Raw genomic sequence first — 72,089 nt, forward strand, 5'->3', positions numbered from 1 at the left:
ACAATCAGACCAGACCAGAGTTTAGTTTGGAGGTACAGTGCGAATTAGGCCTTTTGGCCCACCAAGTCCCTGCGCGATCAGCGATCTCCGTATACGAGCACTATCCTATAAATTAGGGACAATTTACAATTTAACCTACACCTAAGCGAACCTAACCTAACCGTAGCCAAGTTAACTTACTTCTTTGGAGTGTGGGAGGAAACCAGAGCACCCGGAGAAAACCCATGCAGTCACGAGGAGAACATACAAACTCCGCACAAACAGCACCCGTAGTCAGGATCAAACCCAGGCTCTGGTGCTGTAAGGCAACAACTCTACCACTGCCGCGCCAACTCAATGTTAGACAAAAATGTTTATATTTAAAGTTCACCACTTCAATCTATTTTTAATATTTAACAAGACAGAAAATAATCCTATAACTGCAGTAGAGTAAATAGCTGTTATTTATATTGAATGGGTTACGCTTTGCTCATTTATTATTGTCATTAAATTGTTTCTGGCATTTTATTCATGCTGATCTTTCACTTGGAATAAACCGACTCATTAATCCTCCATGTACCATTAGAAATCACGCATCAGATCTTTTCTAATGCGAATTAGGAAAATTGCTCGAAGGGAACAAATGCAGAGTGACAATGAATAGTGGATTACATACTCCATCTAGGTAATTGTATTAGCTTCAATTATCTTCAGTTATCATGCAGCTAATGGAAACGGAACTCCCAAAGTTCCTTTGCATGGACGTTTCCAAATTTTTAACCCCGAGATGAAGGAACAACAATGCACAGTGTCAACCCTGTGTTGCAGTTGGTAGAACTGCTGTTTTGCAGCGCCAGAGACCCGGATTTGATCCTGCCCTCGGGTGCTGTCTGTGTGGAGTTTACACATTCTCCCTGTGACCGTGTCCGTTTCGTCCCATATGGGTGCTTCCGTTTCTTCCCACATCCCAAGGTTATTTGGACAATTGGATTAATTTGAAGGTTAATCTGTAAATTGTCCCTAGTGCGTAGAGAGTGGAACTGGTGCGAATGGGTGATCAATGATCGGCATGTACTCAGTAGGCCAAAGGACCTATTTCCATGTTGTAGCTCTTTAACTTCAAAGTTTAAAACTAAACAATGCTTATTCAGGTTTGACTTGAAAGAGATCATGGGGATGGTGATGGAACTCATCATGAATTTGAGAGACGGTTTTCAAGAAGACTGTTGAGTTGTTGATGTGTATGTTGTGGACACAAGTACAGATACATGTAGTCCTCCAAAGACAAAAGACCACGTTCAAGGAGAATGTTTTCCTAGCTGAAAATTCACAAATCATGATGGTGTTTTCCATTAATTCCAAAGTCTCCAGAGCCAAAGATTCACAATAAAAATTGCAAACGCTTAGACGCATTCGCCTAGACTGCTGGACCGCTGGTGTAGAACAAAGGGAAGAGATAAGACTTTGCCTTCCATCACAGTGAGGAGGTGTTGGAGACTCACTGTGATGGATGGTTTATGTAAACTGTGTTAAGTGTGGGTCTTGGGTTTTTTTGTAATGTAAAAAACTGTAGTAAATGTAATTTTGTTCAAACCTAGGTTTGAATGCCAATAAATAGCATTGCAAACAATAAAATGCAACAATATGGGTGTTAGAATAATGAATTATAATTTTATTAACATTATTATCTTAAATTAAGATAATAAAAATATACACAATACAGCTTTCTGGGAACTTACGAAAGGAAATACACGGTACAAAAACCAGAACACTGGAAAATCTTAGCAGGTCAGGCAGCATCTGTGGTGGCAATAGATGGAAGTCCATGTTTTGGGTTCAGCTCCTGAATTAGGACTGAGAGACAGAGGAAAGCAGTTCAAGGGAGGGGTGGGATGGAGGCGACAGGTGGAACTGAATGGGGTGGGGATGATGGACAGATGGCATCAGCGGGAGAGGGGAGGAGATGGAATAATTGAGCAAAAGAGAATTTGGTGGACGGGTAAGTGTGGGAAGAGTGTATGGGTTCCCAATTATCCTATTAGGAACATCTCCTTTGTCCGATCCATCTGTCTTCCACCTTTGCTGTAACTTAAAAATACCAATTTCTCTTTCCCAGCTTTGATTCCACTTTCCACAGATGCTGCCCAATCTGCTGAAACTTTCTACCATTTTCTGTTTTATTTCAGATGTCCAGCATCTGCAGTTGTTTAACTTTCTAGTTTAAAAGGTGTTACAGACACATCCTGCTGAAAGAGAAGGATCAAAGAAGTATCTTAATATACACAAAATAAAAAATCCTGAATTTTTGGAACTCTCTTCTTCAAATGCCAATGAAAGCAGAATCTTCTTTGGGATAATGTAACCCAATGATGTATAGAAGGAATTTTGGCTGATTCTTGTTAAGCAAGAAGGTGAAAGGTTACAGTAAATGGGTGTGAATACAGAGAAGCGATTGCAATCAGCTATGATCTTACAGAATGATGAAGAATACTCCTGATTCTTGACATGTAAGCAATAATGGTAGTTTTGCATATTAGGGTTATGGTGGAGACATAGTTGTCATTGATGATTGGATGATGGAAGTGGTGGTGTTCATGTTTGATGGAATTTGCGTGTTGTTCCGGGGGGGGGGGGGGGGGGGGGATGATGAAGAAGGTATCAATAAAAATTTGAGGAAATCTCTTTTTCATCTCCTTATAATAAACTATGGCATTTTCTATCATGTGGCCTCAATTAATGCTATGCTTTTCCAAATTCTATCTTTTCCAAATTTCTTGACTGGTTAAGAGTGTCATTGGTGTTGGGCTCCAAATGACATATTGAAAGTAGGGACCCTTCAACGTAATAGCACACTGGTCCATGGCTTGTAACAATCACAAGGTGTTGGGAGATGAGCAAGACTTTATTGTCAGATTATTCCTTGTAAAATATCAGATTATTCCTTGTAAAATATCATCTGATGAGGAGTGAGAGAAGTGACATAATATTATCTCTGAAGAAGTGTCTTACCTCGGGTACTGTCAGATCTCCACACAACTACAATATTCATCTTAAGAATACTTGGATTCTCCTTGTGGCATATCGAGGAGTTTAGGATTATAGTGAAGCTTTGTATTATCTCCACGATGAAGAGTAAGGCACCTTTGGCTATCTTAAAACCTGGAGCAGTTTTCTCATCCCTGGGGATGAACATATCCCAGGGTCTCCTCTTCCAAAAGAGCCCTATCCTCCGAGGGTAGTCATCTCCTTAATCATTTGTCTGTGACGTTTTAGAAAATGTTGCTGCCTCCCACAATATGATGGATATCATGTATGTTTGCATATTTGTTGAAATCCTCACAGCAGCCATGGCTGGACTTGAAGGTTTTGGCAATTTCAGAAGATCCATCACCCCTTGTTTTTTTTTAAACCTTGCCATAACAATCTCATTTTAATTTGGATCATCAACAAACTCAGGGGCATGTGCTATCAATTCTGGTCTTCTGGAGATTAACCCTTTTCCATTATACCTTTGGTAATACACAATGCATTTCCAAGGTTAAAATTTTGGGCACTATCTATTACTTTGCTTGTTAATAATTGTTTTGCAGGATTTCACAAGCAACTGATGTCCAGAATCATATTTTTTCACTAATTACAATGAATTACATCCAACTTAGTATTGATAGTTGCAGCTTGTGTTTTTTAGTTTAGGTGCAATCACAAAATTCTGTGACATTGATGAAATAATAAAGGCATGGGAAGCAGTGTTTCGCAACATGCTTCATGAACAGAAATTGACACATTTTTTAATAGTGAACAAAGCCTTGCGAAACAAGGATGTAGAGTGTAAAGAGTCAACAGCATTATAGTAAGTATTTGTTAATCAGATGTTCATTAATTGTGGAATATCGAAATGTTCATTAATTGTGCAATTGCGAAAACAGAATGCTAGAAGAACTCAGCTGGTCAAGCAGTGTCTCAAACCAAAATGCCAACTTGCATATTTTGCCCCTGCTGTGTTTTTCCAGTGTTCTATGTTTGTTCTAGATTCCTACACCGGTAATCTCTGATGGCTGAGTCTCTTTACATTGCAGGCAAATGCATGATCATATAATCAATAGTATTTCATTTATACCACCATGTTAAGTATGTAGTCATACTGTGTAAATGCATACATTTCATAATTTAGCTGAAATTTGACTGAAGCATGATTAAAATCAAAACATTTACCTTTTTGCCTTCTTGATTGTCATGTTAACAAGCATAATTAGGATGATGTGAGATCCTGAATGGTCTCGTGAAAATTAATTTGGTTGCAGAGTATGTTTACAATGTTGAAACATCCTTAACTAACGAATTAAAAGTGAATAAAACCGGGAAAAGTACAGAAGAGATTAAAAGAATTATGTTTTGTTCTACATTGCTGGCTATGTTTGAACCTTGATACTTTCCAGTTGTTAAAGACCCATCGCTGACGGGGAAATTAAAATTAACGACCAAAGCAGAGAAATTTGATACTTCATCAAAAACTTCCACCTTGACTGACTGTGAATGACCTTTCGGCACAGTCACCTGGAAGAGAAAAAAATACAAGAATTGATTTAATTATTACCACCAAAAAATATATCCCTATGTAATCAATTAAATCTGGACATAACGTGATAGGGCAAAACACGCCTGATACGCCACCACAGATCAACGGTGGATGCGATCTTGCTGGCTCTCCACTCCGCTCTGGAACACTTGGACAACAAAAACTCAAATATCAGGCTGTTATTCATTGATTACAGCTTGGCATTTAATATAATCATCCCCTCCAAGCTGGTTATAAACTCGCAGAACTGGGTCTCTGCGCATCCCTCTGCAATTGGATCCTCGACTTCCTCATTCACAGACCACAGACTGTTTCTATTGGTGGAAATGTGACAGCCTCCATAACAATCAGCACGGGAGCACCTCAAGGCTGCGTGCTCAGCCCCTTGCTGTACTCACCCTATACTCATGACTGCGTAGCCGGTCATAGAGCGAACTCCATCATCAAGTTCGCTGACGACACCACTGTTGTGGGACGTATCACTGATGGGGACGAGTCAGAGTATAGAAGTGAGATCGACCGACTGACCAAATGGTGCCAGCACAATAACCTGGCCCTCAACACCAGCAAAACCAAGAAACAGATTGTGGACTTTGGAAGGGGTAGGATGGGGACCCACAGTCCCATTTATATCAACGGTGGTTGAAAGGGTCAAGAGCATCAAATTCCTGGGTGTGCACATCTCTGAATAACTCTCCTTGGCCGAGAACACTGATGCAATTATAAAGAAAACACATCAGCGCTATTTCCTGAGAAGATTACAGAGAGTCGGTATGCCAAGGGGGACTCTCTAACTTCTACAGGTGCACAGTAGAGAGCATGCGGACCAGTTGCATCGTGGCTTGGTTCGACAACTTGAGCGCCCTGGCAAGGAAAAGACTACAAAAAGTAGTAAACACTGCCCAGTACATCATTGGCTCTGACCTCCCTACCATTGAGGGGATCTATCGCAGTCGCTGCCTCAAAAAGGAAGGCAGCATCATCAAGGACCCACACCATCCTGGCCACACACTCATTTCCCCGCTTCCTTCTGGTAGAAGGTACAGGAGCTTAAAGACTGCAATGTCCAGGTTCAGGAATAGCTACTTCCCCAAAGCCATCAGGGTAATAAACTCATCAAACAAAATTGAACATTAATAGACCATTATCTGTTTATTTACACTTTATCTGTTTATTTATTCACGTGTGTATATATTTATACTATGTTAAGTGGGACCCATTGGGTCCCAGCATCACACGGGAGGGCTGGTCCCCCAATGCAATATTCCACCTCTCTACCAATTCCAATATTGGTGGGGGGGGGTGGCTCTCTGGAGTGCTAGTGTGGGTGTTGTGGGCTGAAGGGACTTGTTTCCAGAGGGCTAGTATGGACATTGTGGGCCAAATGGATTCTTGGGGTGGCAGCTCAGTCACTCAAGCCTGATGTGCTAGCAGCTTACTCATGGCTTGTGGGCTGGCAGTTAATTCCTTGAAATTCCATTTCAAGCTGGGTGCGAGGCCACCAAATTCAAATGCAGTTTCCTACAATTTCAAGCAGGGTGCAAGGCCACCGAATTCAAGTGCAGTTTCATACCACTTCAAGCAGGGTGCAGGGCCACCAAATTCAAGTGCAGTTTCCGACCACTTCAAGCAGGGTGCAAGGCCACCAAATTCAAGTGCAGTTTCATACCACTTCAAGCAGGGTGCAGGGCCACCAAATTCAAGTGCAGCTTCATACCATTTCATGCAGGGTGAAACCACTATAAAACCACCATAAAACCACACAAAACACCAAACTCACAGTTCAGTAGACATTCAGTGTGTTCAGTTGATTCACAGTTCAGACAGAATTCAGACATGACCTCTCCCTCCCCCATCTTGCAGAGACTGAGCCACACCCACACTTCTCGGTTTTATAATACCTCCCCCCTCCACCAGAAGGGGCGTGGTCTTCATGGAGTGATTGACAGGAGATAGATTCTCAACATTTTTAAAACATTAATAACACTTTTATTTTTCATTGATGGGAAGAATCCTCTGCACCTGATGAGCGGAGGGGACTGAGTAAGATGGCCAAAAATCACAGCCGTAAGTGGTAGCGTTTTATCCAAAATCAATATACAGTGCAAACCACCACCAACCATTTGCTGTGCTTTATTTCAAAGCAACCACCACCACCAACCATTTGCTGTGCTTTATTTCAATCCAACCACCACCAACCATTTGCTGTGCTTTATTTCAGAACAACCACCACCAACCATTTTTTTCAAACCAACCACATTTTCATTTTCAAACCACATTATGCGCACTCAAGGTCAGTAAAACCACACTCATAGTTTAGTAGACACGAGTTCAGTGTTATTCACAGCTCAGATTGAGAGACATGACCCTCTCACTCCCCCATCTTGCAGAGACTGACTGAGGCACTCAATACTTCCGGGTTTTATAGCACCTCCGGAAAGGGCGTGACCTTCCGGAGAGTGACTCTCAACATTATTTAAACACTAATAACTATTTTATTTTTAATCGATTGGAAAAATCCTCGTCCTGCGCAGCAGAGGGGGACACCGAGTAAGATGGCCACAAATCACAGCTGTAAGTGGCAGCGTTTTTTTCTAAAATCATTTTACAGAACAACAGGAAGTGGTCAAGATCAGACTTTTAGTAATATAGATAATGGTATATGGAATACAGAACACTGATCTGTTCTGTATTCATGCCTACTATATTCTGTTGTGCTGAAGCAAAGCAAGAATGTCATGACAATAAACTCTCTTGAATCTTGAAATGAGAATAAGAAAATATGAAATTCTTTTGATACAAAAATGCTGTTTCTGTGCTATGTGACACTATAAGTAAGAGATGTTGCCCAAAATTTGAACACCTTTTTTTTTTTAAACTCACTACAAACCTTTCAACTGGTTAGACTGAGTGAACCATGTCTTCTCAGTAGGAAGATATTTGAATTGCCCTTTTCTGGAAAGCTAGAAGAGAGAAGGGGCAGGACAGAGCCTGGTAAGTGATAGGTTGATGCAGGTGAGGGGGGCTTTGGATAGGCTGATAGTTAGACAAGGGCCGGAGATGAAAAGCATATCCAATGCAGCTGGGAGCATGAATAATAAAATTGAACTTACTTCCAGGACATATGTTCCAGGCAACAGAAGCCTATAATACTCTCCCTTTTGATTTGTTCGAAAAGGATTGATGTTATCCTTGTCTTGAACCTTTACAGTTGCATTTTCAATGGGTTTACCATCACTATAAAGGACTTGTCCTTTCACACCTACATAAATGGAAATTATTTTAAAATAAATTAAAAAATTATTTTAGTGTATAGAATGGCTGACATCAATTTAGTCACAACCAATTTCAACATTTGTGGACAGAACAATTACTATCTGTTCCTTGGTAAAGCACAACTGCTTTTACAAGGCTTTGTATAAGATTAGCATCAATCCCAAATCAACCCGTAGATATGTTGGAACTTGTATATTTTATGTAGCCGCCAAGATCTGAACATTGGTTGAGGCAGGCAAACTCTACCATAAATATAGAGTTTCTGTTATTAGTTTGGAATCCTCCAAACATATTGTTTAATTACAGCAGTGTCATGTATGCCCCAATTACAACCTAAATTAATTCCTACATTTGAGTATGAATGTATATGTACACACAAGACTGGGTAATGCTCCTATTCTGTTCGAACTTCCCTCCCACAACATACACTCCTGAGATTAGTTTCTGTGTCTTCTTATCGTAAATCTATTCTAATTTTACAAATGAAAAAATGTATTAAACTTGGAAAATCATCTCAATGCCCAAAAGTGTAAACTATAGCCAGCAGTCCAGAAGCAATGCAATGGGAACACCGGCCTGCTACAGCATTGACACTGTAGTGGGCTCAGTATATTGCTGTGGAGCCAGGGCTAATTAGGGTGACCTGCAGTCAGATCTCCCCTGCTTCTGCAGCACTGGTACACACATGCCCAAAACTGTAGTTCAACCTTAACTCAGATTCCCTCTTGCAGTAAATTTCTGAAGTACTGAGAGTTCGCTGAAAATTCTAATTTGTATTTCAGATTTCCAGGACCCGTTCCATTTGGTATTGGCAATAGTTTTTTATCATTATGTTTACTGAGTTAAAGTGAAAAATTTGTGTTTGCGTGCAATCCAGTCAAATAAGATTTCCAATACTTGCTGTGTTTGGTATTAGTAATAGTTTCTTACTGCCATGTGTACCGAGATACAGGGAAAACTTGTGTTTGCATGTTATCCCAGAAAATCGTACTACACAAGTGTACAATCAAATTATAGACAACGACATCAGGCAGTGCAAGGAGAAAAACACCACAGTGCAGAACATAGAGTTTCTCCATATTGCTTGTTTCTCTATTTCCCTTCTATACTCCGTTTTATCATGGTATGTTACATTGGTGTCATTTGCATTGCAAACTTGTGAATGGAATTAGAGCAGAATTTGGCCGCACAGGAGTGATGGCATAGGGAGGGAGTTATAATTAAGGGGCTGAGAACACATTGCTGTGGGGCACAAGTGTTGAGAATTGTTGGGAGGATGTTTTGTCCCCCATCCTCGCTCGCACAGGCAGGATGTCAAGGGTCCAGATGCAGATGGGAGTGTTGATTCCGATGTCCAGGAGCTTGGAGATGAGTTTGGTTGGAATTATGGTGTTGAAGGTGGAGTTACAGTTAATAAATAAGATTCTGTAATAGTGCCTATTATGTCAGCATTCATTGCTAAGTTAATTGTTAGTGCTTTCTGGCTAGTGAACTCAGGAGATCTGTGCAGTCAAACAAATGAACAGCAGGTTCCAAAAGGCAGTGGTTCAGCATCCAGTTGGAGGGTTAACATGTGGAGCAGGTACTCTATGTCAGTCATGGTGGAACCTAGAGCCACTCATCCCAGTGACCTGCTGTGATCAGACTCTTAAACAAATCTCATAAGATATGGATGTTTCATCTCCCTATCTACCTCATTGCGGCTCTTGCACTTTACTTTAATCTGCACTTTCTCTGTGGCTGTAACACCATTTTCTTCACTGTTTCCTTTGACTTTTTGCATTACCTGTTGTACTCGAGTATGGTTTCATTATTCTCATGTACAGTATGATTTGCAAGCAAAACTAAGTTTTTTACTGTATCTCAGTGAGCATGACAATAGTAAACCAATACCATCATTGATACCCACCTGAAACCCACCCTCAGATGTAGCCACTCCACACTAAGGATTCAGATAATTCATTGCTGGATTTTCCCCAGTTCCCTGCACAGTAGTGTTGTCCATAAGATATTTAACTTCTTAGTCTGCTATAACGACTCACCAGGGTCTCCTCTATATCCTGCAGCTGCTCTCACCAGGGTCTCCTCTATATTCCACAGTTCCGTTCTCACTTCCCATCCCCCTACTTGTAACAAAGATAGAGTCCCCCTTGTCCTCACCTTCCACCCTATCAGCCATCACATACAACATATAATCCTCCGACATTTTCGCCCCCTCGAATGGGATCCCACCACTGGCCACATCTTCTCATCTACCCATCTCCTCCCCTTACTGCTTTCCGCAGAGACCATTCCCTCCATAACTCTCCAGGGCAGCTCCCAGGCTCTGGAACACCCTCCCCCAACTGATCCGCAATTCCGTGTCCCTCACCATCTTCCAGTCCCGCCTCAAGACCCATCTCTTCACCTCTGCCTATCCTTAGCGTCACGTCCCCCTCCCTTTTCATCTGTGCATTAATGGCCATATTATTGTGTTTTGTATTGAATTCTGTCTTTACTTTGTGTACTAGTCATGCCTCTACTATTTATTTCATTCCCCTTACATGTTTTTCCTTTACCTGCTAAATTTTTGTAAGGTGTCCTTGAGACTCTTGAAAGGCGCCCATAAATAAAATTTATTATTATTATTATTATTATTATAATAACTCCTTGGTCAATTCGTCCCTTCCCACCTAAATCACCCCCTTCCCGGGTACTTTCCCTTGCAACCGCAGGAAATGCTACACTTGTCGCTTTAAATCCCCGAAATGTTGTCTATTCCTTCTCTCCATAGATGCTGCCTCACCCGCTCAGTTTCTCCAGCACTAATGTTCCTCGGAAGGCCTCCTGAGTGCAATATTACACATAATACATTTTTTCCCCAATTCTACTCAGTCTAGTTAATAATACCAATTGAGTTAAAATTCCAAGCCCCTTAATACTTACAACTAAGAAAGAGCAGTAGCTCAAATGTTGTCACAGATTGCATAGCATGTTAAATACAGTGAGGATGTTGTGCTTTAAATTTAAAGTCAATGCAATCAATACATTTCATGCAACAATTAATTTATATTTACCAGTCTCAAATAACTTAATTATTAGTTATTACCACACAATATGCAAAAGTAGTACAGGTGTTACACCCACCTAAATGAACGAGTTGGAATAAATTAATAAGGGAGATGTGACTTTCATTCCAGAAGGTCTCCAATTCAGATGCTGCAGGATTTTTACAACATGATAGCTCTACAGTTAGTTCAAAGCACTGTCCCACAATGTAGTTGTAGTCTTGCATTCCACCTAAAAACAAGGTTAAAACAAGAAACAAAATATACTTATGGCATTTATTGTTGCCTCCTCCAGTGAATAACAAGGCTGCCTGGATTAGAGAGTGTTAGCTAAAAGGAGAGGTTGGAAAAAATTGGATTGTTTTCTCCAGAGCATCGATAGCAAAGGGCAGACCTAATAGAAGTATATAAAATTATGAGAAGCATAAATAAGGTAATCAGCCAGAACCCTTTTCCCAGGTGGAATTGTCACTAGAGACACAGCTTTAGGGTGAGAGGAAAAACAGTTTAGATATGTTGGGAGACAAGTTTTTTTTTACAAAGAGAGTTGGATGCCTGGTACATGCTGCAAGGGATGGTGGTGGAGGCAGATGTGATAGTGGCATTAAAGAGGCTTTTGGACAGGCACAGGCATATGCAGGGAATGGAGGGATATGGATCACGTACAGGCAAAGGAGATTAGTTTAACATGTTTGGAGCAGACATTGTAGGCTGGTGCCCATTGTTGTGCTGTATTGGCCACATTCTATGTTCCAAGTGGTGTAGCCAGTTGAGCTGCTGCCTCACAGCACAAGAGACCTGGGTTCAATCTTGGTTGTTGTCCGTGCGTTCTTCGTGTGCTACCTCTCACTGCATGGGTTTCTTCCATGTACCCCAGCTACCTCCCAAATCTCAAAGGCATCTTAGGTTGATAGGTTGATAGACCAATGTATTGTAGAGTGTGTAGATGAATGGCAGGATCTTGGGGAAGGTGAATGGAGAAAGTATGGGATTTGTGTCGGATTAGTGTTAATGTGTGGTTGATGATTGATATAGACAATAGATGGCTGGGCCTGTTTCTGTGCTGTATCTCTTTGTCACTCCATAACATTGGCTCCAATACCAGAACAATCATTTCATAATTTAGAAAAAACATCCACTACTGGAAATTGATTAGAGCAAAGGGATGGCAGATGGTATTCAGTAATGTTGATCATTAAATTCTTCCACAAGAGAAGCTTCATACATAACTTTTGATAATATCCTATGCTGTTTAGAATTTACTTATCTCGCTTCGATTGTCAATCATTGAAGTGAAAAATAAATATGTTGAAGAAAATAAAATCTCCCACCAATACACCATTACAAGCTTTATTTACACCAAAGCTGTGGATATTTGATCGTGTCCATGCAAGAGCAAAATGAATGAATATACGCAACTTTAGGTAACGATAATTGAAGAGATTGTACAGAGAAGGAAATTGCTGAAAATTTTCAGCTGGTCAGGCAGCAACTATGGAGAGGGAAACAGGGCTAACATTTCAAGACGAAGATCCTTCCTTGCTTCCTTCAGACCCTTCCTTTGTTGTGAAAGTTAGAAAAGAGCGCTGTTGATGTTGTCGCAAGATAGAGGTGAGAGGCATTCATGGCAGATACTGCTCTTCTCTGGACCAAATCAAAGGCTTGCTTCTGATGATCTTTTTAACCAGCGTTGGATCCTCAAGCCAGACAATTGGTAACCTCCCAGTGTAATGATGTACAGCTGGAAGTAGCTGTACTACCCAGATCCACATCAAAGGAAAATCCTTAAAATGTCATCGAATGCCACAGCAATTGCCTTGTCTTGGGTGCAGCTGTTTGCAATCCAAATATAGTGGAGCTGGTGACACAAGAGACAGCTGAGGACGACATCTGGAGCAAAAAACAAACTGCTTGTAGAACTCAGTGAGTCAAGCAGCAGCTGTGGAGACTATGCCTTCCTTGCTTTATGTCGATGAATTTCATCGCTATATTCTGAAACAGATCCTTACTTCCACATTTAAATGAAGCCTTCATTCATTTGAAGCACACAGCAGGGTTGCCTCAAAAAGAGTTAGCAGTCTTATGCCCCTGTCCCACTTAGGAAACCTGAACGGAAACCTCTGGAGACTTTGCGCCCCACCCAAGGTTTCCGTGCGGTTCCCGGAGGTTGCAGGTAGTTGCCGGAGGTTGCAGGTAGTGGAAGCAGGTAGGGAGACTGACAAAAACCTCTGGGAACCGCACGGAGACCTTGGGTGGGGCACAAAATCTCCAGAGGTTTCCGTTCAGATTTCCTAAGTGGGACAGCGGCATAAGTATAAATCCAAACTGATTATATAGCATTCCCTTTATCATTACATCTGTGATAGCCTAGAAAGAGAAAAATCCTGCCATGTTAATTTTTACTTGATAATACTAAATAACTAGACCAAGTGCAGACCCGTTGGGCCTGTTCCCCCAATGTGTGGTTGTGGGGGGGGGGGGGGGGGGGGGGGGGGGGGAGGGGGGGGCGGGGAGGGGGGGAGCGGGAGAAGAGGAGAGGGGGGGGGGTGAAGAGGGAGGGGGGGGGAGGAGAGAGGAGAGGGGGAGAGGAGAGAGGGGAGAGGGGGAGGAGGAGGAGGGGGGGAGAGAGGAGTGGGGGAGGAGAGAGGGGGAGGGGGGAGGGGGGGGGAGGGGGGGGGAGGGGGGAGGGGGGGGGAGGGGGGGGGAGGGGGGGAAAGAAAGATAGGGAGAGATAGAGAGAGAGAATGCCTTTTTACTCAACCCAAACCCCCCAGACAACCATTTGCAGGCAGTGCTTTTTTCCTCAAACTAACCATAACCATATTTTCATTTTCAAACCAAATTAAGGGTACTTACTCACAGCTGTGTAGACATTTGTTCAGTCATTCAGAGCTCAGACCTCCATGTTGTAGAGACTGATTGGGGCACACCACTTCCTGGTTTTATAGTCCCTCCCCCCTGCCGCTAGCGGTGGCAGTAGAGAGAATGGGGAATTTTGTAATATCATTAATATCTCTGTCATTTTTCATCTACGGGAAAAATCCTCGGCACACATATGGCGGAGGGGGGCTCCGAGTAAGGTGGCCAAAAATGACGGCCGTAGGTGGCGGCGTTCTCTCGGAAATCGCAGCACGGAATGCCAAAACCGGTCAAGAACAGACTTTTAGTAATATAGATATTGGTCTAAAGATCTGAGACTCTTGAAAGGCGCCCATAAGTAAAATGTATTATTATTATTATTATTATTATTAAAGCCCTTGTTTAAAATCAATATGTAGAGACAAGTATGAAGCATTAAAATTTAGTAAAACCTACATTCCAGTACCACTCTTTCCTTGTTTTTCATATGTATGGACAAGTGAAATCCTCCATTTATACATAAACTGCTGGAGGAACTCAGCGGGTCAGACAACCTCCATGGAGAGAAATGGATAGACAATGTTTCGGGGCGGGACCCTTCTGATGAAACAAAAAGACACAAAACGCTGGAGTAACGCAGGAGGGCAGTCAGCATCCCTAGAGAACATGGATAGATGGTATTTTGGGTCGGGACCCTTCTTCAGACTAATTGTGATGGTAGTGGGTGAGGAGGGGGGGGGGGGGGTTGAAGAAAGACTTCAAACTGAAGAAGGGTCTCAACCCGAAACGTCACTTATCCACAATCTCTCGGATGCTGCTTGACTCACTGAGCTACTCCAACACTTTGTGGCTTTTTTGTTGTTGTAAACCCACATCTGCAGTTCCTTGTTTCTCCCTTGTTCAAATTGATGGACATGAGGAGAAATAGCTGGTTAAAAAGGTGAGATGAAGTGGTGAGGCAAGAGTTGGATAGGTGAGGAGTTGTTGACTGGCAGATGGGTCATGTGGGACAGAGAAGGGAGGAGATGGTGACAAAGGCAAGAGGTGATTAATGGGGTAGCTGAATAAGTGAGAAGTACTGAAGTGCCCTGACTTACTGAGTTCCTCCAGCAATTTGTTTTTCACTCAAGATTCCAGTTTCTGCAGTCTCTTATGTCGTCAATTAAAAATATTTAGCTGCATATAGTTTACCTTCAAAAGGATACCAGTCAGCTCCATTGGTAATTCCATCAATGAAAGCTGGTGTGCCCTCACATTCATCTCCATAGAACATTCCTGCATGGTTGTAAGAGAAGTCCTTTGCAAGTTTAATGAAGACATCATCATCAGGACATCTGCTGTAGCCGTGTATGGTAGTGTCTTTTGCAGAGGGACAGAAACCAGAGTTAGTAGGGCCACCTCAAAGGACATCAAAAATAGGCATTTTTATTATAAGCAGTCTCAGCTCTTTGATTTACCCCTTTACAAGATGTGGTCTTTTGCTTGCAAGTCTAGGGTTTATTGCCCGACTGCTCTTTAACCGACGGGTTTCTCATCCAATTCAAACTAAATGCTGTAGTCCTTAATGTAGAGTACAGTCTTCAAAGTGGAATCATAAGTAGGCACATTCTTTCCCTGGAGTAAGGCTATCCCAGGAAGGGTTTTGCAATAGACCAGTAATGTTATGATCAACACTATTTGTCATGTTTTATTTATTCCACATTATCTAATTAGATTAGATTATTTTAATGACCGCACAGTCAAGCTGGTGGAATTCAGGTTCAGTACAGGGTGTTATACAGTAGGCTGATTCCCGTCAAACATAACATAAAAACATAAAAACACAACAACAAACAGTATACAGTACATGCACGAGGTGGCTATGTGATGTTGTCATAGGGTGTTCAGAATTCGAATTGCATGTGGATAGAAACTGTTTTTAAATCGTGATGTTTTGGCGGGCAGTGAGCTGTAGCGCCCTCCTGACGGCAGCAGGTGGAAGATGTGGTGAGCTGGGTGGGAGGGTTCAGAAATGATTTTCTTCACCCTTGACACGGACCGTTTGAGATTGAGTGATTCTATTGATGGGAGGGGGGTGCTGATGATTTTGGATGCTTTGTTTACAATGCGCTGTAGTTTATTACGGGAGTGAGTGTCTAAACTGCTGTACCAAACTGTTATTGATGAAGTGAGCATGCTTTGGATGATGGCTGTGTGAAAACGGATTAGGAGATGTTTCCTCACTCTGAACTTCTTGAGCTGGCGGAGAAAGAAAAGTCTTTGGTTGGCTTTTTTATAGATGTGATCTGAGTTGATTTTCCATTTGAGGTTATTGCTTATATGAGTGCCAAGAAATTTGAATGAGTCAGTGGTGGATATGGGTTCGCCCTGAGATGAGTAGGGGGGTCTTGGGTTGTGCCTTACGTCTGAGATCAATGATAAGTTTGTGTGTTTTTGATGTGTTGAGTAGGAGGTTATTATCTGTGCACCAAGTGACTGCTTTGTGTGTTTGAGTGCGGTATTCTTTTTCGTTATTGTTCGAGATGAGACCTATGATGGTTGTGTCATCTGCGTATTTATATATTTTAACTGAACTATACTGGGATGTGAGTTGATTTGTGTAGAGTGAGAATAACCAGGGTGACAAGACGCAGCCCTGAGTGGCTCCTGTACTGAGGTGCAGAGGGTGAGATATGGTGTTATGTATATATCCAAAGGAAGCTGTAGATCCATTGACAGATGCAGGGGTCAATGTTCATGTCCGTTAATTTATGGAAGAGTTTAACCGGATTGATGGAGTTGAATGCCGAACTGAAGTCCATGAACAGGATGCGGGCATACGTGTTGGCGGTTTCCAGGTGTTGCAGAGTGTGATGGATGGCCAGGTTGACTGTGTCTTCTACTGACCTGGTGGCTCTATATGCGAATTGATGTGGGTCCATGTTGGAGGAAGTGCTGATTTTGAGGTGAGCGAGAATAATGCGCTCAAATGACTTCATGGCCACAGATGTAAGGGCAATCGGTCTGTAGTCATTGAGGCAGGATGATGTGTTAGACTTGGGCACAGGAATGATGGTGGATTGTTTGAAGCACTGGGGCACTGAACATTGGCAGAGGGAGGAATTGTAGATGTTGGTGAACACAGGGGCCAGTTCTGCTGCACAATGATTATATCTTCAGATTGGCCTCTAGATTGTTCAACTGGACAGGTATAACTAATTTAATCCAGTATGCATGCTTAGGGCATTGGAACTGCTGGAAAAGCCTATTTTTCAGACTATTAGAAGTCATCCCTATGACTATAAGAGTGAGTGAGTGAGTGAGTGAGTGTGTGTGTGTGTGTGTGTGTGTTCACATCTACTCGAAGAAACGACACACTAATGGTAAGATTTCTACATATTCCGGTAGAGATATCCCGTGAAATCAAGGCCTTATCTGACAAATTTATGTATTATTTCTCAAGTTATTTATGAAAATTTTAATCTCTAAAAACTTGGGAAAAAACAACACTTTCCCTATTCCCTTTGTTGCTATCCAAGTACACTGATTTCTACTAGCTAGGAAGTACAAATGCATTTATTAAAAGTTCAAAAATGAGGGTTCAATAAGGCGAAATGAGCTGCTCCTGCGCAGTTGTCGGCTATGGGTGAGTGCTGGAATATTGCGTTGGGGAACGGGTTGTGTTGAAGAAAGGGGAACAGGTTGCGTTGGGGGACCAGGCCTCCCGTGGAGGCTATGGGTGAGTGGTGGAATATTGCGTTGTGGAATCGGTTGCATTGGAGCACCAGGCCTCCCGTGTGACAGGGACCCAACAGGTCCCACTTGGTCTATTCCCTATAAATATACCGACACTTTTTAATTCACCTTTTCTTTAGATTTTATACTGTAGTATCATCATTATTTCAGTGACTGTCAGTTTCAAGGGAATGCATAAATCATGCCCCAGTGCCTTTCAGTGGAGTAAGGAACGGGGGTCCGAGTGAAATTAAACAAGTGCATGAATTGAGGTCATGAATTTAAAAGGAGCATAGGGTCCAGGAAGCCAGTGAGTTTAAAGAAAGTGAAGACATGGGGGACACTGTGAGCTTAGAGGGAGAATGGGAACTAAGGCCCTGGTGAGTTTAAAGGAACTGGGCATAAATGAGCTCAAAGGGAGTGTGGGAACTTGGTCAGTTTAAAGGGAGCCACGGTGAGTTTAATGGGGGTGTAAGAACTGGGGCTATGCTGAGTTCATAGGGAACATGGATTATGAGGCCCTGTGATCTTAAAGGGAGTATAGGAACTGAAGAACTGTCAAGTTTAAAAGTGCACAGGGACAGGGTCCATGATGAGTTTAAAAAGAGCACAGAAAACTGGGCCTTGGTAAGTTTAAAGAGAACTTGAGAACTACAGTCCTGATTAATTTAAAGGGAGTCCTAATATTCTTTGTTTAGAAGGAACTCAGGAACCAGAGCCCCAGTGTCTTAAGGGTAGGTTAGAACCAGGCCTCTAGTGTGTTGAAGGGAGTGTGGGAATGTGATGAATCAGATGATGGAACAATTAGGAATTTTAAACAATCGGATTAATGCCATTTTACACTAAATGAATCTTCAAAAAATATTTTCCACCATCTATATTTAGACCGCTACAATGTTAATGGCTGTAAAGAAAATTATATCTTGAAGCTACAGGCAAATGTGTCAGCAACATTACCTCCTTTAAAGTTGTCGTATGGGTAGCTGGCTACAAGAGCTCCCCCATGCAAACTCAAGGACAGAACAAAAGTTTCATTCAAAATCCAGTTTATTACTGCCTCCGTTTCTGGTTGCAATGGTAACTTGTCCTGTTGAAGATAATCGGGGAAGTTTCTGTTCAGATCAATGCCGGCTTTGTTGTATCTGAGGTGGAAGACAACAAACGTTAGAACTGACCTGTTAGGAAAACCAGCAAGATTGATTTCTTCAGGACAACTGCATCCATTGTGGCATTACATGACATTCCTAAATTCTTCTTTATCATTTCCATAAGTTCAATAATGTGTTTTGTTTTCACTTTTGAAAACACCCAGGTCAGGGTTCCAATAGCAATAAGCACTTTGTATAAACTTCAAATCCAACAATGAATTATTGCAGTAGTGCATTGATGTGAACTCTTAAATGTATGACAGTAATTGCAAAAAATTCTGAGAAGATTGTAGATTAAATTTGTCAAATTAAAATTCATACATTCATTACATTCAATTCAATTGTAGAAATACAACACAACCTTGGTGCAGTTATGCATTGAATTCTATTGAAAAGAACATAGAACAGTACATCACAGGAATGGGTTATTCAGTCCACAATATTTGTGCAAACATGATGCCTAGCTGTAATAAAATGGAACTGCAGATGCTGGTTTATACCAAAGATAGACACAAACTGCTGGAAGAACTTTAATGCCTATCTGAACTGAACACATCAGCCTGCACATGACCCATTGCCCTTGATTCCCTATACTTTCATGTAAATATCCAAGTCTTTGAAATGTCATTATCGTCTCTAAATTAAAGGCCCCATCTTATTTTTCCATTACTTTGCTCAAGGACAAATATAATTAATCTCCAGATTCACAAACAACTTCTTCTTATCAACCTTCAGGTTCTTGAACCACCCTGCACAACCCGAATCACAATGCTACCTCAGGACCAAACCACTATGTACTTTGCAGTTATTGCATATTCTTTGTTACTGTTATTGTGTCCAACATGCCTGTAAAATTGCAGCGTGTAATTGTTCCAGTTCATATCCAATGCAGATGACAAATAAGCGCTCATACCTTCTTGAAGTGTTTCTTTGTGCAAGTGTGTTTTTGCTAGGTGTTAGATAATTGGAAGCCAATCTAGACAATCAAAGATGATGAGCTATGGGAATTTTGAATGAATAGACAATTCTATTCAGACTTAGTCCGAAGAAGGATCTTGTCTCGAAACATCACCTATTCCTTTTCTCCAGAGATGTTGCCTGACCCGCTGAATCACTCCAGCTTTTTGTGTCTATCTTTGGTTTAAACCAGCAAGTGCAGTCCACTTCCTACATATGAATTGTGAATGGATGTGGACAATTATTTGAGATAGCTGCAACACTGTGAAATGTAGAATGAGGGAGGCCAGTCAAGAGTGCTCCTGGAGGGCCGTGCACGGCAGAAGCTCTCAGACGGCTGTGGGCCGCTGCCGTACCCCAGCAGGCAGCAGGCCTGGCTTGCCCGCCACAGAACCAGGAGCCCACCTGGAGTAGGTCCAAGGCTCGTTTCCAGTTCGCCTCTGAAGACCAGGAAGCGGAGAGTGGAGAGAGTCTGCGCCGGCAACATTCACTGGACAAAGGGCCAGTAGGGAAAACTGGACGTCTTATCTTCCACGCCCTCAAGGTCGGCTGCAGGACATGACCCCAGGCACAAAGGGTGAAGGTTGAATGTCGGGTGAGGGGCGGGACAAAGGTTTGGATGGAGATGACGGCTGTCATGACCAGCTACAGCTGGGACTTTGAAAATGGTGCCAAAACCCTGCGACTCTTGTACAGGTATAAGGACAGTGGGCTGTTTCTATGCATTCTGTACCTGTTGATCATGTTAGAAATTCTGCCCTTCTTAAAGGGACCAGCAAACCCCAGTTTTATCATGCTTTATCAAAATACAAGTTAACAGTACCACAGACTATTACTCCAGAACAAAAAAAAAGTACAGTGATATATATTCTTGGAATCAGTTTGTAACTCAGTTCTAACAACTCATTTACAAAGAATGAGCAGATGTATGTCATGGAAAGAACAAATATTTAAAAGGCCTTACCTGTGAATGAAATGCAAACATGTAACTAGAGGTATCACAGTGTTCAATTACCCCTTTTTACAATTATTTTCTTCACATCTCACTTGATAGATTAACATCTAAGTTGCCCTCTACACTCTTCATGCCATTTCTAACCATTCACCACCTTGCAATATTTGGAATCAAGAATATGTCTTAATGATGTGGAATTTTTAAATACAATGGCACCAGAAAGCACTCTCCTTGTAAAGAAGGGAATATCCTAGATTTATACGAGTAAGGATATCTTGGAAGAGGCAACTGTCTTATCACACAAGTCACAATGCGCGTGCATCTGCACGTGTACACGCACATTACTTTAAGGCTGAAACCTATGAGTTTTACACTATTTCACCGACCAGATGTGGCAAAGATTGTCATAAAGGAAGAATAAGCACAAATGCTGACATGCAAATCAATCACATTCCGATCAAGTAAAAAAACAACCAACAAAACTGTCTCTTACCTGCCAGCAGAAAACAAACATTGGCTTTCTAGATCAGTCATTGCATAACCATCTGGGTTCATGGATGGCATGATGTGAATCCGGGTACTGTTTATTATCTTAGTTATGGTGGGATCCGTTCCATAATTTTCAACCAGATGCTCAATTAAGTGGAGCAACATTTCTCTGCCCACAAGCTGCATCAGATCACAGTTTCATTTTAATCCAATTATGCATAAAACACTTGACTTCAACAATCTATCACAGACTGATCTAGTTTACTTTCTGGTAGGGTTACATTTATGTTTGTATTTAAATTATTTTCTGCTCAACTGATAGAACATTAAAAGGTAGAACATTTTTTTAATAACCTTTAAGAAGAGCGGCACAGTGGTAAAGCTGCTGCTTTATAGTGCCAAGTCCAATCCTGACCTTGGGTGCTGTCTGTGTGGAGTTTGTACGTTCTCCCAAAGACCTCGCGGGTGCTGTAGGTTAATTGGCTTTTGTTAATTGGCTTTTGCTCCTAGTGTGTAGGGAGTGGATGCAAAAGTGGGATAACGTAGAACTGGAGTGAGCGGGTGATCGATGGTCGGCGTGGACTCAGTGGGCCGGAGGACCTATTTCGTTGCTGTATTTCTGACATGTCTACATAAAAATTTAAAAATCTAAACTTACAGCAAACCAATATACAATAATGGATTCTTCCATTTAGTAAGAGATTGGAAGAATGACGACAATTAGGAGATGATCATGGTGATGGAGTGGATGGTCATTAACAGATGCACTTTCTTAATGACATTTAGAGTTTAGAGGTTAGAGATACAGCATGTAAACAGGCCCTTCAGCCCACCGAGTCTGTGCTGACCAGCAATCCCCATACACTAATTCCATCCCACACACTGGGGATAATTTACAGAAGCCAATTAACCTATAAACCTGCACGTTTTTGGAATGCGGGAGGAAACCAGAGTGCCTGAAGAAAACCCACAGACTCCCAGGGAGAATGTACATATACTGTACAGACAGCACCCATGGTCAGGATTGAACCCGGGTCTCTGGTGTTGTAAGGCAGCAAATCTACCACTTCCCTATCATAATCATAATAATAATAATCATACTTTATTCGCCAAGTATGTTTTGCAACATACGAGGAATTTGATTTGCCATACAGTCATTCCATTAAAATACAACAAAACTGACAAAATACATTTTAACATGAACATCCACCACAGTTACTCCTCCACATTCCTCATTGTGATGGAAGGTGAAAAAAGTTAAATCTCTTGGGGCTCAGAGTCAGTCCCGAGCAAGGCTCCATGATGTTAGGCCACAGAGTGACCGGAAACACAATCCGGAAAACAAACGCATCTCCGACAAGGTAAGAGATTGAAAACAAGTTTCCCTTGACCTCCACCCCAACCCCAACCCCCCACATAAAACAAATCAGAGGACATTAATACAAACTTTTAAAACTCACTAAAAATAACAAAAAAGACCAAGAGACAGACAGACTGTTGGCGAGGCTGCCATCGTGCGGCACCCCCTGGTGGTATATGTGGTATATTCCCCATTGTGCTGTACTAACGAATTCTGTTTACACTGCCAGTGATTTTGAAACCTGCTCTGAGAGTCAAATGTTTTTTCTCATGTCCTCTTAGTATCTCTGGCCAAAATGTTTAATATGTGTTTCCTTGTACCATCTGGTAATGGGAACAGTGCCTCTCTATTTACCCCTATGTAAACCGGTCAAGATATTCTGCAGAAACAAAGAACTGCAGATGCTGGTTGACTAAAAAGACAAAGTGCTGGAGTAACCCAGTGAGTCAGGCAACATCCCTGGAAAAAATGGAAAGGTGACAATTTGGGATGGAACCCGTCTACAGACTTCTGCACCTCTAACAATTCTCCTCTCACCCAAATTTGATTGTTCCTTTTACATTCCAGATATATTTGTTCATAGGGAATTGGATATAGACAGTAATATTGTAGAGCAGCGTAACTAGGAATCTTATACAAAAATATTTTACACATTCATGCAATTAACAGAACTAAAAGCCATCATTTTGAACTATTGCCAGAAAAGGATTGTTTTTATTGTTGGTGTCCATTGAACGTGTAGCAACTAGGAAACTAAGCAATTAATTTCCAATACAACAGAGTGCTGGAGGAACTTAGTGGGTCAGACAGCATCAGGAAAAATACTGGTGTGGGCCTATTGGCACAAGGCATTTAAAACGAGTCAGCAATGCTACAGATGTGGAGAAAAGGCAATCTTGGTAATGGGATAAGTCACAGTGGTGCCTGGTGTAACATATGCCACAGAGTGTTTATTACTTTAATGGAAAATCTGACTGAGCTTCAATAGAAACGTCACCTGAATTTAATTAAGCCTCATTGGAGAAATATTAGCAATCCAATTCAATGTTAGACAATGTTTGAATATACATATACATACACACATGCACATAAAAACAAACAAGACTAAACCTATGCCACCAAGTCTATGTAGTTCGCAGCTTATTTGGAGGTTGTAGTGTTTAATATGATGGCTGTAAGGAGGAAACTGTATCCGAACCTAGATGTTACAGTTTTCAGGCTCCTATTTCTTTTTCCTGTTGAGAGGAGTGAAATGAGTGTGTGGCCAGGGTGGTGTGGGTCACCGATGAGGCTGGTTGCCTTTATTGAGGCAGTGACTCCTGTACATCCCTTTAATGGTGGGGAGGTCGGTACCTGTGATGGATTGGGCAGTGTAACCACATTTTGCAGTCTTCTTCGCTCCTGGGCATTCAAGTTTCAGAATCAGGCCGTAATGTAACCAGACAATATGCCCTCTACTGTACACCTGAGCAACTTCCATTTATATGGAGATTTTAAATACAAAAGAAAATTCACAAGCCATTCACAAGCGCAAAGACCACGGATTGAGAGAGGAAGTGTCACGAGTGAAATTGAAAGGGAAGAGATAATGCTGACATTTGAAAACCAAGATGGGAATTTTAAAACCGAGGCATTGCTAGACCAGAGTCAATATCGGTCATAAGTGCAAGTCAGGACATGGGAGGCAAAGTTGCAAATGAACTTAAACTAACGGTGGGTAGACAGTAAGGGATACGCCGGGAAAGCATTTAAACAATAGATGTAGAAGAGACAAACGCTTTGATCTCTCTTTCAGCAGCAGTTGAAGTGAACGGAGTAGGGGATAGCAGTGTACAGAGGTGAAAAAAGATGATGGGAAGAATGATGTGGTCTGAAATTTAACTGTACCGGAAGCCAAGTCGGCCTGAAAGATGGAATTGGCCACAGTTCAATTATCGAGAGAGAAACAGTAAACATCTCAAGTTCATAAATTGCATCAGGAGTGGGTAATACCTATTAATCAAGGAACTGACCTTCATGTTCATTTTTCCCTCAATTTAATGTTAAAATTAAATTAGGTGATAAACAGATTGGTCAAATGTGGTCTAGATCCAGAGAAGGCGGCGGAGGCCAAGTCAATGGATACTTTTAAGGCAGAGATTGATAGATTATTGATTGGTACGAGTGTCAGGTGTTATGGGGAGAAGGCAGTAGAATGGGGTTGAGAGGGAAAGATTGATCAGCCATGATTGAATGGAATAGATTTGCTCAGCCTAATGGCCTAATTCTGCTCCTATTACTAGTTAATCACTAGCAGGAAGTAAGACCTTCTCTTGGAGACACAATTCACTTTGCAATCATAGCTTTGCCAAGAACAGATGTTCTATAACACTTAACTTTTGTAAAAAAATATTATCGCTAATTTGGTGTACCAGAGAACAGCTGGCACAACTCTCCTTGAAAGGCAGAAAACAAGAAGCGTGGAGGTATATGCCATTTTTAAATATAATAGTCTTAATGTTCAATTGCAAGACAATTTATTTGTTGAAAGGAAACACAGTTCAGCAGAAATGCACCAGCTTCAGACAGAATCAAACATGTTAACTTCTAATTCATTGTGCAGAACGGAAATCAACATCACGAGTGATCCAATTGCGAGGGTTACTGACGTTCATGTTTTTACACAATTTGCAGAAGTAAAATAACTGGCTCTGATTTCTGACGACAAGAAAACAGAAATGTACACTGCAGTCTTCCAGTCAGAGAGACAAAGGTCCTCTCACAGAAATTTGTCAAGAAATATTTGGAAGCAGGTAAAGTAAATAACAGAGACACATGGACACACGAGATTGCAGATGTTGAAATCTTGAGGGGAAAAGGCGAACTGCTGAAGGAACTCAGTGTATCATGCAGCTTTTGTAGAGGGGGATGGACAGCCATTGTCCATGTGCTGCCTGACCCACTGAGTTCCTCCACTAGACTAAGTAGCAGTTGATTAGTTCTAGATTGCATCTTAAAATCTGAAGCTCCAGGTACCAACAATAAAGAAAATGAACATAAAATACTATGGCTATTATGAAAAGGAAAGTATTTTTTTAATATTTATTCAAGTATATTGGCATTGCAGGTGAGTCCAGCATTTATAATTCATATCCAATTACTCTTGATAAAGTAACAGTGAACCACCCTCGTCAACAAGTTTGGCCCCTGTTGTTTTCAGGAACTTCAAGACACTGTTCATTACAGCCACATCCAGTAAGCAGATCCCGAGATAACGATGGATCTAAATACTGGAACTCTGCCCAACAGCTTTAGTCTTATGTTGTTTATTTTTATTGTTCACAGTTTAGTTGTAAATTGTTTGTGCATTGGATGTTTGACTAGGAATTATACTCTCAGAATGTTTTACAGAGAGGTATCTCAGTGTACAATTTAATTTATTAACACGTTGCTTTTCACTCTGTGGGAACATTTTCACTACGGAAATGGGGCGTTAAGTTCAGGAAGTATTACACAAATAAGGACTCGTGTTCTAAGAGGAACTAGCTCATCGTTAACGTAATGCTTACCATAACAATGAATCACAGTGAATCAACACTACTGTATGGTGGGCAAGATATCTTCATATGTGGAATAGAGGTTTGCTGACAAGGCAAGTATGCACACTCCTTGACCAATTGCTCGATAAAAAAGCATTTCCTTCAAATTCTACAACTCAGGTGCTGAAGGTACTCCCATAGGACTGCACGGTGAGGAGTCCCAAGACTTCAACCCATTGATGATGGAAGATATACAGTGCACTTTCAAGATGTTTAACTTGAAGGTACTTGTGTTCTCATGTCCTGCAATCCTTAAAGAAGACTAGGTTCTGAGTTTGGAAAGTGTCCTGAAGCAGGGTTGGAGAGGTTGTTGCAATACCTCTTGTGGGTAGCACACTCTGCAACAACAGCTTGGCACTTTACCACTTTTTCGACGCCTGCATGCACTGCCTGCCTAACTTTATGAGAATCTGCATGTGGATCTGTGCACTCGTACTATTAGCTAACGTGCGCTTCTAACATGCTGAACGTTAGGCCACTGATGAAGCAGGGGAAGACATTGGTGTATCAAACACTCACGGAAGAAATTTAACAACATGTATTCCTTCCCAACCTGTTGGGACGGTTAAAATCAAGTGGACCAACTAAGATAGCATTTCTATCTAGAGGAGAAATATGGCAAACATCGGGTTTTTCCTCAATGGCTGTTTTTGAATGTATCTAAAGATTTGGTCACACAATTAGTGACACAGGTTGAGCATCTGGTAGAGTTGCTGCCTCACAGCGCCAGAGACCCGGGTTTGATTCTGACCTTGGTTGCTGTCTACGTGGAGTTTGCATGTTCTCCCTGTGACTACGTGGGGTTCCATTGGGTGCTCTGGATCCCTCCAACATCCAAAATATATGTGGGTTTGTAGGTTAATTGGCCTCTGTAAACTGCCCCTTGTGTGTAGGGAGAGGGTGAGAAAATGGGATAACATAGAACTAGTGAGAATAGGTGATCGATTGTCAGCACAGACTCAGTGGACTGAAGGGCCCGTTTCCATGCAGTATCTATAAAACAACACTAAACAACTTCAAAAGAGCTGGTGACTAACAACTCCAGTGACCACAGTTCACTGCTGGTGCCCAGTGTTGTCTGTGTAGAATTTGCGCAATCAATTGTGATCACATGGGTTTCGTTTGCTTGCTTTGATTTCCCCCCACATCCCAAAAGTGTGCAGGTTAATAATTTAATTGACCACTGTGTAGTCGAATGATAGAAACTTGGGACAATTGATTGAATAAGCAGAAATTTTAAGACCAATTTATTTTGCCACCACATTGCAATAAATTGTACAAATTCATGTATTTAATCATCTTTAGGATAGCTACTAAACCTTTTTAGAATTTAACCAGATTAGATGATTTCCCTCCATAACCTCAGCCCTTTGGAAAGCTAAAAATACCACAAAATGTTTAGTGCGTCACATTTCCTTTCAACTTGCGTTACAATAATGATCTGGCCTAATTCACTAAATTGTATCCTGCTGACTGGAAAATAAGAATGTGTCAGTTTTCCCAATTGGGATCTGCCCATTATGATTTAATGCTAAAATTTGAATAAATTACCCGATTTAAAAATTTTTGTTTTGAAATGACAAACATTGATCACAAGCCACTGGATGGATTTAAGAGGGAGTTAGATAGAGCTCTCGGGGCTAGTGGAATCAAGGGATATGGGGAGAAGACAGGCACAGGTTATTGATAGGGGACGATCAGTAATGTCCACAATGAATGGCGGTGCTGGCTCGAAGGACCTAATGGCCTCCTCCTGCACCTATTTTCTATGTTTCTAAGCCCATATTCTTGGTTTGAAGTATAAATATATGATCTTACAAGTTCAGCAGAATATGTTGCTTATGGAGAAATAAATGCAGCACTTTCTACATTTATACTGCAAATTGTAAAATGACTGATAAGACTATCACAATGTTTGTAGTTAGACAAAGAGAATGCTTATGTATGGTGCTAGTTGTGGCTGTTGAAGATTAATAACTCGATTCCCATGCGATCAATGCAGACTTTTGTCAGGACAGAGTCCCAGGCACATTGTCTGCAGCTACTCTTATCCATGACCTTCCCCCAACATACTGTCAGGAATGGTAGGTTCACTGATGATCACACAGAGTTCAATACTGTCCTTATCACCACTGATAAGAATCAATGTGTACAATATTCAGACAAGTACTCAGTATTCATTGGTAATATTCACAAAACACAAGTACTAAGCTATGACTACCTCCAAGAGAGAGTCCAATCGCCTATCTCAATGGCATTAGCAAGTCACCTTTGCCCAAAAACACAACTGGAACGTCAGAGGTTGAGGGGAAACTTGATAGAAAAATATGAAATAGATACGGTAGACAGTCAGAACCTTTTCCCAGGGTTCAACACTTGAGGGCATCGCTGTAAGGTGAGAGGGAGAAAGTTTAATGGAGATGTGCGGGGCAAGTTTTTGGGGCCTGGAACGCATTGCCTGGGGTGGTTGTGGAGGCAGATATGACAGTGGAGTTTAAGAGGCTTTTAGATAGGCACATGGAAGTGCAGGGAATAGAGGCATATGGATCAATGAGAATAGATTAACTAGGCGTCATGTTCGGCATAAATATTGTGGGCCGAAAGGCCTGTTTCTGTGCTGTAGTTCTATGTTCCATGTTCCATGGACCAGTCACATAAAAACTGTGTCCACAAGAGCAGCTCAGAAATGGGTTTTTTTGCAGCGTCACTCACCATCTGACACTTGCCGCAATTGCATAAATAAGTGCAGCTCTAGCAATACTCATGAAGCTTAATGTCACCAACATAAAGCAGGCTGTTAGATGGTCACCTACCCACTAAAACAAACATTCACACCTCCCATGTGGGTGCAATGCAGTGCGTACCATCTACAAAACAATGTGTAGTTCTCGCCTACGCTAATGAAACAACTTTACCCAAACCTACAACCTTAATAAAGAAAAAGGACAAGGAAAGCAAGAAGGCCCCTAAAGTGACACTAATATATCTGATGGAATTGCCCATTTCCCATCTACAGATTCACCAAGAATGTATTCAGGCTTGTTCTGGGTGAATGGTTTGCAAAGGCATTCGAGTAGGATTGAAGGAGCTAAACAAGTTGACATAACCATGATTTATTTCCCTTAACAACGCTTTTGGAAATGTGCTTTTGAAAGAAATGCCCAGCAACCATCTTCCCTGTTGTTATTACTCACCAATACAGGGATGGGTGGAAGGAGTGAATCAAATGTTCCCTTTAAGGTTGAAAGCACCAAAATGGAAAAATATATGGGGCCAGACATGTGTGCAATAAAAATGGATTAATATATAAACCAGATTAGTTGGAAGCAATTCAACCTTGTCTACATGATGCAATACGGAATTAATGATCTTACAACAAGTAGACGCCCCTTTATTTAAAAAAAAACTGTATTTGGGGACATTGTTTTAAAAACACCAAAACAAGGTAACATCAACGAACAGAAAACTTGCAGATTTACCAACATTGGTATTCTGCTCAGTACAACCTTGGCGAGCGTGGAAAATTATATAGCTCTTTGCCAGGTGAAAATTATTTTCACGAATAATAACAAAAATCAAAAATGAAAGTTACCAACTCAACAAATTATCTGATTGCTGAATGCATGCAGGCAGTTAGACAAATGCAGTCACCTTGCACTTGGCCATTGACAACACATTAAATCACTGGTGCTCAATGTCAATGCCAGTGCAAATTATCTCCTTTAGAGCTGATTCAATCAGTCCTCTCAACCCTTTGCAATACATCCAGTGTCATTTAACTTTAACATTGTGATTTTACACTGTTTCAACAGCTAATGGTTTATTCTAGGCAAATTAACTCTCATATATTCTATTTCAGCGATCCACGAGTTCTTGGTTTCTTGGTCCTCCAAAATATTCCAAATGGAATTTAAACTGGAGGTGAAGGGAGGGCTTAAGCCAGAAAGGGTTATTGGGAAGAAAGAGCAACTTTAAATTTAGTTGCATCTGGTTGGGTAACTATAGTTGGGTGGAGATTATTCCATGCTTTAATTGTGCGGGGGAAGAACAAATTGCTGTATACATCTGTCTTTGTAGCTGGGATCACAAATTGGATCGAATGCCCTCGTCTGCTCCTAATTGGTTTGGGTTTGGTGTAGGTCTTGTGGTCTATGTCGAGCTGACCATTTAACATTTTGTAAAAACAGGTCAAACGGTGAGCTTCAGGCCTGTCTTGGAGAGGGTTCCACCCCAGAGAATTCAGAAGTCTGGTGACACTCGCTTCTCTCTCATAGGTGTTAGTAACAAATCGAGCTGCCTGTCTTTGGACACGTTCGATGGAAGAAATTTTTTATTTGTGTACGGGTCCCATGCTGCTACAATCTGTGTCCGTTATCTTTAGTCAATGATTGTAGAGAAGGCGAGTTAGACAGGAAACACTGAAAGTGTTCACCTATGGATTGTATATATCATTCATCCCCCGTATCTAACACCTACCCATAATGATATATAGGACACAAAGTTCTGGAGTAACTCAGCGACATCATCTCTGCAGGACATGGATACATGATGTTTCAGGTTGGCAACTCTTTCTCTTCAGTCTGAAAAAGGAATCCAACCCAAAACGTCACCTATCCATGTTCTCAAGAGATGCTGCCTGATCTGCTGAGTTACTTCAGCACTGTGTCCCCTTTTGTAAAGGGACACTTCACATGAACAATTGATCAATATTTGGCATTGAATTCCAGTTAAGGAATAGAAACATAACTAATAGAAACATAGAAAATAGGTGCAGGAGTAGGCCATTCGGCCCTTCGAGCCTGCACCGCCATTCAATATGATCATGGCTGATCATCCAACTCAGTATCCCATACCTGCCTTCTCTCCACACCGCATGATCCCTTTAGCCACAAGGGCCACATCCAACTCCCTCTTAAATATAGTCAATGAACTCGCCTCAACTACCTTCCGTGGCAGAGAATTCCACAGGTTCACCACTCTCTGTGTAAAAAATGATTTTCTCATCTCGGTCCTAAAAGACTTCCCTCTTATCCTTAAACTGTGACCCCTTGTTCTGGACTTCCCCAACATCGGGAATAATCTTCCTGCATCTAGCCTGCAGGAAGATTAATCTAAGCAAAAAATAATTCTATAATACTTACACCTTCAAACTAAATGCTAAATGAATCCAAAATTAACTAGGTGTCTCCCTGTTCATTTTGTCATCTTGTGAAGCCAAAGTTAAGGATGATAAGTCTATTTTCAATATGAAATTAATTACGTTACTAATCAAGATATTTTTTCATATCCCGTCTACGGCCTATACCCAGCCCACAGGCACAACTGTTGCTTCACAGCAGTAATCCAAATAACCTTCGAGCATTTTTTAAAGAGCAGTAATGTTTCAAGAGCTGAACCGTGATGTTTAAATTATAATATTCAATTCCATGTCAATCAGGCAATAAAAAGATGAAAAGAATACATTATGAGAAAAAGATTCAGAAACAAAATGAACCTAATTTAAAATATATCCAATAATAATTATAATCCAAAGGTATTAGCCTCCTTCCTTGTGAAATATCATGATGGTTGGGCAGTTGCTTGGGATCAATTAAAACTCTCCACGCTTTAGAAACAAGGAACTGCAGATGCTGGTTAATACTCAAAAGGACACAAAGTGCTGGAGTAACGCAGCCAGTTAGGCAGCACCTCTGACGAACATGGATACGTGACATTTTAAGTCGAGACCCTTTTTCAGAATCATCATCAGTCTGAAGGATGGTCTCGACCCAAAACATCTGAATCTGAATCTATCCATGTTCTCCAGAGATGCTGCCTGACCTGCTGAGGTATCCCAGCACTTTTTGTCTTGTACACATGAACAGATAAGCCCTAATTCTTCCTGCAAACGTTGAGCTGATATTGTACGTGCTGCAACTTAATATTTTTCAATGCACTTGAATAACACATCTCTCAATAGACCACGGCCATGCAGTTCATGAGGGCATAATGGTTCAAAGCACGAGTACATTCTGTTTCAACGCAAACATCTTGTACCAGATGTTTAACCATTATTTCCAACGTGCTGTCCTGGAATCAATTTACTAAAGTCTTCAGTTGAAACTTAGATGGCACGCATTCCTCTCAACATTAAAACTGAGACGATTTATATATAGTAAATTAGCCAATTTATCTGCTTTCTGAAAGGATACTGTGTAACATAACATTTGACACCACAAATTTGGATCCTGTGCTACCAATTAATTTAGACAATTTGTTCCAATATTAGCTGACGTAATGAATAAAGAATGTGACAAGCTGAAATGTTAAATCTTTGGATTAAAGAAAGAAGAGAAATAAATAAAATCTGGGAAATCCACTGAAAACTTTATTTTTGACAAAAGCATTATTATTTCCAATTTATTTTTATTTGTTATACATTTAATCCTACAAAAGTGCTATTATAAAATAATTTGGAAATTATAGGGCGTATAAGAAAGCCGTACCTCATCACCATGGATGTTCCCGATATACTTCACTTCAGGGGTCCCCACAGTGTGCTCGTTTGGGTGTTTTCCAATTGCCAGAACCCAAAGATCAACACCTATATCAGAAATACATAAAAGCTCTTTACTGATGAGATAAAACATATAGCATAGGAACAGGCTCTTTGGCCCACATTTTTTTGTGCCAAACATGATGCCAAGTTAAATATTCTCCTCTGCTAGTAAATGATCCACATTCCTCTATTCCCTGCACTTCCATGTATCTATCTAAATGCCTCTCAAATGCCACTATTGAATCTGCCTCTTCCATCAAACCTGACAATGCCACAACTCTCTGTTTAAAAACCTTGCCCTGCACATTTCCATTCAACTTTCCTCCTCTCGCCTTATAGCTAGGCCCTCCAGTATTGGACATTTCCAACCTGCGAAAAAGGTTCTGACTGTCTATAGTATCTATACCTCTCATAATTTTATACACTTCTATCAAATCTGCCCTCAACTGTGATGTTCCAGCGAAAACAATCTGTCTATCCAACCTCTCTCCCTGTAGCTGAAACCCTCCAATCGAGGCAGCATTCTGATAAACCTCCACTGTACCCTCTCCAAAGCCTCCACATCGTTCCTGTAATGCGGGCGACCAGAACTGTACCCAGTACTCCAAATGCAACCTAATTAAAGTCCTATGAAGCAGCATCATAACTTCCTGACTCTTATATTCAATGCCCCTAACAATGAAGGTAAGTATGCCATACAGCATCTCTACCACCCTATCTACTTTACAATTTACAATTCTTTTTGGAACATAGGCAGACCCCATGCCAAATTAAAGCATTTCTCATTCCTTTAATCATAGACATTTATGGTGCAAAAAGTTGTCATTTGTCCCACCATGCCAGCTAAAAAGGAACTCTCTGTCTAATTTACTGTGGTAACAAATTATGTTTTTTCACTGTGGTAAAAAATTTACCACAGTAATTTACTGTGGTAACACTGTGAAATGTTTCCAGCATTTTGTATTTTTAATTTAGATTTCCGTTTTTTTTTTTGCTTTTCATTGTCGTAACTTGTCTTGTGCTGATTTGCACCAAAAACAATCGCGACAATACAAATGTTAACAATAATTGGACAGAATGAACTAGGTTTCCATGTGTCCCATTTTGTGCTGTTTACAACCATGTTACCTACTTACATATAACTAAAGAGACTCTTTGGCCCACCAGGCTGACTCCCAATTGTGCAATCCTATTAGTTCCATTTTGCTCTGCAGCTTATTCTCCTACATGCTCATCAACTCCCCTTTGATTCTTTTGCCATTTACCTACACCAAGGTAATTTACAGACCAACTTACCAGCGCTACCTTGGAAAGTGTGAATGAAAACACTTTCTGCAGCAATCCAACTAGTCACATCCTCTCCTCATAGACATGCACTAATTTTCCTTTCATGCATCTATCCATTTGCTTTGAAGACTGCAGTTAAATCTGTCTCTGCCATCCTAGCCTCTCGCACCAAAAATAAAGTTTATTCTTGTGGCTTTTGGTTCTTTTGCCAATTGTGATCTTGACCTCACAGTTTATCTCTAAAATAGTATAAACCTTTCATGATTTTGAATATAATGATTTGAACTATTCTCAACATTTTCTTTTTCAAGAAGAACAAAGCAAAGTTCTCAAATCTATCCACACAACTAAAGTTCCTTTCATCTGCAACCATCCTGGTAAAGCCCCACTTTCACGACCTAATTCACGACCTCTGCCGAGTTTGCCCTTGACTCATACTCGCAGCATGGACATCACGAGGTCGTAGGTAGGTCGTAGGTCGTGATACTAGTCGTAGGTACACGTGGCATCAAATATGTCGGGGCGTTTTTCTAGCATGATGAAAACTGTCCACGAGTATAAAAGGTCGTGAATCAGGTCGTGAAAGTGGGACAGGCCCTTAAATCTTTTCTGAACCCTCTTTCAGCTTCATACCTTACCAAACTGCGGTGACCAGAACTGAACAAAACAGTTGACCTGCATTATAAGAAGACTCCTCAAGGACATTGTACTAGTACATTACACCTCAGGACCCGGCTTAGGTTTTTGAACCACTTTCCCAACCACCCCTGCCGCTCTCAATGATTTATACAGCTACAGACCCAGATCTTTTGATCCCAGTTATTTTATTATTTAGTTTATATGACTGTTCCCCAAGCAGCTCCTCCTGCTGAAACTCATTGCCTCTCATATTGCTGACTCGTAATGTATGGAGCTAATTAGAACATGTAATTACAAAATTCCAGCAGTTAAGTGCACTACGTTCATTGGGGCACCCTGGACAATGCACCAACCCTCCTCCACCCCATCCTACGCTTGGCTAACTTTGTGCACTCTGTCATTGACTTCATCTTTAATGTCAGACTCCCCTGCCTCTTCTTGCGCCTGGTTTTTTTACTCTTTCCCTCCTCAGCGCCACATTTTGCCATTAAAATGCAATCCACTTGTGAAGTGTCCAAATTACTGCCACCTCTTTTGACGCACAAAAACTGTACCACTAATTCATAAGGTCCATTCCTTAAATGATTGATATTCGATATGCTGATTTATCAAGTGCAAGATATGCACCATCCTCCCAAAGCAGTGCAAAGTAACTCGGCTAACCTCTGCAAAACTGGATGTGTTAAACATCTCCAAAGGGCTTGGTCGAATGACATTGGTCGAGTCCTTTAACATTAAATACTGTTGTTAGTGACATTTTATTTAGTGATTTAGAGTAGATTCATCGCTGAAATAATGCACGAGGTCCAAACCTGATGTCAATATTTTTACAAAGGAAATTGCATGGCCCTAATAAAGACAGATTGACATGCCATGTGTATATTCTTGGATTATCAGAAAGTGAATACCTAAAGAAGAATACACAGGATGATTTTATAAAATTGCTTACACTCAGTGGGCAATCGGCAAAGCTAATTGATGAATTAAGTATAATTTATTTAGATTTGTTTCTTCTTGGAAAAGCCAAAATTCATACTGTAAACATAATTCTGGCTAGTTGAAGGTAGATAAAAATGCTGGAGAAACTCAGCGGGTGAGGCAGCATCTATGGAGCAAAGGAATAGGTGACTTTTCGGGTCTAGAGGAAGGGTCTCGAAACATCACCTATTCCTTCGCTCCATAGATATTGCCTCACCCGCTGAGTTTCTCCAGTAGTTTTATCTACCTTCGATTTTTCCAGCATCATTCTTAAACATTCTGGTTAGTTGGGTTGTCAGACCAAAATATTCCAGGAATGGACACGAAAAGAAAAACACCAATGCCAGAAAGCGTCACAGAGTTATAGTCACAGAGTGATACAGCATGGAAACAGGCCCTTCGGCCCAACTTGCCCACACCAGCCCAGCTACACTAGTCCCACCTGCCCACATTTAGCCCATTTCCCTCCAAACCTGTCCTATCCACGTACCTGTCTAACTGTTTCTTAAACGTTGGGAGCTTTCACTGGACACAACCAGGACCTGATCTACTGAGTGAGGAGAGGACAGGTGACCAATGGCTTAGTCTGTTGAGTTTTAGTCTTCCACATCCTGCCCTGGGGTGGCGGATGTTGTTTCCTGATGTTTCCACTAGTGGGAGAGTCGAGGACTAGAGGGCACAGCCTCAGAATTAAAGGACGTTCCTTTAGGAAGGAGATGAGGAGGAATTTCTTTAGCCGGAAGGTGGTGAATCTGTGGAATTCTTTGTGACGGAAGGCTGTGGAGGCCACAAGTCGATGGATATGTTTACGGCAAAGTTAAGAAGGGTCTTGACCCAAAATGTCCCCCATTCCTTCTCTCCAGAGATGCTGCCTGTCCCCGCTGACTTACTCCAGCATTTTGTGTCTATCTTAGATACATTTGTGATTAGTATGGGTGTCAGGGGTTATGGGGAGAAGGCAGGAGAATGGGGCTAGGAGGGAGAGATAGATCAGCTATGATTGAATGGCGGAGTAGGCTCGATGGGCCGAATGGCCTAATTCTGCTCCTATCACATGAATTTATGAAGCTATGAAGTTTAAACACTTCTATTAAAGGTCCATTACATTCCCTGTTACATTATTCTTCCAAGTACTTTCCCAGCAGAGAAACAAATGCTAAATTGTCTCTAATCTGGTGTTCGTTTATCCTGCTGTTGAAGATAAGAATCACATTTGTTGTTTTCCAATTCTTTGGTGTTTGGACGCAATCCAGTGATCTATAAAAACCGTCAACAATGTGGATTACAGTGGTTGAGTGGTTGATAATTATATCAATAGTCAGCTGTTCAGCAGAACAAAATTAAATTTAAAAAATGAGTTATTGGAATCACTTATAGCACAAAGCTACATGGTAACACAACAACGTTTTAGTTTTAGTTTAGAGTTACAGCAAGGGATCAGGCCCACCAAGTCCACATCGACCACTAATCACCTGTTCACACCAGTTCTATGTTATTCCACTTTCTCATCCACTCCCTACAACTAGGGGCAATTAACAAAGGCCAATTAACCTACAAACCCGCACATCTTTGGGATGTTGGAGGAAACAGGAGCAACCTGCGGAAATGGTCACAGGGAGAACATGCAAATTGTGCAAAGACAAAACAGGATCAAATCCAGGTCTCTGGTGCCACGTTGTCACCTTGGCAGATATATGTCCCATTCCTTTACATGTTCCGTCCCATAAATGAAGGGAATATTTTTTTGAGTCATTCAAGGGATGTTGGCTTCACAGACTGAGCCAGCATTTAATTGCCCATCCCTAAATGTTCTTGAGAATGTTTTGGTGAGCTGCCTCCTTAGACCGCTACTACAGTCCATGGTATGGAAATAGATCAAAAGGAAATGCTAAATAAAAACTGAATTGAGAAAGAGAGAGTGATGCTGAGCTTCTGGATGCCTGCCATTTTAATTCACCATCCCACATCCACCCTGATCTTTCTGTCTGTGGACTCCTTCGCTGTTACAATGAGCACCAATGTAAGCTCGAGGAACAACACTTCATTTCTTCCTGGACTCAAAATTAAATACTCCAACTTTAGAAAAGGTGGAGAAAAATGCTGGAGAAACTCAGCGGGTGAGGCAGCATCTATGGAGCGAAGGAATAGGCGACGTTTCGAGTTGAGACCCTTCTTCAGACTGATGTGGGGATGGGGGGGGGGGGGGGGGGGGGGGTGGCGGGAAGAAGAAAGGGAGAGGCGGGAGACCGTGGGCTGAGGGAGAGCTGGGAAGGGAAGGGGCAAGAAGGAGAAAGGAAGCACTACCTGAAATTGAAGAAGTCAATGTTCATACTGCTGGGGTGTAAACTACCCAAGCAGAATATGCGACTCCAATTTGTGGTGGGACTCACTCTGGGCCATGGAGGAGGCCCAGTACAGAGAGGTTGGATTTGGAATGGGATGGGGAGTTTAGAAAACCTATGTTTTCTTTCTATTTATTTCAGTACTGGATATTTTCACCTCTTCCTCTCTCAGTATCTCACCCCCACCCCCAACCCCCTTTTCCATTTCTCTTTTGTACAATCTGGCAAGATCTTTCAGGAACTTGTGTTTCAAATAATGCACTCTTCACGATTCTAAACTCAAGGGGATACTGGTTTCCCAATCCAGGCTTTAATCGTAGGAGCACCTACACATCCCAAATATTATTCAGTCTGAAGAAGGGTCTCGACCCGAAACGTCGCCTATTCCTTCTCTCCATAGATGCTGCCTCACCGCTGAGTTTCTCCAACATTTTTGTCTAACTTCGATTTTTCCAGCATCTGCAGTTCTTTCTTAACCAAATATCATTCTAGTAGATCTGCTCTGAAATAATACCAACACATTGACATCCGTCCTTAAATGGGGACAATATTATATACAGTGCTCCAAATGAGAATGACAAGCAATGTAGGGAAAGTAACTGTACATGGTCCAGAAATTCTCAATGAATTTAATATGCACAAATGACTTTTACATTTTGTCCAACACAGTGCACTTCAGTAGACATGGATCATCTCCTCGCTCCAGATGCACGTCATATGCATGGAAGTCACCCTGTTGATATCAAACACCATACAAATGTTTTGATGCTACTTATGCAAATATTCTTCTGTACCTATAAATCCTCCATATTGAAGCAATCTGAACTGATTCAGATCCGCTCAATTCATTGAAGTCAACTTTAACCGATCCATTGTGGATAGTCCAGGACTTCCTCCTTCTTAGACATAGGTCCTGCTTTATGCATGTTTCTCAGAGTTCACTTCTCCCAACTTTTATTATTTTCCCTGTGAAATTCAGCCTGTCTGGCCTAACCCTCCCAACTAAGGGATTAGAGGGCACAGATACATACAAATATAATTAAAACTTCTCCCGACTCTTACAGAACATCTGCAATTATTTCATTTGGGTTCACGGAACACAAATAAAGTTCAATGCTGAAAAGATTGAGAATGATAGATTGTAGTAGAGTTATTTGATGTCAGCAGCAGAAAGGAAGTTTTGAATGCAACTTACCAGCCAAACTGTTAGTGTTGGCACAAAGTATGGAAGTGCAATGTCAATACTTATCCAAGCCTCTTAGCATGAATCAGTTAACGAGCCCCACATGTGCTGCCTATGTTCAGGCACTGGCCATGCAGCTAGAAACTTATGTGCAGTAGATTAACAGGAATCAATAGCTTCCCTCTTATTCTGCAGCTGAACTGCAAAAGGAATCGCTGCAAAACCAAGTACGATTGTTTCAGCAAAGAGCAGACCCAGAAATCGCACTATAATATAATAATAGGAGCAATTTGGTGGCGCAGCGGTAAAGTTGCTGCCTTACAGCACCAGCGGCCCAGGTTCAAGCCTGGGTGCTGTCTATATGGAGTTTGTACGTTCTCCGTGACTGCATGGGTTTCCTCCCACAATGATCTGCAGGTTTGTATTTCGGTAAATGGTCCCTAGTGTGTAGGATAGAACTAGAGTGCAGTGATTGATGGTCAGCATGGACATGGTGGGTCAGTTTCCGCGCTGTATCTCGAAAGCTAAAAACTAAAACTAATAAACACATAGTGCTGAAGAGTTTGTTTGCTCTAGCAATAGCATTTATTAAGAATCTCAAGTATTCCATCTGTACATTAAATCAGTCTCTCGGTGAAGATTCTGAGCAGCCTGACCTCGAATGCTGTCTGTGTGGAGTGTGTAGGGCAGTACAGAGTCAAAGCAGTTCGTGCTGCTGCCTTACAGCTCTAAGGGTCTGAAGAAGGGTCTCTACCCGAAACATCGCCCATTCCTTTTCTCCAGATATGTTGCCTGTCCCGCTGAGTTACCCTAGCTTTTTGTGTTTATCTTCACGGCTCTAAGGACCTGGGTTCAGTCTTGAGCTTAGTTGCTGCCTGTGTGGAGTTCGCATTCACCTTGTGGCCACATCCATTTCCAGTGGCTTCCAAAAGCATGCTAGTAGATTACTTGCGGACGTAAATAACTCAACGTGAGTAAGCGGCCATAGAATTTTTTTAAATTTCTTTTTTAATTGATGGGCCAGTGAGAGAATATATTGAAGCGTACAAGGGAATAAGATGGACATTAGGACTAATGGGAATGTTCTGGGAGCTGGCATGAACTTGATGGGTTAAATGGACTACTTCCGTGTTCTAGAAAGTATGCATATTAAATAAAAATGAATCGTGTTATAACTATTACCCTTTTCTAACTTTACCACAGCCCACCAAGGGGCTGTCTTCCCCAACTCTTTAATCATAATCATACTTTATTTTGCAACATACGAGGAATTTGATTTGCCACACAGTCATACTAATAAAAAGCACCAGAACACACAGAATACATTTTAACATGAACATCCACCACAGTGGCTCCTCCACATTCCACGCTGTGATAGAAGGCAAAAAAATTCATTCGGAAAACCGAAAGCCCAAGTGGATCGCAGCCGAAATCTCCAAATAATTATTCTCAAAAACATGGCAGAGATATGATCAGTTGCTTCAGCCCACCTCTCTTTTCCAGCTTTCACCCACTACTCCATCAATCTGAAGGAGAGTCCCAACTCAAAATTTTTTTATTGGAGGGATAAACTTTAGGGATACATCGTGGAAACAGGTCCTTCTGCCCACCGAGTCCTTGCTGATCAGCAATCACTCCGTACACTAACCTGCACACATTAGGGACTATGTTTTTAAACTTACCCAAGTCAATTAACCTACAAACTTGTACGTCTTTGGAGTGTGAGAGGAAACCGGAGCACCTGGAGAAAACCCACACGGTCACAGGGAAAATATACAATTCCGTACAAACAGCACCTGTAGTCAGGATCGAACCCTGGTGCTGTAAAGCAGCAACTTTACTGTTGTGCCACTGTGCCCCATCTGTCTATTCCATCCACAAATGCTGTCTGGCCCGTCAAGTTCCACCACCCTATGTGGTTTTGCTCCTTTGAAGGTTAATTACTTTTGCTTCAATATCTGCATCTAAACAAAGCATTGGAGGACAAGCTGCAGAGGGCATCGTGACATGCAAACAATTGGCGAATTACAGAAAAGGAAGGCAATAGTGTTGCTCTACACCTGAGAATAGACAGTAGCCCATAACTACTTGCAGATTAGTTCTTATAATTGGCAGCAACAGCAAACATTTCTCAGGAAAGCAGAGCATCCTTCTGATTGGGAATAATTCTATGAAATTACAAAGCAAATAGCTTTGATATGTTTATAAAAGAGAATGCAATTATATTTTCTTTATCCAATTTTCTAAAAAAATAAATACTGCTAAAATAATCTCCGAAACATAGATGTTTTAATAATTTAAATATATAGTGGTTAACGAAATGCAGATACTCCAACAAAAATATTCTATCTATCTCTAGTAAAAATTATCAACTCCAATAATATCTCAAAGCTTTATGCTTCCAGCGTTTAATAGGGAAATTGCTTCTCAGTTTCTTCCACTTAGTTAAAAGGAGGAGGGCAACAAATCAGTTCAAAGGCTGGTCGACACAAAATGCTAGAGTAACTCAGCGGGACAGGCAGCATCTCTGGAGAGAAAGAATGGGTGACGTTTTGGTCGAGACCGTTCTTCAAGCTGATGTCAGGGGAGGGAGCGGGACAAAGATAGAATGTAGTCAGAAACAGTGAGACGAGTGGAAGAACTGGGAAGGGGGAGGGGATGGAGAGCGTGAGGGTAAGCCAGGGCTATCTGAAGTTGGAGAAATCAATGTTCATACCTCTCGGGTGTAAGCTACCCAAGCGAAATCTGAGGTGCTGTTCCTCCAATTTGCGCTGGGCCTCATTCTAACAATGGAGGGGGCCCAGGCCAGAGAGGTCAGATTGGGAGGGGAAGTTGAAGTGCTGAACCACCAGGAGATCAGGTAGGTTAAGATGGAGGTGTTCAGCGAAACGATCTCCGAGCCTGCGCTTGGTCTCGCCGATGTAGAGAAGTTGACACCTGGAACAGCGGCTGCAGCAGATAAGGTTAGAGGAGAGTTCAAAGATTGGTCTGGAAATACTGATAAGATTCAGAGAGCGATATAAATGATGCCTTTTGAGGTAATTGATCTTAAACCCATCAAATGGAACCCAGGTTATCAGAGAGTGAAATGAGCAGCAAGATTCAGATTAACATCTAGTCATCCATTAAAATTTAAGCAAATTGAGCTAATTAGATTAGTGATGCAGGAACTACAAATGTTCTGTGCATTGTGGCACAGCCTAGGCAATTTATAGAACAAGAGGTATCATTATTATACATAAATGGTTAACATGTTATGCCTATTTTTGGTTTATAGAGTCAGAGTTATACAGTGGCCCAACCTACCCACACTGACCCACGTCCCATCTACAATAGTCCCACCTGCATGCTTTTGGCCCATATCCCTCCAAACATGTCCTATCCATGTACCTGTCTAATTGTTTCTTAAATGTTACAATAGACCCTGCCTCCACAACCTCCTCTGGCAGCTCGTTCCATCCACCCACCACCCTTTGTGTGAAAAAGTTATTCCTCAGATTCTATTAAATCTTTTGCCCTTCACAAACCTGTGTCCTCTGGTTCTCGATTCCCCGACTGGGCAAGAGACTCTGTGTGTCTATCTGATCTATTCCTCTCATGATTTTATACACTTCAATAAGATCACCTTTCATGTTGTTGACCTCCCCGTGGTGAGCCCTGGCAACTGACCTCAGTCAGACGAATGACAACAAACAGAGACAGCAGCAGCGCCACAGCTTGGCGCCGACCCGGAGCATGTGCCCTTTTTAGGGCGTGCAGCTACGAATGTTGAACCGGATGACATCACCCTGCTGCAGACTTTTGCTGCCTCAAACACAAGAAGAAGACCGCTCAACCTCCTGTGTTCCAAGGAATAGAGTCACGGCCTGCTCAACCTCTCCCCATAGCTCAGACCCTCGAGTCCTGGCAACATCCTCGTAGATCTTCTCTGTGCCCTTTCCAATTGTATATCATTGGCTGGAGAATTGTGCAAAATTATGGTACCAGCTACGCGCACAATTTAATGGTCTCTCCCTTTAGTATAGTTACTGTTGTCAAATCTCTGGTCTTTGTCCCAACCACCTGCTATCAGATTCTTCCCCCCCTTGCCTATGTTCACCTATTTCCTGTCACACTTTGTCCCGACTACAATCAGTCTGAAGAAGGGTCATGATCCGAAACATCACCTTTCCATGTATTCCAGAGATGCGGCCTGACCTGCTGCGTTACTCCAGCACTTTGTGTTCCTTTTTTATAAACCAGCATCTGCTGTTCCATGTTTCTTTACCCGTTTTGAGTTTTGAGTCAAAAACATTTTGACTTGTTGATTATGAGGTCGGCATGTCATCATGACCTATTTTGGCCAAGTCAAAATATTCAACAAAGGAATTTGCGTTATAGAATGTGTAATTACTTGAGAGTTACACCTAAGCTTAGAGAGATAAATGAGAAGCAGAGTAAACCTGCAAATCAGGGAATATATTTTTCATAATAATAGTGAAGTCTATGATAGAACACACATTTTATTTTAAAGCCAAATAAATATACTTAGCATTGCTAATGGCAAACCACAGGTGCCAGATTCTTTTTGTGCCATGTTGCATATGGTTTCAGAACATGCATGGTGAAAAGATACGAGATCCTGTAATACACCAGAATCTTAACTTTATGTAAACCAAGCGGAGAATAATTGGCAGTGCTTTACATGTTGCATGCCAGGAGCAGCACTCTGCACCCCAGTTCCAAAGATCAGGACCATTGAATTTCTGAACCAGAATATAATGTGCTTTCACAAGCACATTTAGACTGCTGGCCAGGGACGAGATTCTACACATTGTACTGGTGTATTATGCACTACAATTTTTGAACTGCGGATCTTGATTGTTAACCTGATTTGTTCTCTGATGCCAGTATCCATCTGGCACTAACAAAGCCTAGTATGACTTCTGGATCTCTGGAATTAATTCAGCAATCATATGATTTTGGTAGACTGTGTGTTGGGAAAGTGCCTTGATGTGCACCGATAGAAATAGGATTGGATAGCAATGAGAAGAGATAGAAAATTGCATTTGCACCAGAATTATCAAATACCCCATCACTATAATGTTTTCACTGTTTATGATTAATATGCTCAGTCTGTCAAGGTGCTGGCTTACATCCCAACACTTAAAATCATACACAACATGCTCCTTCTGACCCTGTTGCTATCCCAGTTATCAAAGAGAGCAGTTACTCCACATTAAGTAAAATACAATTAAGTTCACAGCACATTAGCAACTATTACTGCCAATTTTAAATTACACACAGATTTTCATTTCCTTTCATACACTACAAGGATGACCATGACTTGCGTCCACACGGTAGTGTATCCACGGGTCATTCAATTCATACACTCTCATAAACTAAGATTGCTGCGACCCTCACTTTTTTTTAATCTGCACAATCTCTGCAGCTTTTAGTTTAGTTTAGAGATACAGCGTGGAAACAGGCATTTCAGCCCACCAAGTCCGTGCTGACAAGCGATCCCCGCACACTAGCGCTATCCTACACACTGGAGACAATTTACAATTTTTACCAAAGCCAATTCACCTACAAACCTGTACGTCTTTGGGATGAGCGGGGAAACCGGAGCTCCCAGAAAAAGCACATGTGATCACAGGGAGAACGTACAAACTCCATGCAGTCAGCACCCGTAGTCAGAATCAAACCTGGGTCGCTGTGCTTTACCGCTGTACCATCATGCCGCCCTGCGCCACCCACTAAATCCTGCACATCATTTCCTTTCTCTTTTGAACTACCTGGTGTACTCATGTGTGGTTTAATTGTAATCATGCATGGATTATTGTTCTGGATAGTACGCAAAACACAGATTTTCACTGTATCTCGGTTCACATGACAATAATAATAACCCAATATACCATCATTCTGTTAACCTCAGTTATGAGTCAATAGGACTCGCTATGTGTTTCTACATAGCTATACTGGAAATAATTATCCCAAGCTAAGTGTCATATGTGTTACTGCTACTAAAAAATACATTGAAGATACAAAACCAAGGGAGGAGTAATTATAGTAGGATTTAGTAATCATCCATCAATGATACAAAGGCATTTTGTAAGTCATGTAAAACAAAATTCATCTTCATTGCAGCGAGATGACATAAAGTATTTTGTAAGCAAGAAACCACATGATAAATGGCCAAATTAAAAACAACTTTGTCTCAAAGCTCTTCAGCAAACCCAGTGAAATGCTGAATGCAGACATTGTTGTTGCAGAGGTTACTCAAGTGTGCAACAACACAGTACATGAACAGTCATATCAGACTGGAAACGGAACTGATGTTTGCCCTCACATTGTATTCAGACTCAATGACTGCTTAGAATAAACTATGTGGAAGTACAAAAGGAAACGATCCAATCAACAAAGTTGTAGAAACATCACTGCTGAGATCTTCAACATTACTGGTAATGTTAAAATATTTCCTTCATCCTTAAGATGCTAGGCACATGAATGAGAAATTCAAGATAAACCCATGGACTTTTATGGGCAGGTGAAGGGATTGCAGAGTCCATAACAAGGATCACAATGTAAGTAATGACCGAACTTTACATCCCAGCATTGTGTGTGGAACCAAGGGGCCCTGTAACATCTCAAGAAAGCTGAAAGGAATGTTCAATGAGCCAGAGTTTAACTATTTATTTATCTCCTGTACAATTATGGACGGATTGCCAAGAGCTTTACAAGCCAATATCTAAAATTAAAAAATAGAGTCCCTTCAAGTCCAAATTTATAAATTATAAACTCAATCTTCTCCCTCACCAGAACATTTACACAGAATGATCTTCCCTGTGCAACAAGGAACTGTTTCACTAAAATGAATAATTTGATTCATACAAATAGGCAGGATAAAGATGGTTGTACGCAAAAAGACTTGCACAATCGGCCAGTGTATCTTAGAACGTGAAGTGTAATGTGGTTGTAGATGAATGGTGTAATTCAGAGACAGACAAAATAACATATTTCGAGTTGAATTCTTGCCTGGTCAAGGCCAAGTGATTTGGGGACTTGACAAGCAGCCTGTGACTAAATTGAACACCCAACATCAGCTGCAGGCTCATATAAAAGAGAGAGAATAACAAAAATCAGCAATCATAGTCATCAGAGTTGGTCTTGAAAAGACAATCCCTCAGCTGTGCAGATTGCAGTCGATAGGGGTAATCTCATCAGTACCCAATGTCATTAGCAGGTGAACCACCAGGGCACAGTATAGTTAGTAGGGAGTGATGTGGTCATTAATCAGATAACGTATGCCACTGAATCAGCAGTGATTGGGTACTGAATTGCTGAATTACTGGAATTAAGACCATTACTTGGGAACCAAGTGGGTAATCAGAAATTGTAATATCAGCCAATTATGTTAAAAACTATTTCAATCTCACAGTTCAAATGATCCACATGGTGTCAGTTAATTCTTTCATTGTCCATTTTCAGATTCTGCTTTGCAGATTTCAGCACAACATTTGCGTTGTCACAGGACCTCTGGATCCCATTTCTGCAGCAGCAATAGCTCAATCCCCTCCCACAGTAAACGTAGGTCGACTCAGAGGAGGAGGAGTGCTACCCTTTTGCTCCAACGATGCAAGTATTGATTACGGCAGGCTGAAATATGTAAAGCAGAATCTGGAAATGGAGAAAGAAAATATTTACCTGTCAACTGCCCAGTGTATGTTATTAGGTTCTTAACAGGTTTAACGGGATGAATACGGAGTGATTGGAGCCAGACCTTACCATCACAAAATAAGCAGCAGGCCACATGGGAGAGAAGTGAGAAGATACATCTTCACCCAGAGGTAGTGAATCTTTGCAATGCTCTATTCAATAGGTTGCGGACATTCAATATCCGAGTTTATTTGAGGCAAAGATAGGTAGATATTTGGATATATTAAGGGAATCAAGAGATACAGGATTGCAACAGGAAAGTGGCGCTGAGGCAAAAGGTCTGACGAGGTGATTCTGGGCTTGGCTACTAAGCATTTAGAAAGACGGTGCTAAACTTCCTAATGTGACGGAGGTGGTTTACGTTCATTTGTAGTATACCGGACATCATTGCTTTTACACAGCATATGCTTCCTGGGTTTGCTCTGGTATGATAACAAACACAAGAAATGGAAGCTGTATTAAAAATGAGAGATAATACATTTCAATATGACATGAAAGAAGCCTTACAATTCTGTGGTCACAGAAAGGATGTCTTGCACAAATAAGTAGAACTGAAATTGGACAAAGAAAACACAAAATGTGCTGGAGTAACTCAGTGGGTCAGGCAGCATCTCTGGAGAACATGCTCACGTCCCTCAATGAATCTGAACATACTGATATATGTGGCAATGGGGAGGAAGTGGACTCCATATGAAGCTGTTCAGAGTGCTCCGTCTGCTCTTCATTTCCGGGATGTGGTTGGCCAAATCCAACATTTGGAGAGCCGGGCTCAGGCTCATCCCAAAAGTTGCCCAATGGCACAAAGCAACATCAGTGCAGAAGAGAGGGCTCGTGGTGGAGGAGGTGAGAAGACGGGAGGAGGCAGAGGGACACGTCAATGCCAACGCCAAAGCAGGGCCAATGGACTAACTGGGGGAGCCTGGAAAAGAGGAAACTCAGTTGGCATGACAACTGGCAAATGGAGGGATCTCGGGCAAGTTTCGTCATCAGATCCATTTATGATGTTCTACCATCACCCCAGAACCTGAAGCAGTGGTTGGGAGAAGACCCCACTTGCTCCCTTTGCCAAGCACCCACATCACTAAGAATAGAATAGTTTCTTTATTGTCATTGTAACATGAACCATGTACAACAAAATTTAAAAATGTCAGCCAGTCAGTGCACCATTCAAACATTTCTAAAAGCTCGGCTCACAGGCCCGGACTGAGTGGACCAGCTGCCGTGGGTCCTCCTCAGCATCCACACCGTCCCATAGGAAGATTTGGCTGCTTCCTCCGCCGAGCTGGTGTACGGTTCAGCTCTGCGGGTGCTCGGGGATTTTCTCGCCGCCGCCTGCAGCCAGGCAGTTTCAGCCCCGGCGGTGCTGGCGAGACTCTGGGAGTGGGTGAGCACGTTGGCCCCCATTCCCATTTCCCAGCACGGTTCGCCTGCGGTGCACGTGCCGGCGGTTTTGCAAAAATGTGCCACCACTGGTGGTGGTCCCCTTGCCCCGTTGTAAAGGTCGTCCGTCGGCCATTCCGCCTGCACCGCGCTTGCCTGTTTCCCCAGCCCTGTAGTTCCTGTTCTTTATGCCCCGTTACCCGATCCTGGCCTTGTTTCACCAGTCCCCAGTGTTACGCCCGCCCCGCCTACACTGGCCACGTGTTCTGGTCATTGTGTCTGGGTCCCCACTCGGTTCCGTACCTCGGATTCTGGGGGGGGGGGAGGGGGTCCTGTAGCAGCACCTGCTGGTACCTTGGGGTAGTCGAACCCTTCGATTGGCTACCTCAGACATGTGACCATGGGGAGGGGTTTTCGCACGCTTTTCTGGGCAAACCCATTCATTCAGTTCACCACCGTTGTGGTAGCAACACTGTTATTTAGCTGTCTTAAGACCATCGTTGTTTTCGTTTAACTTTCGTATTAACGTATTTTGGAAATCAACCTCTCGACTCCGTTAAACTATCACCTATTACTATTCATATGCGCAACTAACTGCCAACACAACATGACAGCCTTATTAGAAATAAGCGTGCCTATTTTCACACTCAATATCTGGTCAGTCAAGATGGTATGATATAGTGGATATATTGGCATAATAACCAGAAAGACAGTATATGTGGAGGGAGAAACAGAATTAATGGTTCAGTTCGATGGCCTTTGTGTAGAGCTGTGGGCAGAACATTTAGGAAGATGTACATTTAACTCCTGATTGATCAACAATGGAATAAACTTTAAAGAAATTACTGCCCACCAATCCATGAGAAACCACAGATAGTTGTTCACAGCAACCTTTGAAAAAAATACAGGCGGTGAGTTGAAGAAATTATGAGGAAAAGTTCTTCCAGTTCACAAACAAGATTTACCCAAGGACACCATTTAGATATGTGTTTATTCCTCAGTCTGATTGCCCGCAGAACATTTGCAGTGTATGACCAACTTCTCCAAGTGCTGATAATCTCAGTCCTCTGAAAATTGGTGACAAACTGTACTAATGATTTAGAGGGTGTAGCCTGATTTCAAATTACTGGGCATGAAAAGGATAATCAGGAAGGAAGCAGTTTGCCACATGTATGCTTTCATGTTACAAATGGAATGGAGGTTTGGATACAAATCTGGGAAGGAACAACAGGCAAGGTAATTCCAATCAATGTGTGCAGACACGGGGCAATATCAGGGAGAGTTGTGCCTAGAACTAGAACTTTAGTTACATTTAGTTTAGAGATACAGTATGCAAACAGGCCCTTCGGCCCACCGAGCCTGCGCCGACCAGCGATCCTCATACACTAGCACTATCCTACACACTAGGGACAATTTAACCAAAGCAAACTAACCTACAAGCCTGTATGTCTTTGGAGTGTGGGAGGAAACCGGAGCACCTGGTGAAAACCCACGCGGTCACAGGGAGAACATACAAACTCCGCAAAGACAGCAATCAGAGTCAGGAGTGAACCCGGGCCTGTGGCCCCGTAAGGTAGCAACTTGTGCCGCCCAGTTAGTTACATTGGGGATAAAGTTAGAGTGAGTCGAGTTAAAAGTTGTGCAGGTCTGTTAGAGCACAAAAGCTGCAGGATTGCCTCATATAATCTTCGTTATAATGTAATTCCTTTGTAGGTTCTTGCAATACTTTATATTACCTCATATTAGTAATGGTGCTACCCGATTTCAATAAACTTTTAAAAATAGTCCTGAATTGTGCTGATTTCCGAGTCTTGGCACAGTTGCTCAGGAGAGATAATCATATAAGTGAATGGCATTGACAGAAATGAAAGTTTTTGGATTTTTTATTTATAAGCCCATCCTGATATGAAAGATAATTTGCATACAAATGCAAAATCTAAAAAAAGATAAACTAATGGTCACCAACTTCAGATATTAAGTATGATAGATTACAGATAAGTTCCGACATCCTTCAGTTACTGCTAAGTTAATCATTTATATCAGCTGCCATAGACATTGCAAGAACTCTAGCCATAGTTATTATTAGATAAGGAAGGAGACCATTTTGTCCATTGAGTCAATTTTCACTCAACAGCAATCCATCAGTCCCATTCCTTCACGCACATGTGCCCATCAATGCTTTTTGTTTCTATAACCTGACACTTACACAAAGGTGGCGAATTACCTGACATCCAGCAGGTCTTTGGGTGGTGGGGAAGAAAGCATTCATCCGAAGGATAACCACATTGTTCAGGAGATATTGTATAAACTCTCCATACGCCAAATTGATCTGGATCACTATTGGTGTGGCTGCACTCTTTGCAAAACAAGTGTGCTGCTCTTATCTCGAAGTTGCAAAAATTGTGTGATGATTACTGCTGTGTGATTGTGAACTACCACAGACTTCACCCTCACTATTTGTCTGACACCTCAGAACAACATTAGTGCAATCAAGCCGTCCACCATGCATGGATAAAGGGTACAACATTCAGTGCAAGATATAACATTGAAGTCAAATAAAGTCTGATTAAAGATACATCAAAGGTCTCCAATGAGATAGATGGTAGGTCAGGGCCGGACTAGCTGATGAGAGGACTGGCCTGGTAACAGCTGGGTAAAAACTGTCCCTGAATCTGGAGGGATGCGTTTTTAAACTTCTGTACCTCTTGCTTGATGGGAGAGGAGAGAAGAGGGAGTGACCATGGTGAGACAGGTCCTTGATTATGCTGGCGTGAAGTGTAGATGGAGTCAATGGAAGAGACGATGTCCTGATTTTTAATAAGGATCATAGCTACACTTATCTAAGCAAATTTAGGATTATCTGCCACAGTTTGACAACCCTTGTAGATGGTGGAATGGGCTTTGGAGAAATCTGCTGGTTAATAGCTCAATGAAGGATACTCAGCTGTCCACCTGTTCTTGTAGCTCTTGCATTTATGTGGCTAGCCTTGATAATTTTCTGCATCATTTCTGATATTGATAGTGGGACAATTTGACGACGGTAATGATTAAGGAGGGGGGGGGGGGGGGGGACAGTAGGTGGCTAAATCTACTGAGAGCATCCTCCTAAACCTTTTTATGCTCGGATCACGGGGTACAAAGATCCCACAGAATATAAGCTCTTGATTTTATGCCACAAATACAAACATATTAATTTACAGCCATTTTACAAATCAAAAGAAAAATTCTGCGCTCTGGATTCAGTTGAAAGTATGCGGAAACCAGTGCGTCACCAAGTTACAGCTTCTGAATGCGAGACAATCTTGTCTCTGTAAACAGTTGATACGAGAACTAGCAGATATTTATCACACAGCATTGAGTAAGCAAAGTTTTGCGGCATTTGCTCAACATAACATTACTCTTTCGGTAAAACTGAAAGTCAGGCACAGACACTTAATGTGCGGTCAACGCATTCTTTCTAATTAAGACACTCACTCGCATACCCACCTTCGATAGATTTGCCAATGCTGTACAAGTTGGTAATTGACGGCCAGGATCTGTGGACTCGCTGTAAAAACGATTCCAAATCTTTCGCATTGTGGTGTTTGAATTCCAGAGTGATCACAGAGGGAATCATCGCACAAATCCACAGAAGACTTATACCTGCCGGCATCTTTCAAAAGTTTTTCTGAAAGTGTAAAAAAAACACAAATTGTAGTATCAGCTCTTTCACCAAATATCCGTTCTCTCTGGTTACTTGACAAGCGGAACGTTTCCCTGTACTGATGTGATATCCTTGTCATTTATCTTTAAGTATTATTCTCTTGTTCAGGGAACCCCTCCAAAAAATAACTGGCAGAAGTGATCCCTACCGGTTTAATCTTCTTTGAGCGCCTAATGCAACACACAGTGTGTTGATGGTTTGGTGGCATGTGTTATAAAGCAAGCTGCTCTTCACAGTCGCCGCCCAGCTCCTTTGATTGACGGAGAAACCAGCCATACCTTCTTAAGTCGTAAACTAGCAACCAACCCGGCGAAAATCAATTCACAAACAACAATATCTCCTCGCCCAAACCACCCAACACATATTCCAGAGATGAGACCTGAGTTTTGTTGTTAACAATGTAATTAGTAGAAAGGAGTCTTTCCATTGACCACAGAGTTAATTACACGCGGATGGTTTCATTGGGCGTAGATAAACACAAAAAATACTAGAGCGACTCGGCGGGTCAGGCAGCATCAGGCAGAGATACCACCAGTCCCGCTGAGTTCCTCAAGCTTTTTGCGTTCATCTTCGGTTTAAACTGGCGTCGACAGTTCCGTCCTACACCGGTTTTATTGGGCAGGCTAGTTCACAGGATGGACACCAGACTCCAGAAAAGGACACTCTATTCACAACTTTGAATGGATTACCAGACAGACAGACAGAGGAAAAGTTTCAAGGATGCGCTCAAGAAAACAAATATTACAGCATACTCACCGACTTGTGTAAGGTTTTTAGGGGTACAATCGATCAAAGTGGAGAAGGTGCAACCGGGATGATAATAACTCACATCACAACCTACTCGTCCACACATCCGTCTCATCAAAGTAAGAGTCTGCAGATGCAACATTGGCCTCATCAGCCGCCGTGTCCCTGGGGAATAACCTAAAAGGTTAAGAATAGATCAAGAATAATTAGCAGATTAGTTGTATTGTGGGACGTCCCTTCAGCAATAATACCTCACAGCAACATGGCAATGTTGAATTGCATATACAAAGGTAAAATACTGGCGACCTGAACCCAATTGTAGAACATATCTGAAGCTCTCAGCAGCGCAAGCAGCTGATGGAGGCAGTCCCATTTCATTGAAAAGTTGTTCCATGCTAAAATAATTTAGATAAAACCAGAAAATGTTTGAAATACTCAGCACAGTGGAGAGCAAAACTAAATATATTACATTTCTTCACAACAGCTCTTCTATGGTAAAGATAGACACACAGTCCTGGAGTAACTCAGGGGATAAGGCAGCACCTCTGGAGAAAATGGATAGGTAACGTTTCAGGTCAGAGCCCTTCTTCTGAATGATTGTGGGGAGCGGCGGGGGAAATGTCAAATATACTCAACCTCAGTTCGTTGTTATTCCTGCCATAAACCTTGATTATAGCATTTCAAGTCCAGAATGATGTGAAATGAGTAGGTTTACGCCAGTGGTTCTTAACCTGGGGGCCGTGACCCCCCATGGGGGTCGTTTGGGGTTTTTCCGGGGGTCATGAAGGGGTTGTAAATAACATTCTCTCATATGCTGAGAGAATAGAGCAGCTGGGCTTGTACACTCCGAAGTTTAGAAGGATGAGAGGAGATTTCATTTAAACATATAAGATTGTTAAGGGTTTGGACACTCTAGAGGCAAGAAACATGTTCCCGATGTTGGGTGAGTCCAAAACCAGGAACCACAGTTTAAGAATAAGGAGTAAGCCATTTAAAACGGAGACGAGGAAACACTTTTTCTCAGAGTGGTGAGTCTGTGGAATTATCTGCCTCAGAGGGCGGTGGAGGCTGGTTCTCTAGATGCTTTCAAGAGAGAGCTTGATAGGGTTCTTAAAAATAGCGGAGTCAGGATATGGGGAGAAGGCAGCAACGGGGTACTGATTGGGGATGATCAGCCATGATCTTATTGAATGGCGGTGCTGGCACGAAGGGTCGAACGGCCTACTCCTGCACCTATTGTCTATTGTCTATTGTCTATTGTCAATCAATTTGTTGAGCCCATTTTTAGGAACCTAACAAAGGTACACACAGTATGTTGTTCACGTATACGCGTATGTATACACAGGGCCTATGAGAGGGAGGGGGGTGCAGGGGGTACATCGTGCCTCGGCTCGGAATCCAAAAGGGGGCCCGGGAATTTCCTGAAATCTCAGAAAATGTTTGTATATATTTTGTGAAGTCTAGCATTCACATTTTGTGCGAGCCTACATTGTTTAATATATCGTAACTCGTAGAAATTGTGATCCATAATAAAGTAGGGAATTTTAACTGGGGGTGGGGGGTAACCTGATTAAAAGAGGGGAAAGGGGAAGACTCATCACTACTGATGGGCCTCGTGCTGTGCCTGGATCTCTGGTGAGGTGACGGCTCTGGCCCGCTGGTGGCCGGTGGCCGGTGGAGAGGCGAGGGTCGGCGGAGGGGCTGGTGGAGGCCCGAGGAGGCCCGTGGGGAGCTGGAGTAGAGATACGGGCAGCAGCATCGGTGGTTTTCTCAAGAAAGTGAAGGTCGGCAACAGTGGCTGCTGTGGCCCTGTCCCTGGAGATGGTGAGAGTCGGCAGCTGCGGCTGTTTCAGTGGTGTGGGCCTGGGTTTGGGTGTGGGTCGGTGGGTGTGAGTGGGTCAGTGGGTGGGGGTGTGTGTGGGTCAGTGGGTGTGTGTGTGTGTGGGGTGGGTGTGTGTGTGGGTCAGTGGGTGTGTGGGTCAGTGGGTGTGTGTGAGTAAATGTGGGTGAGTGGGTGATGTCACGTCCTGGCCTCAGATGTGGAATAATAATGATACTGACACAATATTTATAGGTTACATTCCTTGGTCTCTGTGTTTATTATCTCACCCAGTCATGGCCTCCTGTCTAGGCTTACACAGTGCACATGCGATCTGACCTCCAAATCAGCTGATACAAAGGTCAAGATATTTGCATATCATCACCATGACTTAACGTCATGATATCCCTCCTTTACCAGAATTAAACTTTAAATTAATATGTGTTGTCACCCAGACACTTTCTCTGCTCACCACCTGCGTTGCAGCACTGCCTCTGGAACTCTGCTCACCACCTCGGAATAGTTGTCTGGCCCCTCTGAATCAGTAGCTCGTGGTGGATTTTGGTCTACCTCGTTTTGTGTGTCCCTGGACATGTACTTTTTTGACGCTCGATACATTTTTCTTGTAGATAACTCCTTCTGGAGACTTGGCTGTCACCATGCTGCCGCTCCTTGATACAACATTTGTATGGCTGGCAACAGTAAGGAGTGTCTATCTTGCCGCCTTCATCTCGCCTCACTAGCACATCATCCCCAGGAATTATTTCAGAGTGCCTGGCTCCTCGTTTCAATTCGGTATACCATTTTGCCGCACCTTTCTTTTCGGCATCACAGCCTCTCAGCTCCTGGTCTTCCATCGTCTCTCGCCCTTCTGGTATTTTAGTGCGAATTTTCCTTCCAAACAAGGCTTCTGCTGGACTTTTCCCTGTCGTGAGTGAGCGATCGCCCGATATACAGCTACGTATGCTAACAGTGCCTCTTTCCATTTTTTTCCTTCGGCATGGGCGATTCGTATCCTCTTCTCTATGGACTGGTTTTGTCTCTCTACTTCTCCATTAGCTTGTGGCCATTTCGGAGTCACCTTGTGATGATGGATGCCTGTGATTCTCATGTATTCAGCAAACGTCTCAGAAACAAACTGTAGCCCATTGTCGAAGTACAATGTAACAGGCAACCCGTGTCTGGCGAAGATCTTTGCTAATGCCTGTACAGTCTTTTCTGCTGTAGTGGACTTCATCACTGAATACACACAGTACCTACTAGAGTAGTCTACCACTACCATAATTGATTCACCTGTTGGAAGTGGTCTAAGAAAGTCAACAGCTATGTCAACCCATGGTTCTGTTGGCAACTTTGTACTTCTAATTGGCTCTGGTGGGTTGCTCCTGCTTGTGATTTGGCATCCGTGACAGGTCTTGACAAATTTTCCAGCATCTTTTTCACAACCTGGCCACTACACTTTGCTCCACAAATTCTGTTTAGTACCGACGATGCCTAAATGTCCTTCATGACCTAAGGACACGATCCTTGGTCGTAGTGCCTGCAGCATCACCAATCTGCTACCTCTCAGCACACACTGACCAATTACACAAAATTAATTTTTTATGGGAATATATGATTTGTAAGGGCAATGATCCCATTGCCCACTGTGAATACGCTCTCTGATGTCTTTGAGTTCAGGATCATGTTCTAATTCCCTTTCACCTTCCTTCGTTGTCACGGCTCCTGCCGTTGACTGAATTGCGATGAATCACACAAAGTTCTCTGCTTCCATCTCTAGCGTGGATGTTGTTTCCAGCTGTTCATCCTTCAACAGTCTTGACAGTGGGTCCGCGATGTTTGCTTTCCCAGCAATGTGGTCTACTTTGTACTTGTGCTGTTGGAGTCTCAGCACCCAATGTTCTATTCTGGCACATGGCTTAGACCTTGTCGAATAGATCACTTCCAGCGGCTTGTGATCTGTAACAAGTTCCAATTCAATGCCATACAAGCAGGGCCGCCCTTAAGCTGATTGGACCGATTGCTCCCAATTGGGCCCCGCACCTAAGGGGGATCCCGCACTAATATTCCATATTTCGTACGGAAATACGAATTTGCTTTGTTAAATAAAGATTTTTTTTTTAAACATTCGCCATCCGGATTTATTTTTAAACGAACATGAATAACAACTGCTGCACGGCCATCAGACACAAACAATTTGTTAACTACTACTGTTAGCACTTGTTAACAGCCAGTAGTTAACAAGTAGTTATACAATATGTCATCAATGCATCGATCCCCATTCCTCAGTAAATGTAATTGTGTTTTGAACAAGTATTAATGACGCCGCGTTCCTTTGAATAAAATTCACGCGTTCAATACTTGTTCAAAACACAATTACATTTACTGAGGAATGTAGATCGATCACACATTGATGACACATTGAGAATTTCTTTAAACTCAGCATCATGATTGAGGGCTCCAGACCGCGAGAAGGGGCTTCTTCTTGGTGTGCAGGTTAGTCATTTACCTACCGATCCACATTGTGTCACTCTGTCTTTCGCTCTCTCCCTCCCTCTCTCTCTCTCTCTCTCGCTCTCTCTCTCCCACTCCCCATCTTGCCTCTCTCTAGCTCTCTTACTCCCTCTCTCTCACCCTGTCGCCTCGGCATTCCCGGAATCATTGACGTTTTGCGGTAGACAAAAATGCGGGAGAAACTCAGTGGGTGAGGCAGCATTCATGGAGCGAAGGAAATGGGCAACGTTTTGGGCCGAAACGCTTCTTCAGACCCGGCCCGAAAAGTTGGCTATTTCCTTCACTCCATAGATGCTGCCTCACCCACTGAGTTTCTCCAGCATTTTTGTCTACCTTCGATTTTCCAGCATCTGCAGTTCCTTCTTAGATGTTTTGCGGTGACGGCTTCATCTGCGGTACCTTTCTGTTGGTGGGGGGTGGGAGGGAGAGAGAGGCTCCTGGTAAGTGAAATGATCCCTCCGCGGATGCTGCCTTGCCCGCTGTGTTCCTCCAGCACTCTGTGTTTTTTGTTTGGCTCTGAAGTTGAAGGTGGCTCAGCGGGATGGGCATGGGCTCTGGGGAGAGGGTTGCGTTTCTGGTCATGACCCTTCTTCAGACAATCCCAAGTACTCTCACCGACGAGAGTTCAGTTCAGTCTGAAGAAGGGTCTTCTCTCCAAAGTCGCTGCGTTGCCTGTCCTGCTGAGTTACTCCACATTTATGTCTATCTTCAATTTCAGAGAAAAGAATTCCTAAAAGTTCCTAAAACCCATTTCTATCACTGTTCATGTTGCACTTATAATGCAGAGACCGGGCTTGAAGTGATTCTGTGAAACAAAAAGATAAAGAGCTGGTTTCAGTCCAACAGCAGCCTGAAGCACTTCAGCCTCTTAGCCCTGTGACCAGCTGTTTCAAGTTTTGTACTGCTGTTGGACTGAAACCGGCTCTTTATCTTTTTGTTTCACCCCCTGTCCATCCACATTCGTCTCCCTCTACCCCACCTTCCTGCTGCTTTGGTGGCAGGCACACCATCACGTTTACATTGCCAGTTAACCACTGATTTATTTTCAAGTGGTCCGTGCAAACATCCTGATTAACTGCTGACTCTTTTTAACTTGGTGCAGAGCGCAATGGTTACCCATTTTCTATTGCGCAAATGCATGAGTGAAGATTCGAGTCAAGAATGTATAATTGTCATGTGTACCCACAACAGAACAATGAAATTCTTATTTGCAGCAGCATAACAGGCGTGTAAACACACTACTCATAGATTGTATGAGAACGTATGAGAAACGACTAAATTCAATAATTACCCCTAATACTAGTGCAAACAAGGTCGGGGTGCCCCATCAAATCTTATCAATCGCTTGCGAATTGCATGACTGTGTCCAACTGCTGTCTGGTTTGTTGATCGTATTGCTAGATATGAACTGTTTTGGGAGAGAAAAATGCTTGCGGCAGACCAAACATGTTAAACAGAAATTGGTCAGATACTGAGCTTTACACAGTGATAAATCATGTGAAATAATCACTGAATTTTATTTTAAATGAATGTACCTGCATGTTATACTGTTTAGTTTGGAGATACAGCCAGATAGTCCACTGAGTTCGCACCGACCAGCGAGTTTTGTTTTCCTATTTGTCAATTTTTTTGTGCCTGATTATTTGGCGGCCAATCAATCGCTGTCTCTAAGGGGGTTGTGTCCGATCATCAACCAGCTTGCCTTAAAATTCTCGTCCAATCAACAAATAGGTCTCCTCCCGTCCAATCAGCTGCTGTCTCCAAGGGCATTGTGTCCAATCACATAATGCAGTTTAATGTTAATTAGCTGCCACAGTAAAGGTTGGAAGCCAGTGGAGGTACTGACTGTCAAACGTGAGCAGGAGAGATTCACATAGTGTATAATCCATAGCACCTTAGTGTACAATCTCATAATATATACTAAATAACTGGGCTGACAGATCTTGGCTGGGAACCTGGAGCTCACCAAAATTGTTCTCAATTGAGCCCCGCACCCCCTAAGGCCAGCCCTGCATACAAGTATGCATGGAACTTTTCACAGGCTCACATTAGTCCCAGTGCTTCTTTCTCTGTTTGAGAATACTTTCTCTCCACGCTGGTTAACGATCGACTGGCATATACTATGATTCTGGGTTCATCTGCATGTGTCTGTACCAGCGCTGCTCCTAAGCCGACCAGACTAGCATTTGCTATGACTTTTGTTGGTGCAGCTGGGTCATAATATCCAAGGGTTTCTGCACTCATTAGACTCTGTTTCAGTGATTTGAATGCCTATCTCTGTTCACTACCAAACTGGAACGGTACGTCTTTCCTGATCAACTTTCTCAGCGGATCTGCCAGTGTAGCAAAATTTCAAAGCATCAACGGCTTTCTTATTCCTTCATTCCGGTATCAGGGAATGTTTTAAACATTTCTCGAACTGCTGGCCCCGCGGTGAAAAGAAGAACTGTTGGCCCCGGCGTACTCTCCTCAAGAAAGAACCCTCGACTGTCGGCGTAAGCGTTGAATTCCACCAACCAAGCATTCCACTTCACGCTGACGGTACTCGCATCACCCGCATGATCGAAGTGTGGAACTCCGCGAAGTGTTAAGAAATCAGCTCCAGCGACTGCCATTTAAAAAAAAATTCCAGCTCGTAGCCACGGATTCAGAATCCAAAATATCCTAAATATCCTCGTCGCCAATGTCACATCCTGGCCTCAGATGTGGAATAATAATAATACTGACACAATATTTATAGGTTACATTCCTTGGTCTCCGTGTTTATTATCTCACCCAGCCATAGCCTCCTGCCTAGGCTTACACAGTGCGCATGCAATCTGACCTCCATGTCAGCTGATACAAAGGTCAAGATAGTTGCATATCATCATCATGACTCATTGTCATGACAGGTGAGTGGGTATGGGTGTGAGTTGGTGTATGAGGGTGGGTGTGAGTGGGTGGGTGTGTGGGTGTGTAAGTGGGTGTGTGAGTCGTTGTGTGGGTGGGTGTGTGGTAGTGGGTGGGTGTGTGAGGGAGTGTGTGTTTGTGTGGGTGTGTGTGGGTGGATGTAAGTGGGTGAGTGAGTGTGTGTCTGAGCATGTGGCTGAGTGTGTGTGTTAGCGGGAGGGTGAATTTTGTAAATGCTGTTAAAACCATTAGATCTGTTGAACTTGTTTACAGAGTATAGACTTGGCGACCTGTTTCCAAATGTTTGTGTTAGCTTAAGAATATTATTAACATTTCCAGCAACAGTAGCTTCGGCAGAGAAGTCATTTAGCAAACTCAAGCTGATTAAGAATTATTTCAGGACTACAATGTCTCTCGGGAATGTCTTGTGGATTTGGCCAGGCTAAGTATTCAAAGTCAAAGGCAATTTTATTCTTCACATACACCCGAAGGTGCAGTGAAATGAATTTGCCAGCAGCGATTCACTTAAAATGAACACACAATACACAATAAAATTTAACACAAACATCCACCACAGCATTCTTCACTGTGGTGGAAGGCAACAAGGTTCAGCCAGTCCTCCTCCTTTGTTCAACGGTGGTCGGGGCCATAACCCTTCCGGAGTCGCCACTATGAATGGCCCGATGTACAGGCTCTCTCGTCGGGATGATCCAAACTCCGACGTCGGGACGGACAAACATGCTCTGCGGCTTGGAGGTCCCGACTCGGGATTTTCCTACCGGAGTCCGCGGCTTCAGGATGTTATAGGCCGCAGACCGGCAGTCGGAGCTCTTCTCTGGCGATCCCCAGCGAGGGATCCCAGGTTCCAGATGGTGCAAAACTTCGTGAAGGATGTCCACCCCACGTCCCCCGACTGCAGATAAGCTGCCGCAGACCACACTCTCCCCCTTGTCTTCGAATTCAGAACGTATTGAATCAATAGCATTGAATTTTCAAATCATTGCCAGTCATGATATAACTTTTCCATGCTCGTGACTTCGAGAAATATTGTTCACTGAGAAGGAGAAGCAGCTTCAAAAAAGGCCAGGATGAAGTTCTTTACTTTTAAATTCCTTGAAATACTAAGCCTATCTACCATTCGTGACAAAGTTTACTTTTTACTAATAGGGCTGGGTTTTGTTGTCAAAGTTCGGAGGCATGGATGACCCCTTTCGCCAAAAAGGTTAAGACATAGTCAAAAGTGGAGAATCACGGAGGTAAACGTGAGTAACCCAACATCTATTCTGCTGCAAGTAGTAAAGAGCGAATTGTGAAAAGCAGTCCAGTGTATTCACAGTTGTTGCCTCATGTTCCCAACTGCTAGTCTACGTTTGTTTCCTCGATGGAGAAGCCATGAAGGAGGAGTACCTGTTCTCTGACCCATTGGCTACTACCACTCCCGAGGGAAGATGGAAGATGTGTACAGAATGCTGGAAGCCTTCCTCATCAAACATGAGCTTGGCTGGGAACGCCTTGTCGGGGTGTGTACAGATGTGGCACCTTCCATGGTCGGTTGCAGATCCGGCTGCAAAGACTCGTGAAGGATGTCGCACCCCATGTCTCCTTCACCCACTGCATGATACATCGCCATGCTTTAGCGATGAAACTCTCCCTCCTTGTCTTCGAGAAGTGCTTTCAGATATGGTGAAGATTGTGAACCACATCTGAGGGAGTGCAACAAACTTAAGAATTTTCAAAGCGATGTGTGAAGAAATGGGAGCCGATGTCACTTTTCTGATATTCCACACAGAGGTCCGCTGGCTTCCGTGTGGTAAAGTTCTCAATCGTGTGATTCAACTTCGAGAGGAAATAGCGCTGTTCTTGGAGAGAGGATGTACTGAGAAGGAGAAGCAGCTTCATGAAAAGATGCAGGATGAACTGTTTATGATGAAGGTTGCTTACTTGGCTGACTTCTTCGCCAAGGTGAATTCCTTGAACCTGTCACTTCAAGAAAACCTCCCAATGCTACACATGGCTCGTGACAAAGTGGCAGCGTTTTAATGAATAGGGCTGGGTTTTTTTCAATTTTTGTTTCGGGGGTCATGGTACTGACCAAGAATGTCTGATGGGGTCGTGGGGCCAAAAAGGTTAAGAACCACTGGTTTAGGCAGAGTGGAGATTGGATTATCACAAGGTAAACGTGAGTAAACCCAACATCTATATATTACAATTGCAACACATATAATTAGATAAAGTAACATTGAATTGAACATTTATATTCAAGGGGGTTAAAAGAATATGGTTCTGACTTGACCACCTCCATCCTGACTTATCCTTCCCAAATCCTTTGTCCCAGGCAACCCCTGACGTACACTCTCTCCAGGAGAGTCTGTTTGGTCCCCTGTGCCTCAATCTAAATTCTATAATATTCCATACTATGTCCATCATGGATCTTGGTGAACATGCCACAGTAGTTTCCTAAACAACCCTAGCCTGATCATCTCACCCATCTCTTATGTCTCCATCTCGAATTTCTTTATAAAAGCTTCATTTTATAAAGAAAATCGCCTTTTTTTAAAATTTCATTCATGGGTATGGGTGTTGTGTTGTACTTACCCTTCAGAAGTTGTTGGTGGTCAATTTTCTTGAACTACCAAAATCCATCTTCTGTAGATTTAGATACAATGCAGGTAAAATAGCACTTGTAGAATCTTGACCCAGCAAGTATGAAGGAACAACATTTGTGTGTCAAGTAATTGGATGGAAATGGGTTTGAAGAGAAATTTAGTAACTAACCCAACCATTTGCTACTATTGTTCCTCCAGATGGTGGTTTGGGAGATCCATCTCTCTCGTTTGTGGATTTCCCACTCTCCTTTAATGTCACCCTTCATGGTGACTTTTTCTTTCTAACCTTCACCAATTCATATTATCATCCTGCCGTGAGACCTCGTTCTATACCAATCCTGCTCTTAAAATAACTAAACCGATACGTGTAACTGTTACATGTTCTAGGCCGATAGACTCACCTGCAGAACACTCCTACCCCTTACACTATTCATTGTTGAATGTCTCGAATCAAGCTTCCATCCCACCCACATGATCCAAACTACCCTGATTAAATTCACTAATTGTATTTCCTTTAAGTCCCAACTCTCCTTTTCCTTATCCATGGTGATGCTATTTAAGATAGAAATTCAAATCAAAAACGTTTTGAAAGCTTCATTTAAAAAGTGTGACTTTCCAAAGCACTTGAGGGAATCCCTCTCGCTCATAACAGAGAAGGGGTTTGGCGAGAAAAGTAGAAGGAGGCACTTGAGTTCCTTTAGTTGCTTCATCAGGAGCACAGGGAAGCCAGTAGAAGCAGTGGTCCCAAACTACAAGCAACTCCTGCTCAAAGGAGACCGTGTCTGTGCATCTCATATTGGCTTCATCAACCACTTCAGAAACCACCGGCCTGGTGTTGAAGCAGGAGACTGCTGAAAAATAAAAGAAGATTAAACCTACAGCACGACCTGAACATTTTCTGGGGATTTATATTAGCAGAAGGCAGATACCTGATACTGAAGCTATTCTTTTATGACATCTCTTCATTGATATATTCTATACCACAATTAGATATTGCTACACTCTCTGGACTCCAGTAATATTTCTGATCATGGTGGCACCTGTCATATGATCTATAATGTGTTTGTACGTTTATTTGCCTTCTTGAACATCTCATTGTTGTCTTATTCCCAACATTATAGGTCTGTGTGACAGCCTTCAGAGCAAGACCTGAAGTGGTTTACTAAGATGGCTCACCACCACCAACCCAAGGATCACTATAGTCAAAAGGGCATTGAATGCCAGTCTTCCTAGCAGTGTCACAACCACGTGAAATTGTTATAAAGCAAATAAAATAAAAAACAGAGCATCTTGCACATATTCAGCAGACAGGATCTCCGGAGCATTAACATTAAAAACCCATAACCTTTCAATTAAAGAATTCTGATGAATGATTATCGACATGAAACGTTGATTATTTGTCTATCTATCTAACCTGGTATACTATCTATACTATCTAACCTGGTATTTCCTGAATTTCTTGTTTTTTTATTTTTAATTCCTGGGCGTGCATATTTCCAATGATCTATCCTGGACCCAGCACACTGATGCAATCGTAAAGAAAGCACATCAGCTTCTCTACTTCCTGAGAAGATTACGAGATTCGGTATGTCAAAGAGGATTCTCTTGAACTTCTACAGGTACACATTCCTCCAATGTGAATTGGGCCTCTGACAGTGGAGGAGGCCCAGGACAGAATGGGAATGGGAGTTAAAGTGTTTAACAACCAGGAGATCAAGTAGGCCTAGACGGACTGAGCGGAGGTGTTCAGCAAAACGATTGCTGTCTCCACCTTAGTTCTCTGACTAGTTTCACTGTCCTTTTAATTAATTTTACTGATTGTTTGCTTCCTTGTCACCTTCCCCTCTGCGAACAATGAGCCATTCTACGTTTCTTTATCATCGTCTGCTTTAATCTGTCATTTTCACACCTTAGTCTTCCATATCTCTAGACTCCCTCTCCCCTGACTCTCAGTCTGAAGGGTCTCGACACGAAACATCATCCATTCCTTCTCTCCAGAGATGCTGCCTGTCTCGCTGAGTTACTCCAGCATTCTGTGTCTATTTATAAGGACGTACCAGCATCTGCAGTCCCTTCCTAAAATAAACATCCTTATAAATCTTCTTTACACTCTTGCCGGCTTAACCTTTCTTGCTTCATGAAATAAACTACCCATCCATTTTCTTCTCAAGCTAAAGCAATGTGCTGAAATCAATTATCTTGAAAGGGGAACGAGCAAAGGGACAAACAGATTGCGTTGAAAGGGAAATGAAACCACATTTTACTGCTTCAAAATTTCTATATGGGAGAAGTAAGTTAGCAGATGTTTCGGAAAAGACAAATTTAGCTCTTGTGCAATAAGGCATTTCAGATACAAACGTAAAAGAGGTTTTTCTTCATCCACAGACAACGGTGGAAAATTTCCTCCCTAGATGTTAATCAACAAGTCATAATCTGAAGACAAAAGGCACTGCAGATGCTGAAATAATCAGCAAAAAACACAAAGTTCTGGAGTAGCTCAGCGGGTCAGGCAGCATCTCTAGACAACATGGATGATGATAGGTGATGTTTTGGGATGGGACCCTTCTTCAGACTGATTGTAGTTGGGAGGAAAAGCTGGAAGAGAAGTAGGGGCAGGACTAAGCCAGGCAAATGATAGGTGCATACATCTGAGGCAGTGGGATTGGGGAGCGGGGGGGGGGGGGGGGGGGTAGAGTTGGTGCCTTGCAGTGTCAGAGACCCAGGTTCGATCCTGACTACGGGAGGTTTGTCTGTACAAGTTTGTACATTTGCCCCGTGACCTGCATAGGTTTTCCCAGGTCTCGTCCCATACTCCAAAGACGTACAGGTTTGTAGGTTAATTGGTTTGATAAAGATTGAAATTGTCCCTAGTGTGCAGGATAGTGCTGGTGTATGTGGGTCGCTGGTCAGCGCGGACTCGAGGTCAAATCAATCTCCTATGCTCAAAAAAATAAAGTGCTAGCCTGCTTAACAGGGCGGCACAGTGGCGCAATAGAGTTGCTGCCTCAAAGTACCAGTCACGGGTTCAATCTTGTCTATGGGTGCTATCCATATGGAGTTTGTACGTTCTCCCTGTGACAGTGTGAGTTTTCACCGGGTGTTCCGGTTTCCACCCACATTCCAAAGACTTGTGGGTTTGGAGGTTAATTGGCTTCTGTAAAAAATAAAAAATTGTCCCTAGTGTGTGGTATAGAACTAGTGTATTGGTGGTTGGTGGGCAGTGTGGACTTGGTGGGCTTTTTTCCAGAGATGCTGATTGACCAGCTGAGTTACTCCAGCCTTTTTTGTCTAAAATTCGGTTACTGTATTGAGTTATCAAATTATCTATCATGCTAAACCTATGCTTAGAGGATGTTAGCGTTCAGACATATGCCCCCAAAATGTCTGAACGCAAAATACAATAAGAGCAGGTAAAAAATTAGAGTCTTCATGTTGATGGCAATGATCGATTGACATATGATCTGCAGGAAATTGGCCCATGGGTTTACACTATTTAATTAGTTCATGGCAAATCTGACAATGCTCTTAATTCCACTACCCTGTCAGCTCCTTCTAATATTTTATTTCCCCTGTAGCTGGCAATAATTTGCCAAGCATCCCATTAGTCTCAGTGAGCAGAGGACTTTCCTCCAAAGAGTTGGCTGAATAATGGTTCTGGCTCAGAGTCAAGGGTGTGTACTATGGAGCATGCTTGTAATCACCAAGCCATCAGGATTACAGAAGTGGTTGAATGATCCAATGCTCTGTAAAGGGTACGGATGGTGCCTGTTGTCTGATAGCTGCATAAGAGCATTACCAGAGGACTGGTGGACCTGTGGAGGAATGTACAGCAACAGGACTGGACAGGAAGAATAAACAAATTACTAGAAAATAAGAAATTATATAAATGAAGGATCATCGAAGACATCAGGAGTGACAACACCAGGAAGCAACGGTTGCAAGGAAGAAGTAATCCCCCACGTATTGAACATAGAGTTGGGAAAACTCCTCATGGAGAGGAAATGTTCAGCAGGATATGGGCCAGGTGCAGGCAAGTGGTCCCAGCTTGGTTAAACAAATTTGTCGGCAAGGACAAATTGGGACGAAGGGACTGTTTCCATGGTGTACTGCTCTATGACTACACAACATTATAACACTAAGCTTAGTGCCACTGTGTAGTACAGGAAGTGAAGAGAAGGAACAAACATGATGGCAGAGTATCTCTAAAACTAAAACTAAAAAAAATTAAAACTAAACATTTCTCCCAATAACACAGATCCCCCAAGTCTGTGTTTTCACTGTTCTCCAAACGTTTACGATGGGAAACTAGACGGATCTAAGTGTGCAAGAGGATTGAACCATTGCCAGCACAATTCCATAATTCACTTGGAAAGCAAGAGGGACCTCCACCACTTATCTTAATGCAAACCAAACTAATCCCTAACCACCACCTTCTCCAACTGGCTGAACCACAAATGTTGACAAAACTCCAGGTATTAGCATTTGCTAGTGTTCAATTCCAATTGGAAATCTTCTACAGTCTATACTCTTGGCAGTAATACCTTTATGTGAGCTGGTAAATGGCAAGTAAGATTCATGTATCAGGTAATGACCATCATAAACAAGAGTGAATCTACACTTCAACCTTTAACATATAATGGCAATACCATTTGCATCGCCTTGGACCAGAATCTTAAATGGACCAGCCACATAAATTCCGTGGTACAAGAATAGTTTGGAGGCTGGGTATCCTGAGTGGAACATTTCCAAGCCAAAGCCCATTTTCAAACACGTACATGGCACAAGTCATGAGTTTCATGGAATGTGTTCCAATTGCTTGAATGTTTGCAGCTCCAAAAACATTCAAGAGGTTTAACACAAGCCGGGACAAAGCAGCCCACTTGACTAACAAACCCAGTACCAACTTAAATATGCAATGCTGCTGCAGTTTGGCCTCAGTGCGCTCCATACCACAAAATACAATTAAATTATTCATCCAGATTACTATCACAGCATCTCTCAGGGCAACAATCTCAACCAGCACAAGAACTAGGACAGCTGGTGCAGCAAAGCACTCGCCATCCAAGCATGGAAAATATATACGGTCCTTTGGCGTTGTTGGATCAAAATCTTGGAACGCCGTGAGAATAGCGTCACCAGAAAGATTGCTATAGATCAAAATGTAGACTCAACATCACTCTCTGACGCGCATTCGGAGGTGAGCATTAAATGCTGGCCACACCCTGAGGCACACATCCTGCAAATGAATGGATGAATTACATGTAAATTCTACCAATTCCAGTTTAGTTCCATTATTAAACATATCGCACCCTATTAGCTTGACATTCTAATTGTCCTTTCATTCCAGGATATCTTATGGCGGCACAGTTGCTCCGTGGTAGAGTTGCTGCTTTACAACTCTAGAGACCCGGGTTCAATCCTGATTACGGGTGTTGTCTGTACAGGGTTTGCACGTTATCCCTGAAACCATCTGGAATTTCTCCTGGTGCTCCGGTTTCTTCCCCCACCCCAAAGGCGTGCAGCTTTGTAGGTTAATTGGCTTCTGTAAATTGTCCTTGGTGTGTAGACTAGAACTAGTCCTCAGTTGATCGTTGGTCAGCGCGGAGTCAGTAGGCAGAAGGGCCTATTTCCACGCTGTATCTCTAAATTAAACTAAACTAAACGAGACATCCTGGATCATTTCACCCCTAACTACTCCTCTTTCCATAGTGTCTTCTTGGGCAACTGCAGGAGGTGCAATACCTGAATTTACTGTATTTCTTACTGTCCATTGGTTAAATTGTGCTTTCCTGATTTCCCTGTTGGCAATTTCATTGTACTTCTTCCAATGTGGTATATTTTATTTGTTAAAGTACATTGGGGAATCCAAATTGAGATTGAGTTTCAATTTTGTTGAACATTGTAGTTTAGTCTTCTTAAATGACAATTCCCCTCTGCCTTATATTTCATTTTTTTGCCAACAGTTTCTGAGATATTTCCAGTGACAGTGAAAATATGTGCAGGGATCAGACTGCAGAAGATGCATTACAGCATCTCTGACTCAACAATCCCTGATCAAGTCCAATAACCTTACAGCATTTGAATACAATATTGTTATTAAATCCCTCGTCCACGTTTCATGCTATTTTCTTTGGCATTGCACAATCATTATTCAACATTGTATAGCACACGGACAGACCCTTCAGCCCATCTTGTCTCTGCCAGCCAGAATGCTCATCAAATTAATCCCATGGTCTGATCCCTCTATTTCTTGCTTGTTCATGCGTCTTTCAAAATACCTCTCCAACTTTTCCATTGTATCTGCTTTCACCATCTCACCTAGCATCACCGAGTGGACGCTGGGCCGAATGGCCTAATTCTGTTCCTATCACGTATGACCATATGATGACCTTGATCAATCTCTCCTGTCCCCACCCTGCCATCCATCCCCACTTCCCTTTTCCCTTCCACTCCTTTCCTATCTTTATAATGCCTAAAACCTGACCCTTCTCTAACTTTTTCTGATTAAAGTCACTTGATCTGAAATATGAACTTAATCTGAAATTTCCCTTTCCAGACGTGGTGCCTGACTTGAGTATTTCCAGTGCCCTTATCTTTTTATTTCAACTTTTGAGTGTCTGCAGTGTTTACTTTTATAAGCAAACCAGGCACATGCAGTGCTTTGCATAACTACTGTGCATTCAATGCTAGAACAGAACAAGAGGAGAACAGAAATTATCCTCATATTAATCTAGCTATGAACAGTAAATAATATCTTGATAGTGATACTCACTCTCCTGAAAGATGATTAAACCAAAATGTTTTACGATATGCTGTGCAAACTTGGGCCCATGAAATGATTATTATTATTAGATATTAGTGGTCACCTTAATTACAGACCAAATCTGATTACAAAGTACATACACATGTAAAAATCCATAATGGTGCCTTGTTTCACGAGCTGCATCTTCTCTGCTCCCCCACCTTCCCGTTTTCTGCTGGATTCCATTCCACATGTTCTTTCCCATCAACACCCCTGTAACCAAAGGAGGTGCAACAACTGTCCCTCCATCTCCTCCCTCAACACCATCCAGGGACCTATACAGGCCTTCCGAGTTAGGAGGAGGTAGACCTGCATCTCTTTCAACCAAGCCTATTGTCTTCAGTGTTCATGATGTACCTCCTCTGCATTGGTGTAACCAAGCGTAGATTAGCTGGTGGTTTCATGAAACACCTGCAGTTTGTCTACAACAGCCATTTCAAGCTTCCAGTTGAATGTCATTTAGCTCTTCTTCCACTCTCACAACCATATTTCTGTCCCTCATTGCCAGGGAGAGGCCACCAGCAAAATGGAAGAACAACATCTCAAATTCCGCTTGGGTAGCTTACAACTTCCACTTTCAGGTAACCTCGTGTACACACAAACACCTGTCCACCTAGTTTATTTCTTCCTTTCCTCAATACTCCCATTATCCCATGCCACCCTCAATATGTTCCATCTTCCTATTATTCCCATCCCACCTGACTCCTCCTATCACCTACCAGCCTCTGTCCCACCTCCCGTTCTCCAACCTGGATCCATCTACTCAACTTCCAATCACTTACCAGCCTCTTTACTGCTCTCTTCACTCTGCTTCATAGTGCCAATGTTTCTGGTTTCCTCTCAGTTATATTGCAGAGTCTTGATCCACAATGTCAACTTATACCTTTTGCTTCCACGGGTGTTGCTTAACCCGCTGAGATCTTCCAGCTTTCATTCCCCATCCACCTGTATTCTTTCCTCCGGCTTCACAATTCACACATCTCCTTTCCTTATCCCACATTTTTTGCCTTTTCATCACTGACCTTTGTCCAACCATCTGCCACTTGACAGGCTATGTCCTGTCCCCATTTCCCTTCCAGCTTTCTCCCCCTCCCTCCCACCCCAATCAGTCTGAAGAAGGGTACAAAACATTACCTATTCATATTCTCCAGAGATGCTGTCTGATGTGCTTAAGAGGGAACTGCAGATGCTGGAGAATCGAAGGTTACACAAAAAAAGCTGGAGAAACTCAGCGGGTGCAGCAGCATCTATGGAGCGAAGGAAATAGGCAACGTCTCGGGCCTTAATTAAACCCTTCTTCAAAGACTGATCATAATGGGGGGCGGGGGTGGGTGGGGACAAGTTCTTTCCCATCAACACCTCCCCTGTAAAAGGAGGAGTAGCCAGAAGGCTGGGGGATGGGAGGAGACAGCAGGGGGGCTGAGGAAGGGGAGGAGACAGCAAGGACTAACAAAATTGGGAGAATTCGATGTTCATGCCCCCGGGGTGCAGACTCCCCAAACGGAATATGAGGTGCTGTTCCTCCAATTTCCGGTGCTGCTCGCTGTGGCCATGGAGGAGAACCAGGACAGAGAGGTCGGAGGCGGAGTGGGAGGGGGAGTTGAAGTGCTGAGCCACCGGGAGGTCAGCTTGGTTATTGCGGACCGAGCGGAGGTGTTCGGCGAAACGATCGCCCAACCTCCGCTTGGTCTCACCGATATAGATCTGCTGACATCTAGAGCAGCGGACGCAATAGATGAGGTTGGAAGAGATGCAGGTAAACCTCTGTCGCACCTGGAACGATTGCTTGGGTCCTTGAACGGAGTCGAGGGGGGAGGTGTCTGATGTGCTGTCTGCAGCACTTTGTGTCTTCTTTTGTAAATCAGCATCTGCAGTTCCTCGTGTCTTCATTCTGTTTTTTGTAATGAAAGATTTACACCAGATAATGAAAATTAGCGAGATATATATTCAGTTAGAAATTATGCTGTCGAACCATGTCTGAATTTCAGTAGTACATGGAATGTTACCCTCGTGAAGAGGAAAAAATAGTACTGACCTTTAGCTGAATCCCAGTCAACAAGAGAATCATTATAACTGAAATAGGAAACTTTGACTACATGTGCATAGTCAATAAACTCCATTAAATAAATAAAATCTGAAGTATTTCCCAGACAGGAAATGAAATACCTTCCAATGGAGTTTAATAGCCACATTTAAGGAAAATGAATATTTGTTGAAGTTTAATGTAATGCAGATCTACAGACTAAATGAAATTCATTGATGTAACAGGTAGAGGATTGACACTGTTTAAATAAACAACATTTATCAACAGTGACTCCCATTTCAAACGCCTTCAAAATATAAATCTCATGTTAAATCTTCTGTTGGTGGCAACAGAAGAAAAGAGGTTATGTACAAAATTGCAATGAGCACATAATCATTAGGGGAAAGGAATGGTTAATTAGAAGTAGAAGATGAAATGCAGTGGCATCTTCAGATTGGGGACACATTGTGGGCAGGGATTGAGATCACTGAGGAACAATCATGAGTTAACAGTGTAGAGATCTACACCATAAAGATAAGTTCCAGATGAACAAACTTCAGAAAAGAAGAACAAACCAATCCCCAGATCTTTGAAAGTACAGTACAATAGTCTCTCCAGTTAAAAAAAAAGTTGGCTAATTGTAAGAATTTAGGCTTTTATAGATAGCGTTATTTTTTATTTGATTGGATTACTGAATTATTCATATATTCGTTATGGCATAAACATGTAGAAATAGTTCTCGCCCCTTCGAGTGGTCAGGTTTCACATGTTGTCAAAGTTTCCCGTTTCTGGTCTGAGTAGCTCATTGTCTACTGGAATTAATTTGGAAAGGATTTTGTAGAAACAAGGAAATGCAGATGCTGGTTTAGAAAAAGACACAAATTTCTGGAGTAACTCAGCAGGTCAGACAGCATCTCAAGAAGTGATGAAAGGTCCCTCACCCAGTCTGAAGAAAGGTCCCAACCCAAAATGTCACCAATCTATGTTCGTTGTTCGTTGTTAT

General features: G+C 42.3%; 1 protein-coding gene across 1 annotated transcript; it reads right to left on the minus strand.

Moving 5' to 3' along the window:
- Positions 1 to 2,915: 2,915 nt before the first annotated feature.
- Positions 2,916 to 51,903, minus strand: LOC129706416 (carboxypeptidase M-like). The gene is made up of 9 exons (XM_055650711.1): positions 51,835 to 51,903; positions 51,470 to 51,650; positions 32,424 to 32,521; positions 21,005 to 21,180; positions 18,409 to 18,593; positions 14,929 to 15,096; positions 10,958 to 11,110; positions 7,669 to 7,817; positions 2,916 to 4,533 (listed from the first exon to the last, which is right to left on the minus strand). Exons 2-9 carry the CDS (start codon positions 51,633 to 51,635, stop codon positions 4,288 to 4,290), a joined length of 1,341 nt encoding a protein of 446 aa, XP_055506686.1. The 5' UTR covers positions 51,636 to 51,650; positions 51,835 to 51,903; the 3' UTR covers positions 2,916 to 4,287.
- Positions 51,904 to 72,089: the final 20,186 nt, after the last annotated feature.

Source organism: Leucoraja erinacea, chromosome 19 (genome assembly GCF_028641065.1).
Source record: "Leucoraja erinacea ecotype New England chromosome 19, Leri_hhj_1, whole genome shotgun sequence".
NCBI classification, from domain to species: domain Eukaryota; kingdom Metazoa; phylum Chordata; class Chondrichthyes; order Rajiformes; family Rajidae; genus Leucoraja; species Leucoraja erinaceus.

Bases quoted from the DNA above. Each gene is read 5' to 3' on its own strand.
- LOC129706416 (XM_055650711.1), bottom strand. From the start codon at position 51,635: ATGCCGGCAGGTATAAGTCTTCTGTGGATTTGTGCGATGATTCCCTCT. The intron at 7,818-10,957 runs GTGGGTGTAACA...CCATTTATGTAG, and splicing joins ATTCCAACTCGTTCATTTAG to GTGTGAAAGGACAAGTCCTT. The intron at 4,534-7,668 runs GTAAGTTCAATT...TTTCTCTTCCAG, and splicing joins CTGGAACATATGTCCTGGAA to GTGACTGTGCCGAAAGGTCA.